The sequence below is a fragment of the Nicotiana tomentosiformis genome, chromosome 3 (assembly GCF_000390325.3).
Source record: "Nicotiana tomentosiformis chromosome 3, ASM39032v3, whole genome shotgun sequence".
Classification (NCBI taxonomy): Eukaryota; Viridiplantae; Streptophyta; class Magnoliopsida; order Solanales; family Solanaceae; genus Nicotiana; species Nicotiana tomentosiformis.
In genome coordinates, this window is record NC_090814.1 from 142,840,899 (window position 1) to 142,912,987 (window position 72,089).

General features: G+C 39.2%; 3 protein-coding genes across 8 annotated transcripts; 2 read left to right on the forward strand and 1 right to left on the reverse strand.

The window, feature by feature from the left end:
• Positions 1–6,908: 6,908 nt before the first annotated feature.
• LOC138908607 (uncharacterized) lies at positions 6,909–7,330 on the reverse strand. Its single transcript, XM_070199285.1, has 2 exons — positions 7,010–7,330; positions 6,909–6,950 (listed from the first exon to the last, which is right to left on the reverse strand). Exons 1-2 carry the CDS (start codon positions 7,328–7,330, stop codon positions 6,909–6,911), a joined length of 363 nt encoding a protein of 120 aa, XP_070055386.1.
• A 21,774-nt stretch (positions 7,331–29,104) lies between these two features.
• LOC104111126 (coatomer subunit beta'-2) lies at positions 29,105–39,780 on the forward strand. 6 transcript variants are annotated; one of them, XR_689618.4, is made up of 26 exons: positions 29,105–29,379; positions 29,605–29,625; positions 29,715–29,776; positions 30,049–30,103; positions 31,218–31,254; positions 31,368–31,693; positions 31,808–31,939; positions 32,026–32,174; positions 32,860–32,928; positions 33,210–33,360; positions 33,454–33,519; positions 34,062–34,250; positions 34,626–34,766; positions 34,860–34,934; positions 35,039–35,215; positions 35,313–35,404; positions 35,493–35,609; positions 36,192–36,306; positions 36,417–36,488; positions 36,853–37,049; positions 37,134–37,227; positions 37,811–37,917; positions 38,149–38,275; positions 38,491–38,723; positions 39,163–39,226; positions 39,604–39,780. XR_689618.4 is itself a non-coding variant. In XM_009620759.4 (26 exons), the coding sequence occupies exons 1-25, from the start codon at positions 29,377–29,379 to the stop codon at positions 39,180–39,182; spliced, it is 2,751 nt and encodes a 916-aa protein (XP_009619054.1). In that variant the 5' UTR covers positions 29,105–29,376; the 3' UTR covers positions 39,183–39,226; positions 39,604–39,780. The 6 variants fall into 6 exon arrangements, 2 of the variants coding, with proteins under 2 accessions (XP_009619054.1, XP_009619047.1); XR_689617.4 differs by having other exon boundaries at positions 39,163–39,207; XR_689620.4 differs by having other exon boundaries at positions 38,491–38,688.
• Positions 39,781–45,747: 5,967 nt separating this feature from the next.
• On the forward strand, positions 45,748–49,445 carry LOC104111146 (nuclear pore complex protein NUP50A-like). Its single transcript, XM_009620767.4, has 2 exons — positions 45,748–45,886; positions 47,827–49,445. Exon 2 carries the CDS (start codon positions 47,881–47,883, stop codon positions 49,225–49,227), a length of 1,347 nt encoding a protein of 448 aa, XP_009619062.1. The 5' UTR covers positions 45,748–45,886; positions 47,827–47,880; the 3' UTR covers positions 49,228–49,445.
• Positions 49,446–72,089: the final 22,644 nt, after the last annotated feature.

Genomic DNA, 72,089 nt, shown 5'->3' on the forward strand with positions numbered 1-72,089 from the left:
TATATCAACATAGAAACTTAGTCGAACCTTCAAATCACTCAAAACAACATCAAATCTTCAAATTACCCTCGGATTCAAGCCTAAGAACTTCTTAATTTCCAAATTCTGCAACCGATGCCGAAACCAACCAAACCACGTCCGAATGACCTCAAATTATGCACACACATTACAAATGACACTACGAACCTACTCCAACTTCCGGAATTCCATTCCTACCCCGATATCAAATTTTCCACTGCCGACCAATATCGCCAAATTTCCAATTTTGCCAATTCAAGCCTAATTCTACCACTGACCTCCAAATCATATTCCGGACGCACTCCTAAGTCCAAAATCACCTAATAGAGCTAACTAAAGCATCAGAATTCAAATTCGAGATCGTTTACACATAGATCAACATCCGGTTGACTTTTCTAACTTAAGGTTCTAAATAAGAGACTAAGTATCTCATTCCACTCCGAAACCACTCCGTGCCCGAACCAACTAACCTGGTATATCATAATATAGCTTAAGAGTATAAAGGAAACAGAAATGGGGGAAATAGGGCTATAACTCCCGAAACGACCGGCCGGGTCGTTACACAAATTTTTCAGAAATTTCGGCATAGTCTCCCTTGTACTTGGGCCTATCCACCTGCCAGAGTAACACCAAAACAACTCCTAACAACACATCCACAACCCAACAAAATACCACAAGGTATATACAAATAATACTAATCTCAGAATTACAAGCACTGTATTATCATAATGATATCATGACATGAAACACATCATATATATGCCTATCACCATATCCCTAGTCTTAATAGTTGTTCATAATTAATTCCAGCATCATCAATAAATCTCGTATTAACTACCACCTCATTTCGAATTTTCACAACACTAACAATAGAATGTGAGGCATGAAGACCTCGTAATTATTTACCCACTTAACGAGTCACATTTAATGCCACTTGGGCGCTCACCTCGTAGGCTAAAACTCAATGTTTATAGCACAAAAATGGCTGAATATGCACAGAAAATATACAAGAACTATCAAATAGGCCTAACAGGCATGACTCCCTATTAATATTATTGTACAAATTAAATTTCACACGGGGAGAATTTTAAACTCATAAATATTTTACCACAAGGACCTCGTCCTTATATAACTTCAACCGCGGCTTGTAGCCCGGTTTAAATATTTCACATCATATAAAAATGTGAGGATCTCGTCCTCAACTCCGAATCACAAGTATTTTGCACATTGTGCCAACTGAAATTTCAATTTCATTTCTTTCTTCTTTTCAATATATTTCATAAACAGTTTTCACAACACATAATGAACCCTCATACCGGTAGGGCATATAATTCATAAAAATTAGAATCTATTATTCCGAAACACATCAAAACCACTGTAATGAATAATAAAAACTACTTTTGGACTTATAGCCCTTAATGGTGTGCAAAAATAAAATGACAGACACGGGCTCACATCTTCAAATCTCCCAACAAGGATAAACATATAAATGGGTCACAAAAATTACGAAGCTCACTCATAAGCGAAGCATAATAGGAGGACTCACCTCAATATTCAGAACCGAATCAAATTAAAGGAAAATATCCTTTTATAACAAATCGGGATCGTACCTGTAACGACACCATCTGGTGTATCGACCTCAGCCAAATCATAGCGATTTTATCAACGGGTCGGGTCTCCACCTCTTAGATGCCCTCTACCCGTCTGTCCTCCACCTCTAACTGACTGTGCACATGAAGTATTAACTGGAATAAAGCTTGTAGTTGGAGTGTTCTGATGAAATCCACCCCTCCAAAATCTGGGACAATTTCTCTTGATATGTCTAGTATCACCACACTCATAACAACCCATCTACAGGTCCGGCTGCTCACACTGAGTCTATGCAGGATAACTGAAATAACCATTATAGGAACCCCGTGCCGGTGGTGCATTAAAAGAACTTACTGGAATACCCCGAGTATTCTGAAATTGTTTCCATAACCCCGTTGATACTGAAATGTAGAATTATTAATGATGCGAGAATACCGCAAGCCCCAGCATCATCCCATACAAATCTCACCTCTTAATCATATACAAGTTTCGTAGAACCTTTCAATACCACATAAATACATCTCAGGTCCCAACTGATATAGCACATGACCCCGCAATCTGATCGTTGATAGTGGACTCCCCTCACTTAGCGTGAAGCCATAGGACACAGTCCGATGATCCACAATACTAACCTTTATCGCTTGTACGACACCAATCATAAGACACATCAAGCCATTTATTGGGCGTATGTCATCCTCGTGACAGACAAAATTGCTTCCCCGAGTGCCTTGGCTACTAGTATGTACCCTTCGCTAAATAGAAATCTCGTACGAACTACATAGTCTCTAATACCACCAACTATCTTCAGATCTACATTCACCTCGTGAACCTACCACGATTGTGACAATTAGGCAATTAAGTAAACATTCTCAAGATCATACCTATCAACAAGATGTCAGAACCTGTTGCACCCCCATGTGCACAACTGAATGATCTCTCAATACTTTCGCATACTCAATCTGGATGACACGTTATAACAATGATTAAGCAACCCTGGCTCCCTTATAACCCCTATGTAGTATCACGAACCGTTGGCGCATAGTTGATACCGAGTGGGCAATTTCATACACGAGTGGATGCAAAAGAACATAAGATATATTGATTCAAGCTAAATAAATGGCGCATGATAAGGAATGAAAGAAGTGAATTTTTCCTACTAGCTCTGTAGCCTCTCGAAGATAAGTACAGACGTCTCTGTACCGATCCACAAGACTCTACTAAACTCGTTTGTGACTCGTAGAACCTATGAACCTAGAGCTCTGATACCAACTTATCACAACCCAAAATCCCACCACAGGCGTCGTGATGGCACTTAGTATCTAAGACTAGGTAAGCCGATTTCAATTACATTTTCAATCCATATTTTTGTTTTTTGAATATAAATTAAAACAAGTGTCGAAACCAAAAGCAGAAACAAATATAACAACCTCCCAAGACTGGTAGTATTGAGTCACGAACTCTAACTGAATACATGGAATGATCTCGAGGATCGAATGTACAATACTGTTCGAATAAGAAATTTACAGTATAATAAAATGAAAAGACTCCAAGGGACTGCGATGACAAAACAGTCCTACCTTGAATCCTTGCGATCATACTCAAATCTCTATCCAAATCCGATATCTTCAGTACCTCGCTCTGCACAAAAATATGCAGAAGTGTAGTATGAGTACACCACGGTCGGTACCCAGTAAGTATCAAGACTAACCTCAGTGGAGTAGAGACGAGGTACAGTCAAGACACTCACTAGTCTAATAACCTGTGCAATATGATATAAAAAATGATAGAAAACAAATAGCGGTGATAGCAACACAAATCAACTAGTGATTTAAACAGCAAGAAAACAGGAACGCCATAAATATTACTCAAATGAATAATAAACATAGGTACAACCAATTAATCAAGTCATTTCCATATACATCTTTTATCTATAAGTTTTTCAATAAAAGTCTCTAGAATATAATCATTTTCAAAAAAATATATTTTGTATATACTTCCTTCAAATAAATACCCTTCCATTAAAATTCTTTTAAGTAAATATCTTTCGAATGTAATTCTTTCAGGTAAATATCTTTCAAATATTTTTCTTTCAAATGAATATCTTTCAAATATACTTCTTCCAGTAAATATCTCTCTAATATAATTCTTACAAATAAATATTCTTCTAATATAATTCTTTCAAATAAATATGCTTCTAATATAATTCTTTCAAATAAATATTTTTCTAATATAATTCTTTCAAATAAATATTTTTTTAATATAATTCTTTCAAATAAATATGCTTCTAATATAATTCTTTCAAATAAATATTCTTCTAATATAATTCTTTCAAATAAATATTCTTCTAATATAATTCTTTCAAATATATATATCACCATGTGACACATCATTTAACTTTCTTGGCGTGAGAAATATCTTCAACATATCAACTCAATTGGCACGGTAATACCTTCGTGCACTTGTCTCATTCTTACCCAATATATATATATATATATACTTAATTGGCACGGCAATAACCTTCATGCATTTACATATTTCTCACCGTGCATACATATAACAGTACCATCTAGGTGGGAGAAATGCCAATAACAATAAAAGAAATAAAGCGGAGGCACAGAGAAAGCAACAACGACTACAAGTCACATAGAAAGTATATGTGCACAATAACATCTCAAGATAAAGGCATGAATGTATACACAACAAAACGATATCACAATATAATGTATGCCCCTCATCCTCGCCTGCACGGAAACACCCTTCGTGCCATGAATATATGATAATATAAAAATAATTGCACAGCTTCACCCTTCGTGCTTTTACTCTCATCCTCACCTGATAAAATAAATGAAATAGCACGGCATCACCCTTATGCTTTACACTCTCAATGGCACGGCATCACCCTTCGTGCTTTACACTTTCAAATGGCACGGCATCACCCTTCGTGCTTTACACTCTCAAATGGCACGGCATCACCCTTCGTGCTTTACACTCTCAAATGGCACGGCATCACCCTTCGTGCTTTACACGCTTCCTTACCAAGCACATGTATATAATTAACAAACAAGGTAGGAAGCATAAATAACATCAAAGAGAGTGTTTAAAAAACAACAAAATACAACAACTCATATCATAATTTTTCACTGACCACAACCAAATTCCAAGTATGTAGCAGAATCAATAAATTTTTCAACAATTAGCCCAAGGCTCCACACAACGTATAATAAACCTCAAAACAATCAACAGAGATGAAAAATACTCAATATAGGGCAATACCTTCCTTAATCCAATTCTTGATAATTATATTAACTTCTCAATTTAAGCTTATTTAATAAATATTGCAGATAAGGATTCCATCATGAATTTAATTCCAAGAAAAAATTAAATCAACAAACACACGGAATTCTTATAAAATTCAAGTGACAATAACACCAAATTATTATATAAAATACAAATTTGACAAATGAGGAATGAGGCGTAATAATTTAAGAATTTTCTAATCCCAACAATTATCTAATTTAATACATAGGAATGCCTAAAACTTTAACCAATAAAATTTACCCATATAAGTGCGAGTACGTACTCGTCACCTCGCGTACACGACTTTTTACATTTCACAAATAGCACATAAGACTCGATGCCTAAGGGGTAATTTCCCCACTCTAGGTTAAGCAAGACACTTACCTCGATGAAACTAAGTCAGTGTTTTAAATGATCTTCGCGAGTGAAGCCATATCCGGACTGCTCAAATCTGAAATTTGCCCCTTCATAATACTATGATGGTCCACCACACTAAACAAATTTTAATCTACAACAATGCAACACAATTGCGCCAATATTAGCAAGATTTCTATGCGTTAAGTCATTTAGACATTTTATCAAACATCTAATGTGCATATTTTCCTACAACCTCCTTCAATGGAATTTCTTCACCTAATAATCACCTTCCACACTTCCCTTAGCACATACATGCCCAACAATTTACTCCCAACCCACAAATCTTATCAATTCATTCATTTTACAATCTCTACAATACCAACACACCTAGATTGGGCACTTATTTCTTTCAATCACTATCCCATAAGTCCTAACACATATTTCGTACATAAATAATCACCATAGATTAGTTAGAGATAGTAGACATACATCTTATAGTGAAACTCTTGAGAATCCCAACTTGTAGTGTTCTTGAGATTTTGAACAAATCCTATGGAATCCAATATAAAACCTTGTTGTAACTAGTGATCTAGAAGTGGAATCATCATAAAAACACACTTAAAAACTCACCTTAGGTGTGTATTGGAAGCCTTGACCGGATGGGTGATGGAGAGAAAGCCCTAGTCTTGAAGAAATGACTTAGCCCCTATCTCTATCCGTCCTTGGGGTTATTTAATGGGTTCCTACATGCGCGGCCACGCATTAGCCGTGCACCTGAGGTAGAAACTCTCAAATATGCGCGGTCGCGCATTGGCCGCGCACCTGAGGCAGAAACTCTCAAATATGCGCGGCCGCGCATCTGGGCGCTCATATGACACAGGTCCAGAAATATGGCCATACCTTTCAGTATACATTTCCAAATGACATATGGTTTGATGAGTTGGAAACTAGATTCAAAGGGCTTTAATTTGATAGGTTTTACACCATATAACTCCTTATATCTTGAGAGTTAGGAACGTTGAAAGTTAGGTCTTGTGCAAACTCACTTGAAACTTTAGTCTATTATGAAATTTCCAACTTCTACATTCGATGCTGAAACCTATCAAATCAAGTCCGATTGACCTCAAATTTTGTACACAAGTCATAAATGACATAACAGACATATTTCAAATTTTCAGAATCGGATTCCGACCTCGTTATCAAAAATTCAACCTTTGATCTAACTTTTCAAAAATCGTCGATTTTCCAACTTCCGCCAAAATACGTCGAATTATCCTACGGACTTCCAAATCCAAATTCGGACATAAGCCTAAGTCCTAAATTACCATACAAAACTATTGACATCATCAAAAATTCCATTCTGGGGTCGTTTGCTCAAAAGTTAACTCTCTGGTCAACTCTTTCTATTTTAAGTTTCTAAATAAGAATTGTTCTTTCAATTTATTTCCGAATCTTCCGAAAATCAAACTCGACCACACCCGCAGGTCATAATATATATTACGAAGCTGCTCGAGATCTTAAGTCACTGAACGGGCGTTAATTCTTAAAACGACAAGTCGGGTCGTTACACTAGTACTTGATGTTCCTTTGGAAGATTGAGAGCTTCCTTTGTCAGCTTATGGGCTACTTTGGTTCCTTCCCTGAAATTATGTTGGATTGACGGCTGCTTCAGCTGGAGCATTAACCACCTGCAAGTGCAAATAATCATATCGTGTGAAACACAATCATTTTATAAAACTTTGATTACCTTTGTTGCGTCAGTTTCAATGATTTGTGGAGTGAATCCCTTCGTTAATGCTATATTGAGGCCTTCCTTAAGTGCTTCTAGCTCTGTTTGTAGTGCTGATATAGCTGGGCAGTGGTGTTGAAAGCCTGCTATCCAGTGGCCAATATGATTCCTGAATACGCCTCCTAAACCCCCTAAGTTTTCTTTCTCTTTGAACGCGTCGTCTATGTTGAGCTTGTAGAAATTTAAAAGAGGTTTGTGCCATGCAACTTTTATTGCATGGGAATGAACAGTAAGTTGTTCTTTTTGAGTAAGCAGCTTACACTCAGTTGCTAGGGCCATCGAGTGCTTAGGGTTGGAATTGTAGGTTGTGTTTGCATGATTATTATTATTATTACGATTGAGCCAAATGCTCCACAGGACAAAAGGGTACAGTTCTTTCCATGTAAGGTAAGGGGATGGGGTAGTAGTATTTAGGTCTCTAATAGTATGGAGCCAGTGGGACAGGTTTTGGTGAGGAGGGGCTTTGTAACCCCTCAAATTCCAGTATTTGAGGACTGCTTTACAGCCAATAAAAATGTGCTCGATAGTTTCTTTATTATTATTGCATACTAGAGAAATTGGATCTATGTTTATACATATATGATGAAGGTAAGATCGACTAGGTAGTTTATTGTGAAGGCATTTCCATAATAAATATTTGATCTTGTGAGGACAGCTAAGCTCCCAAATCCAGCTAAAGTCATTGGTATTTTTATCGTTGGAGCTAACTAGTTTGTAGCAACTTTTTAAAAAAATTATCCCATCTCCCGTTAGGTCCCAAATCAGAGTGTCTCTTGAGCAGTCCCTAGGGTGTATGGATAGGATACTATTTCTCGTTTGTTGAGAGAGATCGAAGGGGATTTTTCCCAGATCCTAGTTATTGTTAACCCAAAGATCTTTAATAGTAAGGCTATTGCAATTTCTGTGATAGGGCCCTCAACGAGTTTTCTAAGGTTTGAGGATTTAGGAATCCAATTTGATTGCCAGATGTTCATATTTGAGTTAGTGTGAGGAATCCATTTTATACCCTTATTACAAATCTCCCAGTTTCACAATGCTTTTCCATATAAAGGAGGAGTTTTTATAGTATTGGGTGGAGCCATATATGGATGAAAGGATTTTTGACCGAGAATTATTTGTGTTGTGAATTAGTCTCCAAGTGAGGTTTGCAAAATTTACCAGATTCTTTTCTTTTGCTGCATGAATGCCAAGTCCCCCGTTACTCTTGTCATTGGTCACAGTTTTCCAATTAACAAGATGAATGTTTTTGGTTGTATTTGTTGAGCCCCATATGAATTTTTTTTGAATTTTGTCAATATGTTTGAGAATTTTTATAGGACGATAGTTGTATTGCATGATATGATTTGGCATGTTATTCAGGGTAGAAGAGGCCAGTTTTGTTCTCCCTACCATGTTGAGAAAATTTGATTTTCAGGAGGCCAATCTTCTAGTCATGTTGTCAAGGATGAATTGGCAGTCAGACGGTTTTGGTTTATTATTTGTGATGGGAAATCCCAGGTATTTTCCAAAGCTATTACTAATATTAATGTTAAATAGTTTGGCTAATGCTTTGGATGTAGTTTTGGGGCAATTTTTGGAGACAATGATTTTGGATTTGGTATAGTTTATTTTTGTCCCGATAAAGCGCAAAAAATCTTGAGACAAGTAAGAATAGTAGTTGGGGATTTTTTGTCAAGACTATACATTAAAGTAAGGTCGTTGATGTTTGGCTATAATTCTGTATTTTTAGTGCATTACTTACCTTATATTTTAGGTGCTTTAATGCTAAACTATATTATATTTGTGTTTAATTGAGTTTATTTTATGTGTAGATACGTCGAAGACGAAATTGGAAGCAAAATAGAGATTTTATGTATATTTTATATACTACAAGAATGGTTCGTGATTATTTGATGACGAAAAATATTATGATGTATAATTGTACAATGTTTGAAGACCAACCAAAAGAAGACAAAAGAACAAATTGAAAAAGAAGGGGATTATTGATGAAGAAAGAAACAATTGCATAGGAATTGGAAAAAAAAAAGAAACAGAAACGAGAAGATGAAAGAAGGAAAAGTTAGGCAGAAAATGAGAATTGAAACATGCAAAGAAGTCAGCGACGCGAGGGTGTATAATCTCCCTATAGAACATGCAACGCGAGGATAAAAGCTCGCGTTAGAGCTGGCTTCACGAGGGATTTTGCGCGCGTTTGAGCATGCGCCGCACAGCGTAACGCGAGGTAAAGCTCGCGTTTTGCCTCGCGACGCGAGACCTGTAGCGAGGGTGTTCCGGGTTTTTAAGGCCTATTTTGTCTCCTATTTGGTTTTGGACTTGGTTATTTCGTTTGGGTCTTTTTTCTACACATATAAATAGTCATTAAACACCATTTTTAGAGAGTTTTTGCGACCGGAGGCAAGAACATCACGTGGAACCACTCTTGGAAGAGAAAACCATAGAGTTCTTCATCCCTTTATCTTTTCTTTGTAATTTGTTTATGCAAAATACTTGAAAAATTGTTGCTATGAACATGAGTGGCTAAGCACTCTACGTTCTAGGGTTGTGGTTGACATGATTATTAACGTTTATTAATTACATCTTCGTTAATTCGGATTATCATATTTTGTTTGTTTCTTTAATTCTAATTTTAATTTATGAATTGTTGTAGCTACCAATTCACCCTACTATCTACGCTATTCTTGGGAAAGTCGTGTTTAGATTAGAGTAGAATTAGAGAGAGCTTGTTTCTGAACCCGTGGCTCGGGGAAAGATTTCGTGGTTATGATAGGAATATACCTAACAGTCTTCTTAATTAAATACCATATTATATTCGTTCATGATAGACTCAATACCATAGGAATATAGGATTGATATACTGTGGGCAAACGAATAGTATTGTGGGAACATGCGATTCATATAAACGATCCGGTTAATTAACAACCATAGATAATCTGGATTAACGAGTGTAATTATTGAACTTAATAGGATTGATAAACCAACCACAACCCTGGAATTTTCATATCCTCTGAAGTAAAAACTCATCATACGCATTTGTATTCTTGATAAATTAGTTGTTACTTGTTTAATTTCCACAATAGTAGAGTAATAGAAAAACGTCACTCTTAAATAGCTTGGACAATTAATTAATTTTAGTTTGCTTAGTTAACGATCAATCTAAGTCTATGTGGGTTCGACATCTGACTTTCGAGTCACTTTATTACTTGACGACCACGTATATTTGCGTGTACTTGGGGAACCAACAGTCGTTCGCGTAGAAAAGGTGAGATAATAGGCATTGATTTTTTTCCATTCTAATAGGAGTCCAGGTTCCTATATCTATGTTACGGGGGATTTGAGTGGATAGCATTTCCATGCAGAGAATAAAAATGTAAGGAGATAAGGGGTCATCTTGCCTAATTCCTCTACTAGGGCAGAAGAAATTACTTCTACTACCATTCACTAGAACAGAGATTCTGCTCGTTGTGATGCAACTCATGATGAGTTTAGATATCTTAGGGGGAAAATTAAAATAACGAAGAGTTCTATAAATAAAGGACCAGTCCAATCGATCAAAAGCCTTTTCAAGGTCTATTTTCAGGACCATATTTGCTTTTGAACCTAATTGTTTATGCATTTTTAACATAAGTTCTTGGATTATTATGGCATTATCACTAGTTCATCTACCTTTAATAAAGCTGGCTTGGTAAGGACTGATGATGTGCACTAGGTGAGGTTTTAGTCTATTAGTGATAATCTTAGTAATGATTTTATAAAGGCCTTTTATAAATGGTGTTACATAAAATAATAGGCCGAATTTTTTTAGATTGTTTGCATTAGGGATTTTTGGTATAAGACAAAGATAGGTATCATTAACACATATTGGTAGATTGCCTGATTCAAAAGATTGGTGACAAAGTTTTGTGACTGGGGAGCTGAGTATATGCTAATATTCCTGAAATAAAAATGGGTGGAGTCCATCCGGATCAGGCGATTTAAAAGGCTTAAAAGAAAATATAGCATTTTTTATTTTTGAAGGGGATATATTAAAATCTAGAGATGATATGTCATGACTTTTGTGGCTAGAGGGTCAGATCTTATTGAAAACCAATTTGAATAGGTATGGATAGTTGTGAAGCCCTGTTGAAAGTAGGAGTAAGTATGATCCATAATTTTTGGAGGATCATCTATCCAATTTCCTTCCGAGTCTTTAAAGAAGGCAATTTTGTTTTTTCTTATTTTGTTGGTGGCACTTATGTGGAAGAATTTTGTGTTTGAGTCACCTTCGTTAAACCAAAAGATTATAGATCTAAGCTTCCAGTAATCCTCTTCCATCTTAAGGTAATTATTATATTCGAATTTAAGGATTATTTCCAGTTGGTGCGGGAAGGAGCTAGATCCATACTCACTAGATTTTTGGATACCATTTAATCTAGCTAAGAGTCTATTCTTCTTTTTGAAGAGGTCATCAAAGGTATCATTTTTCCAATTACTAATGTGATTTTTAAAATTTATCGATGCATCCACAAAGTTGTTGTTGTGCCAACATTCTCTAACTATATTGCTAAAATCTGGGTGGCCACTCCAAAAGGTCTTTAGTCTAAAAGGTTTGAGGAGTTATAGGGTTTAGGTATTAATTCTAATAGCATTGGGTTATGGTCGGAGTATGTTTTAGGTAAATGAATTACAGAAGCTTTAGGAAAAAGGTGCACCCAAGCTTTCATTTACCATTATTTTTTCTAATATTTCCATAATACGATCTCTACTAAAATTATGGTGGTTTGACCATGTATATTTACAACCCTTAAAACCTAAGTCTATTAGTTTACAGTAATTTATTTTTGCCCAAAGTTTAGCAGCTCGTCTCCTATTAATAGGGTTTCCTCCAAATTTTTTGTGATGACTTAAAAGGTCATCTTATGTTTTAGAACTTGAATCTGCGCTCTTAAGCCTTAAAATCTCATTTTTACCCTTCTCGATTTGCGTGCACAGTCCGGACATATTTCCGGAAAGCTTTTATGTTGAAAATTGATGAAAAATGAGAATTTATGCTTTAAAAGTTGATTTTAGTTGACTTCGGTCAACATTTTTGGTAATTGGAACCGGATCCGTATTTTGACGGTACCGGTGGATCTGTATCGAATTATGGGACCTGGGCATATGCCCGGAATTGAATTCGGAGGTCCCTAGCTCAAGTTATGATTTTTTGATGAAAATTAAAAGTCTGAAAATTAATTATTTTTAAGAATTGATTGATGTTTGGCATTGTTAGTGCCGGGTCAGTATTCTGGTTCCGGATCCCGGTACATCTTCATTTTGATATTTAAGACTTGTCTGTGAAATTTGGTGAGAAACGGAGTTGATTTGACGCGATTCGGACGTCCAGTTGAGAAAATATGAATTTTAAAGTGTTCTTGAGAATTTTATTCGATTTGGTGCTTAAATTTGTAGTTCTAGGTGTTATTTTGGCGATTAAATCGCGCGAGCAAGTTCATATGATATTTTTAGACTTGTGTGCATGTTTGGTTTGGAGCCCCAAGGGCTCGAGTGAGTTTTGGATAGGCCACGGGATGTTTTGGACTTGGGAAACATCTGATTTTCTGCAGATTCTGGTGTCTGGCATATCCTTCTTCGCGTTCGCGAAGGTCCTCCTGCGAACACGAAGAGTAAACTTTGAGGCTCAGACTTCTTCTTCACGAACACGAAGGCCTGGTCGCGGACACGAAGTGATGGGGGATTTACCCTTCGCGACCGCGACCGGCTCATCGCGAACGCGAAGAACTTGGGGACCTAGGGGAGGGTTGGTCGTTCCTTCATCGCGAACGCGAGCAATGTCTCGCGAACGCGAACGCGAAGGTCAAGGGGGAGTAACCATCGCGAACGCGATTAGGGTCTCACGAACACGAAGGATTGGCAGCCAGTACCCTTCGCGAACGCGACAGTGGCCTCGCAAACGCGATGCACACTATCGCCCAGTGCATAAAACAGAATCAAACACGGGTTTATGCCATTTCTTCAATATTTTTCAAGAACCAAATGGGTTGAGGCGATTTTCAAGAGTCATTTTCTTCCCCAAAGTATTGGTAAGTGATTCTAAACCATTTTCTTTCAATTACCCATTACACTTTATGAATTATCAACCTAAAATCTAGAGTTTTCATGGTAGAATTAGGGGTTAGGGTAGAAACTAGGAATTTCGGAAATTTGGGGATTTAGACCTCAATTTGAGGTCAGATTTCAAAACCAATTATATGTTCGGGCTCGGGGGTGAATGGGTAAATAGATTTTGGTCCGAACCTCAGATTTTGACCAAGCGGGCCCGGGGTCGATTTTTCAAATATTTGGAGGAAAATTTGGGAAATTTAATTTATGCAATATAATTGATTTCTTTAGCAATATTTGATATTATTGAGTCATTTTGAATAGATACGAGTGGTTTGGAATTGAATTCCAAAGAAAAAGCTGTGATTGAGAATTAAGTGGCCTTCGGAGCGAGGTAAGTATTGTGTCTAACCCTGACTTGAGGGAATTAGGATCCTTAGATTACTTGCTAAGTGAAATCCATGTGCGCGGCGTATATGTGAGGTGACGAGTACTTATGCGCCGCCAATTTACCTGTTTTCTATGTTTCTCTATTTTTCTTATATTGTCTCTTTCCTATGCCTAATTTTTAGGTGTTATACTAGTGTTGTTCAATTTATCGTTCTTATCATGTTTACAGATTTTCTGGTAATAATTGAATTTTTATTTCAAAGTTGAGATTGATATTATGGAACCAAATGTTGAAGTAAGGTTTGTACTTGTTATTATATCTCCCTGTTATTATTTATGCATTGCATTATGGTAAGGGAGAGTGTTAATGCACGAAAGGTGATGCCGTGCCATATTGTGAGTGTTAATGCACGAAGGGTGATGCCGTGCCATATTGTGAGTGTTAATGCACAAAGGGTGATGTTGTGCCATGATATGAGAGTTAATGCACAAAGGGTGATGCCGTGCCGTTTCTATTTATTTTTATGGTGAGATTGAGAGTAAAAGCACGAAGGGTGATGCCGTGCATTTTTCCTTTACTATATTCACTATTCCTATCGATTCATGGTATATTGACTCTTCCGGTGATCATTCTGTTGTAGTTCTTTATCTTGTATTCCCCTCAGTATGTTCCCCTCCTGACATTTCCTGTTTAGTTCTTCATTTCTGTTATTTTTATATACATTGTTAAATTGTACAGGTTGATTTGTAGGTGCCTTACCTTAGCCTCGTCACTACTTCATCGAGGTTAGGCTCGACACTTACCAATATATGGGATCGGTTGTACTGATACTGCATTCTTGACTTTCTGTGCAGATTTTGATACCGGCTCGGGTTGATCGAGATTTTGCTATTGGTCCGCTGTCCGGAGACTCAAGGTAGATCTGTCAGCGTTCACAAACCTTTAAGTCCCCGTCTATCTTTTCTGTTCTACTGTTTCTTTTATTCAGACAGTTGTATTTCTTTCAGACTATTACTTGTATTAAATTCTAGAATACTCGTGAATTGTGACTCCAAATCCTGGTGGTAGTAATCAATACAGTTTTATGATATTCTGAACTTATTATATTTTATCTTAGTTAATTATTGTTAATTACTGAATGAGAATAAGGAATTGGTTTAATGATTCTCTAATGTTGGCTTGCCTAGCAAATGAAATGTTAGGCGCCATCACTGTCCCGTCGGTGAAAAATTTCGGGTCATGACAAGTTGGTATCAGAGCACTAGGTTGCCTAGATCTCACGATTCACGAGCAAGCTTAGTAGAGTCTGGAGGATCGATACAGAGACGTCTGTGCTTATCTTCTAGAGGCTATGAAGTTTAGGAACAAGTTTCACTTCTATTCTTCTCTATCATGCGATTTTGCTTTCTCAAATACTGATTGAACTCTTCTACTCTTATTCTCTCACAGATGGCGAGAACACGTACCGCTTCCTCAGCTGAGCAACAGCCAGAGCCTCCAGTGGCAGCTCCTACGCGGGGCAGAGGTCGAGGCCGAGGCCGTGCCAGAGGCCGAGGTAGGAGCAGGGCTCAGCCCAGATCCCGAGCAACAGCCCCAGCAGTGGAGCCTCAGATAGAGCTTGACGAGGAGGTTCCAGTCCAGACTGTTCCTGTCGGACCAGCTCAGGTCCCAGAGGGGTTCATTGTCACCCCTGTACTTCAGGATGCTTTGGTCCGTTTGGTGGGCCTTATGGAGAGTGTGGCTCAGACTGGCGCATTCCCCATGGCACCAGCAGTCTCTCAGGCTAGAGGAGGAGCCCAGACACCCACTACTCCCGCTCCGGAGTAGATAGCTCCCCATTATCAGGCTCTAGCAGCTCATCCAGTCGGAGTAGTTCAGCCAGTTTTTGTGCCACAGACCGGTAATGGGTCAGCTATGTCTTCTGAGGCTTTATGGAGGCTGGACAAGTTTACCAAGCTCTTCCCAGTTCACTTCAGTGGTGCTCCTTCAGAGGATCCCCAGGAGTATCTTGACAACTGTCATGAGGTTCTACAGAACATGGGTATAGTGGAGACCAATGTGGTAAATTTTGCAGCATTTTTAGATGACTGGTTCCGCCAAGAAATGGTGGAGAGATTACTTTTTGACCAGACCAGCTGGGTCGCCTGCTCTTACTTGGGAATAGTTCTCTCAGCTCTTCATAGAGAAGTTTCTGCCTATCACATTGAGAGAGGAGTGTCGCCGTCAGTTTGAGCTTCTCCAGCAGGGCAGTATGACTGTTACTTAGTATGAGACCCATTTTGTGGATTTGGTCCGTCATACTATTCTTCTGCTTCCCACCGAGAGAGAGAGAGGGTAAGGAGGTTTATTGATGGACTTGCTCAGCCTATCAGATTGCAGATGGCTAAGGAGACTGGGAGTGAGATTTCTTTTCAGGCGGCTGCTAATGTCGCCAGACGAGTCAAAATGGTTCTTACTCAGGGAGGTCAGGGGTTTGACAAGAGACCTCGTCATTCCGGTGAGTTCAGTGGTGCCTCATCTAGAGGCAGGAGTACTTTTGGTAGAGGCCATCCTCCCAGGCCATTTCATTCAGCGCTTCAGGCATCCCACGGTGCCTCAGGTGGTCGTGGCCCTCAGATGCATTATTCTGACCAGCTAGCCTTCAGTGCACCACCAGCTCATGTTAGTGCACCTCCACTCCAGAGTTATCAGGGTGGTTATTCAGGTCGACAGGGTCAGTTTCAGGGTCAGCAGTCACAGCAGCCGAGGTTATGTTATACTTGTGGTGATCCGAGGCACATTGCTAGATTTTACCCTCACACAACGGGCAGCTCATAGCATCAGAGTTCTCGTGCCATGGTTCCAGCACCAGTTGTTGTACCACCTGCTCAGCCAGCCAGAGGTAGAGGCCAGACTGTTAGAGGTGGAGGTCAGACCGTTAGAGGGGGAGACCATCCAGTTAGAGGTCGTCCTAGGGACGTAGTTCAGAGTGGTGGGGCCCAGCCCCGATGTAATGCTTTTCCAGCCAGGCCTGAGGCTGAGTCATCTGACGATGTTATCACAAGTACTATTTCAGTTTGCAGTAGAGATGCTTCAGTTCTATTTGATACGGGGTCTACTTACTCCTATGTGTTGTCCTATTTTGCTTCATATTTGGTTGTGCCCCGTGATTCCTTGAGTGCTCCTGTGTATGTTTCCACACCAGTGGGGGATGCTATTGTTGTAGATCGTGTTTATCATTCGTGTGTGGTCACCATTGGGAGTCTTGAGACTCGTGTAGACCTTCTACTTCTCGATATGGTTGATTTTGATGTCATACTGGGTATGGATTGGCCGTCACCTTATCATGATATATTAGATTGCCACGCCAAGACGGTGACCTTAGCCTTGTAGGGTTTGCCTCGATTAAAGTGAAAAGGGACTCTTGGCCTTCTACCAACAGGATTATCTCTTATGTGAAGGCTCGGCATATGGTCGAGAAGGGGTGTCTAACTTATTTGGCTTATGTCCGCGATTCTAGTGCGGAGGTTCCTTCAATGGATTCAGTGCCGGTTGTTCGCGAGTTTCTAGAGGTGTTTCCTGCAGACCTGTCGGGGATGCCACCTGATAGGGATATTGATTTCTGCATTGATTTGGCTCCGGGCACTCAGCCCATTTTCATTCCGCCATACAGCATGGCCTCATCAGAGTTGAAAGAATTAAAGGAGCAGTTACAAGATTTGCTTGATAAGTGCTTTATTAGACCTAGTGTCTCGCCCTGGGGTGCACCTGTGTTGTTTGTGAAGAAGAAAGATGGATCGATGAGGATGTGTATAGATTATCGGCAGTTGAACAAAGTCACTATCAAAAACAAGTATCCATTACCGAGGATTGATGATTTATTTGATCAGCTTCAGGGTGCCCAGGTGTTTTCAAAGATTGATTTGAGATCTGGCTGCCATCAGCTGAGGATTAGGGCATCCGATGTCCCTAAGACAGCTTTTCGGACTCGGTACGGGCATTATGAGTTTCTAGTGATGTCATTTAGGCTGACAAATGCCCCAACAACATTCATGGATTTGATGAACCGAGTGTTCGAACCCTACTTGGATTCCTTTGTGGTTGTGTTTATTGATGATATCTTGATCTACTCCCACAGTCGAGAGGAGCATGAGTAGCACCTTCGGATCGTTCTTCAGACTCTGAAAGACAGCCAGTCATATGCTAAGTTCTCAAAATACGAGTTTTGGTTGAGTTCAGTTGCTTTCTTGGGTCACATTGTATCAGTAGAGGGTATTCAGGTGGATCCTAAGAAGATTGAGGTAGTTCAGAACTAGCCTAGACCCACATCAGCTATAGAGATCCGTAGTTTCCTAGGTTTGGCGGGCTATTACCGTAGATTTGTGGAGGGGTTTTCATCCATAGCAGCCCCGTTAACCAGATTGTCCCAGAAGGGTGCCCCGTTCAGGTGGTCAGATGAGTATGAAGCGAGCTTTCATAAGCTCAAGACAGCTTTGACTACGGCACCGGTATTAGTGTTACCCACAGGTTCAGGACCTTATACAGTATATTGTGACATATCCCGTATTGGTTTGGGTACGGTATTGATGCAGGGTGGCAAGGTTATTGCATATGCTTTGCGACAGTTGAAGGTTCACGACAATAATTACCTTGTTCATGATCTAGAGCTGGCAGCCATTGTTCACGCGCTGAAGATTTGGAGGCACTATCTTTACGGCATGCCATGTGAGGTATTCATGGATCATCGGAGCTTGAAATATTTATTCAAGCAGAAGGAACTCAATTTGAGGCAGAGAAGGTGGTTGGAGCTATTGAAAGACTATGATATCACCATATTGTATCATCCCGGGAAGGCCAATGTGGTGGCCGATGCTTTGAGTAGAAAGTCAGTCAATATGGGTAGCCTTGCATATATTCCAGTTGGTGAGAGGCCACTTGCATTGTATGTTCAGGCCTTGGCCAACCAGTTCGTGAGGTTGGATGTTTCTGAGCCCAGCCATGTTCTAGCTTGTACAGTTGCTCGGTCTTCTTTGTTTGAGCACATCAGAGATCGGCAGGATGACGATCCTCATTTACTTGTCCTTAGAGACACAGTGCGGCATGGTGGTGCCAAGCAGGTTACTGTTGGACATGACGAAGTTTTGAGGATGCATGGTCGTATTTGTGTGCCTAATGTGGATGGACTTCGTGAGTTTATTCTTGAGGAGGCCCACAGTTCCCGGTATTCTATTCATCTAGGCGCCGCCAAGATGTATCAGGACTTGCAGCAACATTATTGGTGGAGGAGGATGAAGAAAGACATAGTTGCATATGTAGCTCGGTGTCTAAATTGTCAGCAAGTAAAGTACGAGCATCAGAGACCTGGTGGTTTGCTTTAGAAGATGGAGATTCCTGAGTGGAAGTGGGAGCGTATCACTATGGATTTTGTTGTTGGACTTCCCCGGACTCAGTGGAAGTTTGATGCAATTTGGGTCATTGTGGACAGGCTGACTAAGTCAGCGCATTTCATTCCTATGGCAGCTACCTATTCCTCGGAGTGGTTGGCAGAGATTTACATTCATGAGATCGTCCGTCTTCACGGGGTGCCCGTGTCTATCATTTCTGATCGAGGTACGTAGTTCACCTCGCACTTCTAGAGGGCAGTACAACTTGAGTTGGGTACGCGGGTTGAGTTGAGCACATCATTCCATCCTCAGACGGACGGGCAGTCCGAGCGCACTATTCAGATCTTGGAGGATATGCTCCGCGCATGTGTTATAGACTTCGGAGGATCGTGGGATCAGTTTTTGCCCCTTGCAGAGTTCGCCTACAACAACAGCTACCAGTCGAGCATTCAGATGGCTCCCTATGAGGCATTATATGGTAGGCGGTGTCGGTCGCTAGTTGGGTGGTTCGAGTCAGGAGAGGCTCGGTTGTTGGGCACAGAGTTAGTACAGGATGCCTTGGATAAGGTTAAGATTATTCAGGATCGACTTCGCATAGCTCAGTCTAGGCAGAAGAGTTATGCCGATCGTAGAGTTCGTGATGTTGCATTCATGGTCGGAGAGAGAGTGTTACTTCGGGTATCACCCATGAAGGGTGTAATGAGGTTCGGAAAGAAGGGCAAGTTGAGCGCTAGGTATATCGGACCTTTTGAGATTCTGGAGAGAGTGGGAGAGGTGGCTTACAGGCTTGCGTTGCCACCTAGTTTAGCAGTTGTTCATCCGGTATTCCACGTGTCCATACTTCGAAAGTATCACGGCAATCCGTCCCATGTGTTAGATTTCAGCCCTGTCCAAATGGACAAGGATTTGACTTACGAGGAGAAACCGGTGGCTATTTTAGCCCGAAAAGTTTGCCAGTTGAGATCAAAGCGTTACCCTTCAGTTCGAGTGCAGTGGAGAGGTCATCCTTTTGAGACAGCTACTTGGGAGTCTGAGTCCGATATGTGGAGTAGATATCCCCACCTTTTCACCAGCCCAGGTACTTTTCTATGTCCGTTCAAGGACGAACGGTTATTTTAGAGGTGGAGAATGTGATGACCCAAAAGGTCATTTTATGTTTTAGAACTAGAATTTGCGCTCTTAAGCCTTAAAAATCTCATTTTTATCCTCCTCAATTTGCGTGCACAGTCCGGGCATATTTCCGAAAAGCTTTTATGTTGAAAATTGATGAAAATAAGAATTTATGCTTTAAAAGTTGATTTTAGTTGACTTTGGTCAACATTTTTGGTAAACAGACTTGTATCCGTATTTTGACATTACCGGTGGGTCCGTATCGAATTATGGGACGTGGGCGTATGCCCGGAGTCGAATTCGGAGGTCCCTAGCTCAAGTTATGGATTTTTGATGAAAATTAATTATTTTTAAGAATTGATTGATGTTTGGAATTGTTAGTGCCGGGTCAGTATTCTGGTTCTGGAGCCCGGTACATGTTCATTTTGATATTTAAGACTTGTCTGTGAAATTTGGTGAGAAACGGAGTTGATTTGACGCGATTAGGACGTCCAGTTGAGAATATATGAATTTTAAAGTGTTCTTGAGAATTTTATTCGATTTGGTACTAAATTCTTAGTTTTATGTGTTATTTTGGCGATTTGATCGCGCGAGCAAGTTCATATGATGATTTTAGACTTGTGTGCATGTTTGGTTTGGAGCCCCGAGGGCTCAGGTGAGTTTCGGACAGGCCACGGGATGTTTTGGACTTGGGAAAAATCTGGTTTTCTGCAGATTCTAGTGTCTGGCATATCCTTCTTCGCGTTCGCGAAGATCCTCCCGCGAACGTGAAGAGTAAACTGGTGAGGCTGAGACTTCTTCTTCGCGAACGTGAAGTCCTGGTCACGAACGCGAAGTGATGGGGGATTTACCCTTCGCGAACGCGACCGACTCATCGCGAACGCGAAGCACTTGGGGACCTGGGGGAGGGTTGGTCGTTCCTTCATCGTGAACGCGAGCAATGTCTCGCGAACGCGAAGGCCAGGGGGGAGTAACCATCGAAAATGCGATCAGGGTTTCGTGAACGTGAAGGCTTGGCAGCCAGTATCCTTCGCGAATGCGACAGTGGCCTCGCGAACGTGATGCACACTGTCGCCCAGTGAATAAAACAGAATCAAACACGGGTTTAAGCCATTTATTCAACATTTTTCAAGAATCAAACGGGTAAAGGAAATTTTCAAGAGTCATTTTCTTCCCCAAAGTGTTGGTAAGTGATTCGAAATCATTTTCTTTCAATTACCCATTACACTTTATGAATTATCAACCTAAAATCTAGAGTTTTCATGGTAGAATTAGGGGTTAGGGTAGAAACTAGGAATTTCGGAAATTTGGAGATTTAGACCTCAATTTGAGGTCGATTCCAAAACTAATTATATATTCGGGCTCGGGGGTGAATGGGTAAATGGATTTTGGTCCGAACCTCGGGTTTTGACCAAGCGGGTCCGAGGTCGATTTTTTGAAATTTTGGAGGAAAATTTGAAAAATTTAATTTATGCAATATAATTGATTTCTTTAGCAATATTTGATATTATTAAGTCATTTTGAATAGATACGAGTGATTTGGAGGTGAATTCTAAAGGAAAAGCTGTGATTGAGAATTAAGTGGCCTTCGGAGCGAGGTAAGTGTTGTGTCTAACCTTGACTTGAGGGAATTAGGAACCTTAGATTACTTGCTAAGTGAAATCCATGTGAGCGGCATATATGTGAGGTGACGAGTACTTATGCGCCGCCAATTTACCTGTTTTCCATGTTTCTCTGTTTTTCTTATATTGTCCCTTTCCTATGCCTAATTGTTACGTGTTATACTAGTGTTGTTCAATTTATCGTTCTTATCATGTTTACGAATTTTCTGATAATAATTGAGTTTTTATTTCAAAGTTGAGATTGATATTATGGAACCAAATATTGAAGTAAGATTTGTACTTGTTATTTTATCTCCCTGTTATTATTTATGCATTGCATTATGGTAAGGGAGAGTGTTATGGCACGAAGGGTGATGCCGTGCCATATTGTGAGTGTTAATGCACGAAGGGTGATGCCGTGCCATATTGTGAGTGTTAATGCACGAAGGGTGATGTTGTGCCATGATATGAGAGTTAATGCACGAAGGGTGATGCCGTGCCGTTTCTATTGATTTTATGGTGAGATTGAGAGTAAAAGCACGAATGGTGATGTCGTGCATTTTTTCTTTACTGTATTCACTATTCCTGTCGATTCATGGTATATTGACTACTCCGGTGATCATTCTGTTGTAGTTCTTTATTTTGTATTCCCCTCAGTATGTTCCCCTCCCGACATTTCCTATTTAGTTCTTCATTTCTGTTATTTTTATATACACTGTTAAATTGTACAGGTTGATTTGTAGGTGCCTTACCTTAGCCTCGTCACTACTTCATCGAGGTTAGGCTCGACACTTACCAGTATATGGGGTCGGTTGTACTGATACTGCATTCTTGACTTTCTGTGCAGATTTTGATACCGGCTCGGGTTGATCGAGATTTTGCTATTGGTCCGCTGTCCGGAGACTCAAGGTAGATCTGTCGGCGTTCACAAAACTTTAAGTCCCCGTCTATCTTTTTTGTTCTACTGTTTCTTTTATTCAGATAGTTGTATTTCTTTCAGACTATTACTTGTAGTAAATTCTAGAATACTCGTGAATTGTGACTCCAGATCCGGGTGGTAGTAATTAATATAATTTTATGATATTCTGCACTTTTTATATTTTATCTTAGTTAATTATTGTTAATTACTGAATGAGAATAAGGAATTGGTTTAATGATTCTCTAACGTTGGCTTGCCTAACAAGTAAAATGTTAGGCGCCATCACGGTCCCGTCGGTAGAAAATTTCGGGTCGTGACATTTTTTATTTGCTTTCATAACAACATTAAAATCCCCCTAGTAACCAGGCACCTTTGTAGTTATCAAAAATTAGGTAATGTTATCCTATATTTGATTTTTTTGGAAATGTTAGTGCTAGCATAAATTGATGAAAAGAGCCAAGGGTGACGTATAGGGGGTACCTCAATTGGAGCATGCATTTCATTGTTTCTTTTGACAAAGTTTTTGACATTCACCAAGTTTATATCCCAAAGAACTACCATACTACCAGATTGACCTCGGTTGGGACCTCGATCATGTCCGTAAAACCAGATTCATTCATTAAAGTACTATGATTTGTCATTCTAGTTTCAAGTAGAGTCACCACGCATGGATGTTGGGTGGCTATTAACTCACAAAAATTTCTTCTAAATTCATCATTGTTGCCTCATATAATATTTCAAATAATGATGGTTTTAGCACGATTCATGGTTTGAGATAAGGGGTGGAAATGACCATTCACTTGACTCCCATGTAGGGAATACTGGGTTCTTCCTTAGGGAGGGAAACAAGATCATGGCTAGTTTCTCCACTGTGGGGTCCTGTGGTAGTCGTATGTCCATTGTGCATTTGAATAGTGAATTTGGACAAGCTAGAATAAGCCTCTTCTCCCGCATTTCCTCAAATAAAAATACCTTTACTTTGTCTAGGTTTGAGGATTCCACCATTAATTCTCCTTTTAGGTTGATTGGTTCTTCCATCATCTCCTCTACTAGATTTCCTAGATCCTGGCGCATTTGTGGTTGTGGGACTTGGTGATCCATCGCTCCTAGGTTTACAGGAATTTATGGCTACATGTGGTTTAGCGATGGGTCCCAAGTCATCAAGACTGGGTTGAGTGCAATCATCTCTTCGGGAGGAAAAAATTGTAGGTCTAGTCCCATATTTTAAGGCAGATATGGATTTTGATTGTAGTGTGGTGGTAGATTCTATTGTGCACGCATTGCTTGGATCAAGTTGTTGTTCATCCCCGGTGCTAGTGGTTGCATTATGTTGTTTGCCCAAATATGATTCATGTAATTGTTCATTGCTAGATGGAGACCCTCATATACTAGTTGTGCTAGGAATTGTGGATTTTGGATTAATATGATGCTTTCATGCCCATTGATGTTGAGTTGGAGTAATACACCCCTCCCCATTAAACCTAATTCTATCCAAGAGGTTGGATGGTGATTCTGTGGCAGGGGGGTTGTACATATATTAGAGGAAGATTTGCTAGTTGGGGAGAAGGGGAGGTAGGTTGTCCATTGTTTGGGTGCATTGGTTTCATAGGATTTGAATTAATCTAAATCTCCTCCGGTGGTTTAGAGGGATTCTTGGCATTCAGTTGAGATAGAGGATGGTGATTTAAAAGGTTGGGGATGGACGTAGGGGAAATAATTACCTCTATTTGCATGACATTTGAGGGATTTAGCATGTTAGATTTAATAGTTGATTTTGCATGCTTTTGATTTGGCACATATATCGAGGATTGTGACATTTATTTACTATGATGATTTTGCTTGGACGGGTGTAATTCCGTATGCAAGGAAGTAGTGCTAGTTGATTGGTGATTATAGCTAAGGGTGGGTTTAGGGATATTATTGAAATTATTTGCTAGAAGATGAGTGTCATTTGATTGGGTGTGAAGGTTATTAAGGGTTGGCTTTTGGGTATGAGTTATTTTGTCTTTTAGTGGTTTTTGAGTGTTTTGGGCAGAATTTGTCTTTTGTGGCCGGTTCATGCACAAAAGTGTTTGTGGCATTTTGGTTATTACCACAAGTGGTATTATCCAAAATCATTTGCTGAGTGTCTAGGTTAATGGCTGAGAAACGGGTTTTTGTGTCTATGTGACTTTCATCACTTTGATTACTAAATATTTTTGGGGTATGGTCTGGTATGGGAATGCTATTAAACTGATTAGTAATAATCTTAGGAATGTATTTTAATTTTTGGGTCACGATGTACTTACCTGTTGTTGCATTGAATAACTTGACATTGATACCTGGATCATGGTTCTTGCCTGCTGCCTCATTTGTTTTTGTTGGTGGCGATTTCCTGTTCCGGGTGAATGGTACTGTATGCCACCCTTCTTCTTGTGCTAACTTTGTTTTTGAGTTATTGATGGATGAGTGATCCACTGGCGTGGGAATTGGTTTATTTGTCGATGATATTATATAGGATACATGAGTTGGTTTTATGGCCTAGCCTACCATATGTTTTGCAAAGGAAGTGGTCTGCTTCATATTGAAATTGTTGTTTATGTGTACCAACATAGATAAATTTTTCCACTGGTTCTTCAATTGGTAATTCAATGCATAATCTGGCGTATCTGCCTCGCAAGGATGAAGACGTGCAAGCATCTACCTTTAATAACCTTCCTATGGCTCCCCCTATTTTTTGAAGCATTTGACCGTCGTAAAACTCAGTTGGTAATTGAGGGAGTCTAACCCATACTGCTAAATAAGTTTGTCTCGCTTCCGTTGCAACAAAATTTGGTTGCCACCGTTGTATTGAGAGAAAATTTTCAAAGATGAACCATGGACCTTTTTGTAGAATCAAGTTCATGTTTTCTTCTTTTTGTAATTTGACAATAAAGTAGTCATTACCTAAGTCGATGAGAGGAAAGTTTTCACTGATTTTCCATAACTCTTGGATTTTTCGTTTCAATATTTGGTGAAGGATTCTTTTGCCTTGGAATTTTATTATTAGAGAATATTTTCATGGGTGATAAATTCTTTGTTTATCTTTCAAGGTTATAGGGATGGTAATAGAAAGTTCCCCATTTTCCTTAATTGGATAAATTTCTGATTCATATTCTTGAATATCCATTGGGAGTGTAAAGGAAGATGATGGGTCTGCATTGATAGAAACAGTTTCGTCTTTCCCCAAGAGCTTTTCTTTGAAAGTTTGGGGGGGGGGGGGGGAGGGGATATTTATTGTGATGCTTGGGTTAGTTGAATTTTTTTCTTCAATTATTTAAGTGTGTCTTGTGTTATCCGGAGGTTTAGGTGGGATTTGTAAAAGGATCTAGGGCAGTGGTGTTGGAATTCATAAGGATTGAAGGTTTTTTGGATGTTGCAAGAGGAGAATCTAGAGAGAAGGATGGGGTTCTCTCTCTAGCCAAAAACCTTGTGAATCTTTTCATAAAGTAGTACTTCACATGGGAAAGATTATGCTATTAATTAGCTTGATAAAATTAACTTTATTTGCTTTCACAATCAATAATTAAAAAGATATGAATACAAAACTATCTTTGACAAATATTATTTTCCTCGCGCTTCTGCTAGCCCCAGAAGCATTGCCAAAATTTTTGACTCACTATCTTTTAACAATTAGGAGTGTTCAATTTTAGGAATTAGGATGATATAAATTGTAATTATTCTCGGGTGAAAATTATTTTTTCTTCCGAAGTTTGCCTTAAAAATCAACCCCCCTAACTTTCAATATTAGGCATCTTCCCCCCTCTCCCCCCTCCCACATCAAATCCGACCATTGACCGGTAGCTTTAAAATATTTGACGAGTCACTATAGGGGCAAATTATAATTTTACTTTTTTATTTTATTTAGTGGGGTGCCCTAATTAATTATATACCTTGTTATCTTTAGTATTCTTTTAACTCTTGTTAATTGACTCCTGAAGAACTAATCGTTTTCATCACAAGAGCTTCCAAGCACGGTAAGAGTTCTGCTTCTTTTACTCACCATTAATTGTTTCCCATATTTCTTTGCCTTGTTTCCTCAAATTATCATGATCTTATGTTTTAAAAATCAAGAAAAGCTTTAATTTTTTCAAATAAGATTAAGTCCATGAACCCTAAAGTAATGACAGTGTTCGATATTTGTGGATGCTTTGGATTATTATGTTATATTGTCGTATTAGTAACGTATAACTAAGTTGTCCTTTTTATACTAGACATTGTTGTTCAATTTTCTTAAAATATCAAACTCAATTAATCAATTGCTATTATTTCAGGGATATTTTTTACCTTCACAATACATTGTCTTGGTAATTACTATCAAGTCTTTAATATAGATGACAATCATTATGGATTACTAGATTTATTAGAAGATGCTAACAATGATGTACCAGGAGGTCCGTCTACTTGGTTGGGGAAAACTACTTCCTTAGAAGCTATTCATCCGATTAGTGGTGTTACAATAAAAGTGATTGATGATAACGATTTAACGATATTCTTTAATATGTACAAGGATTTGGGTATGAGAGAGGTTAATGTAAATTTAAACATAATAGATGAAAAACTTGATGAAGTTGAGGGTGAAAATTTCCCATGGACTGATGACGACGACGAGGAAAATGTTATTGAGAATACAAAAGTTCACTCAGATCATGACTCGTATTAGAGATGATCCTACCAGATTTGTTCATCCTCTACTCACTACAAGTTTTTATGTGAAGACTTATTCTAAAAAGATAAATCCAGTCTCAGATGAGAGCAAATTGCCAGTTGTAGATCACCCTATTGTGCACCCTCCCGAAGAAAAAGAGAAGAAGAGAGGTACAAAACCAAAGAAAAAGAGAAGAGAATTAGATGAACAACCAGCAAAAAAGAGATCGGTTCATTGCACCTGCAAGATATGTCATCAAATTGGGCATAATAGTAGATGGTGTGAAAAAAAATATCAAGTACAAATGAGGGAGAACTTCATTAGTAAGTTAATTACTTTTTCAATTTTCAAATTCAGAAATCCTAAATTAGAAAATAGTTTCTTTTTTATGTTTTTAAGTTTGGTTTGCAAAATTCTTTCTGTTTTTTCTACTTAATATGATAAGGAAGTGACGGAAATTTTTCATTCAAATAAGTACTAAATATTTTTATGTTTCTAAATTTGCAGGTTTCATTATGTTCTTGGATATACATATAATATAAAGCGAAACATCTATTTGCTGGGATAATGCATGACTAGCTTATTGATTAAACAGAAGACTTGATCACCTTTTTGGAATTTTTTCTCCGGCCATTTGAACTTAATTTTTAAGTATATTATTCCCTTAAGTGAGTATGAAAAAAATCATTTGGAACTTAAATCTTGTTGTTTAATTAACTGATTGTATAAATCAGGTGTCTTCTCTAGTTTGCAAGCTCAATATTAAGTATCTTGTTACAATCTAGATGTACAATAATATTCAGCTTAAAAGTTGTGTTGTCTTTGTTAAAAGTTCCGCCATGTTGCGTGATACGCTTTGCTATATCAGTTATTTTATAACTTATTTCTTTGGATGTTGTATAAACATAGGCGGATTCATGAATTAGATTATATGGGTTCAACTTTTAAGATTTTTAGCATTGAACCCATTGTATTTTTAAGTTATGGGTTTAGACCTACTATTTATTGCAATTTCAATAAATTATTACCCCTACCTTATGGAGATAGATATTTTGTTTTCGCCCGGTAGACCCTCGGCTCAAGAAACAGTGAAACTAAAGCACAAACAATTACGATAACAAGATAGTACGGTAATGGATAAAATACAGACTAGTTCGATAAACTGAAGAAATAACAGAGTGATGAAAGATTACATGTTTAACTGTAAAACAACAACAGTTAACTCGCAAACTGTGATACAATATGATTGGACAGTAAACATATGTTACAATCTTAGCTTTCAAGATATAGTAATTTATAAAAAAAATTAAAATAACTATAATCCATTCAAGAGAATAATCCAAAAAGAGATGAACTTAGAAATAAGGAACCTAGTTTTTTTTAAAAATTATAATTCACACATGCCTGAGATCTCGGTCATAGAGATTCTTCCCACGCTCTAGATGGAGTACAAAAAATGAAAAGAAAAAAGAAGACCAATAAACATGAAGTATCACAAACAATCTAGAGATTAGAGAGAACACTAAAAATAACAAGGTATATAATTAATTAGAGTATCCCTTAAATAAATAAAAAGTAAAATTATAATTTACCCTATAGTGATTGGTCAAATATTTTAAAGCTATCGGTCAATGACTGAATATTGAGGTAATGGGGAAAGATGCCTAATGTTGAAAGTTAGGAGAGTTTGATTTTTTAAGGCAAACTTACAAAGAAAAAATGATTTTCGCCCAATTATTCTCGGTTGAAGAAATATGACAAGTAGATGTTTTTAGAGTGAAAGCAAGCACTATAACATTAGCCACGCTAAAATAGTAAAATAGGCCGTTAGATCATGCCACATTGGCAAATCTACGGTCAATATATAAGCAACAACAAGAAGTCGACGAAAACAAATTTGGCAATTATAATGTATTAACTCAACTAAAAAGGATCATCGTCGTCAGATAATTCCCTCTTTTTGCCATCGCTTTACAGGGGTTGCGCTGTGTCACACGAGCAAAACCTCTACTCTTAATTTTCTCTCTCTTGATCTCCTTTCGTTGCTCTTTCACTCACTTCAATTCGAATTGGAAGATCTCTGCAGCTGAGTGTGCAAGTACTGAGTTCGCCACTCTGATCTCACTCGAATCTCTTAGGGTTGTTCAATACCAATCACTGATTCGGCTCCTCTATCGGAGAGTTCTCATTTTTGAAAATGGTGAGTTTGTTAGTTTCAGTATTTCTCATTGCTTCAACATTACGTTACAACTTAGATCTGATTCAAATCCGATTCGATTTGGTTGCGCGGTAACTGATCACCGTCGTAAGGAAGTTGTTTTCTCTAATTAGAATATTAATTTGAGATCTGGCACTTTGTTATTTACTGACATAATTTCGCTTCCTGCTTGCGTTTGGTTATAATCTCGAATTGGAAATGGCTAAGCCTCTGAGGTTGGAGATTAAGGTACTATGCTTTTTGGCTTATTTGAAAATGTTTATAATCTTCATGTACCCATCAATGCATTTCGTGCTGACTGTAACTAATTGATTCAGAGGAAACTTGCTCAAAGATCAGAAAGGGTAAAGTGCGTGGATCTACATCCTACAGAGCCATGGTAATTGGACTTTCCTTAATAGACGTCTTTTCAGTTTTAGTGGATATGTTTCTTTTCCATTTAAAATTGTCTTATGTTGGAGTGACATATTGTTAGTATCAGTATAACAGCAAGTTTTATTTATTACTCCTACTTAATTTGACTGGGTGGATGGGGAGTTTATACAATGCCGAGTTTGGGTACATAGTTTTCTTTAAATGTTGAGGGTGCTTAGTTAATTTTCATTATAATTCGAGTTATTTGCAGCTCATTCCTTGTATTACTTGTTGCAGGATATTGGCAAGTTTGTATTCGGGGACTGTTTGCATCTGGAACTACCAGACCCAGGTATAGGGAATTATATCCACACTTTTTTCGGGGGGAAATTTTGGACTCCAAAATCTTGAAAGATGTATGCAGTATTCTCATTTATAAGAGTGTCCTAAATGTGAGACATCCTGAGACAGTAAAGTGCATTTGTGAAATGGATGACGGTGATTACATTTTATGATCTCGAGCCAATTTTCATAGAGCATTCCGAACAAAATTGAGAGCTAGTAGATAGCTGGTTTGAGTGTAGTTCCTCCCTGACTTAAGATGAATAAGCTTGAGTTGACTTTTGATTATTGTGCTGGTCTCAATTCGTCAACAAATACCTGAAATTGTTTATTTGTAAACTTAGTTGGGGAGTATTAGATTTTCTATGAGTGCAATCCTATGAGAGAACACATGCGTTCTTTCAACAATGTACTACTGTTGACATTTGTTGTTTATTTAAAATTTCAAGATACAACTACAACAATAACAACGCCTCAATCCTGAGCAAGTCAGGGTCGGCTAATGCATCCTCACTGACCATGTACTCCATTTAAGCTCATCTCAGACCAATATTATGCAAAATAAAAATAAAAAGTTATGAAATCTAAAGGCAACATAATAATTTTTTTGGATAAATAAAAATTCAAGATTATTGAGATGAAAGGCAATTGAACTTAAGTCATTTTCCATATACGAGGGTCTTATGTTCTTCATATTGTTACTTTCTCCTACTTTATCATCCCTATCTTCATTGCAATTACACCCCTTTTAGCCATGAGGCAGGACTCTGCAAGTTTCTTTAGTAGAATTACTGCATTCCACTATCCCTAATAAATTCTTACTGTAATGTCCTATATTAGGACATTGAACTGTTCATGATTGGTGAATCGCTTTAGGAATTACTGCTTCGCTGTCTCTAATGAATCTTTCTTACTGTAACATGATAACATCCTATATTAGGAGCACATCGAAGTATTCTCCATTGATGAACCACGTTAGGCTTAAATCTTCTTCACTTATGTGCAAATCTGACTTCTTAGCTTACTCGGTATGAGAAGCTATTGAGCTAATATTTTACTTACGGACCAAAAGTTCATGGTAATAGTATTATCAACAGAGTGCTAATTCATTCTGATTGTTGCAGACAATGGCTAAATCTTTCGAAGTTACTGAATTACCAGGTATGCTGATGGAGTCTGAGTAGTATATTTGTTTGTTCAGGATATGAACTTGCACTCTTTTGCTTTAACTAAGGTTTTGCAGTTCTGTTAAACACATAGTTCATTCTTTGCAGTTAGGTCAGCAAAGTTCATAGCACGCAAGCAGTGGGTTGTTGCCGGTGCTGATGATATGTTTATTCGTGTATACAATTACAATACCATGGACAAGGTCAAAGTATTTGAGGCGCACACTGATTATATTAGGTGTGTGGCTGTTCATCCTACTCTACCATATGTGCTGTCATCTTCTGATGACATGCTTATAAAGCTTTGGGACTGGGATAAGGGATGGGTATGCACTCAAATTTTTGAGGGTCATTCCCATTATGTGATGCAAGTCACTTTTAATCCGAAAGACACCAATACATTTGCCAGTGCATCTCTTGATCGAACTATAAAGGTAAGGATTTCTTCCTTATCTTCTTCACTTCCTCCTGGATAAACTTGTTCACAACGTTATTTTTTTCCATTTACTAATCTGAAATATTTGAATTAATCATGCTTGGTTTTTCAGATTTGGAACCTCGGCTCCCCTGACCCAAACTTCACGTTGGATGCGCATCTAAAAGGGGTTAATTGTGTAGACTATTTTACTGGTGGTGATAAACCTTATCTGATAACGGGTTCTGATGACCACACTGCTAAGGTTTGCTGATCATTTCATTTCCCATGTTCTGTTGTTAGTTTAGACACAGAGAATCTGAATAACGTGTTATGTAATCCACGAGACAGGTGTGGGACTATCAGACAAGAAGTTGTGTCCAGACTCTTGAAGGCCATACACACAACGTGTCCGCCGTATGTTTTCATCCTGAGCTTCCTATTATAATTACGGGATCTGAAGATGGTACAGTTCGTATATGGCATGCAACCACTTATAGGTAGATTTAGACTCATAACTACTTTATTACTTTGGATCAATTCAAATTCTATTGATTTCATATGAGATTGGATCTTTTCATTTTTTGACAGAAATTTCTACATCTCAAAAATTGTCCAATATTCATTGTTTTGATTTCTGTAAAGTTTGATAATAGATAGTCATTGAACCAAAGACATTTTAGCCAATATGTTCAAAGATATTTAAGTTGGTTGGGTCATCTAAATCAGTGCAACCAGGTGTCCGGAAAGCTATGAGAAATTTTCAATAGATTTGCAGTAACAACATATAAAGTGACTCCGAGTCCGTCATTTTTCTTGGTAAAGTAATAGGATTTTATTGACATGTTTGGCAAAGCCAACACCCATATACAAGGAGTATACAAAAAAAAATAGAAACTGAAACATCATTAATCATTAATGTACTCTATATCCAGTGTGGCTTTTATCAGTTTCATACTTTTTTGATGCGTAAGAACTAGTGAAGTTCTGTGATTTGCTGTTTAAAAAGATAAAACTTCTGTAACTTACCCCCCCCCCCCCCCCAAAAAAAAAAAAAAAAGGTTGCTTCCATTGGAAAGCTTTGTTCAATGGTTACTTTTGGGCATGTCATATTTTGGTTACTTTTTCTGGTATAATATGGTTATTTGATCCTAATTTTTTGTTTTTGTTGCATTTTGCATGCAGACTTGAGAACACTTTGAATTACGGTCTTGAAAGAGTTTGGGCAATTGGTTACATGAGAAGTTCAAGAAGGTTGGTTCTATGATAAGTCGTAGCTGTGGCTTATTCTCTTTGGCGGTCTTGCAATTCTTTTCAATTATACTTTGCATTTTTAATTATTTTTGTTTTCATTTCCAAGCAAGAAAAGTTTTTGTGGCGGAAGAAAGAAGGAAGTCTCTTATTTGTAGACTTGCGGGCATAACAAATAGGAAAAAGGCCTGAAACTAAAGAGCAACTAACTGGATTTCATTTCATCACATGCTTTGTATTGCATTTATTCATCTAGAAGTTATGCTGATTTGATGCATGTGCAGGGTTGTAATCGGTTATGATGAGGGAACTATCATGGTAAAAATTGGTCGAGAAGAACCAGTTGCCAGCATGGATAACAGTGGAAAAATTATATGGGCTAAGCACAATGAAGTTCAAACAGTCAACATCAAGAGTGTGGGGGCGGATTATGAGGTATGAGATGATCCTGGCTTTTAATGTTGCTCACTTGACTCTTTTCACTGCTCAATATTCTTTAATTAAGTGCATATTTGCTTCATCTCTCAGGTTACTGATGGAGAAAGGTTGCCTTTGGCTGTCAAGGAATTGGGAACTTGTGACCTCTATCCACAAGTGAGTCAGCTTTATGTTGAAACCAGAATCAGGGTCATAGCCTGTTCGGCAATAATTATGTGGTTGCCATAATGCAGCTGTTAGTTATGTAGGCTTATTCTTCTTGGAGTGCTTATACTGTAATTGTTTTACTAACGAAAGGCTAATGTTATATTACTCTTATCTCTTCTTTCTTTTTGTGTGTGAGTGTGTTGAAAGGCAGTCCTATACTCGAAACCTCACCCACTATTAATCTCTTTTCTGATTTTATTCTACGTTGGTATTTCTATTGTCAGACTTTATTTAGGGTGTCATTGTCTGTATTGATGCTGTAAAGATCTGGTGGGTTATTTCCTATTGTTCTGGTCTTTTCTTATTTTTAGATGTTTTTGCTTTGCTTTTCTTGCTGTGTCATCCTATTGTTATTGGAGGTGTTATAATTTTTTTATGCAGTCATTGTGCAGTTTAAAGAGTAGATAGATTATTGTAGTTTGCATTTTCTTTTTGGCTTGAAGAATATGTAGAGGTCACTGATTTGACTGCATACTTTTTCTCCTATACAGAGCTTGAAGCATAACCCAAATGGAAGGTTCGTTGTTGTTTGTGGTGATGGAGAGTATATCATATATACTGCTCTAGCATGGAGAAATAGGTCATTTGGTTCAGCTCTGGAATTTGTTTGGTCCTCTGATGGAGAATATGCTGTGAGGGAAAGTACGTCAAGGATTAAGATCTTCAGCAAAAATTTCCAGGTTCACATTCGTCCTCCCAACTAGTTGCCTCCAAAGGTTCATTGCATCATGTACCTATCAGAAGGAAGAAAGAAAAAAGAAAAAGAAGTTGATTGCATCACGTGTTATTTGAGAGTGATGATGCACTATTTTATATATTTGACTTGAATCAACTGTTTCTTTCCGACCTGCCCCTTCTATTTAAAGCCTTTGTTTAGTGGTAAGCTTTTGCTTTGTAGAGCGTTCGATAAGTGAGATTTAGTTCACATCCTTGCGATGTGTTATAGTGTAATAAATGCATTGCTTCTCTTTTCTCAAAGCTGAAGCATGCCATGTGTCATGGTTTCTTCTTGTTCATGTGCTGGCCTAAAAGGTGACTTTTGTTGATATCTCCAGGAAAAGAAGAGCATCCGTCCTACTTTCTCAGCTGAGCGCATCTATGGAGGTACTCTATTGGCGATGTGCTCAAATGATTTTATTTGTTTCTATGATTGGGCTGACTGTAGGCTGATACGGCGAATTGATGTTAATGTGAAGGTGAGAAAAATAAGCTTCACTTCTATACATTGTAAGGTTGTTTTACTCAGAAGTCGTAACTTCATTTATGTTGTTTTTTAAAATATTTTTCAGAACCTCTACTGGGCTGACAGTGGTGATATGGTGGCAATTGCAAGTGATACATCCTTCTACATACTTAAGTATAATGTGAGATCTTCTTTCCGGAATCAAAATTACATATGCTAAAGTTTTGTTCTTTTCTTTGCATAATTCTATTAATGATCATCTGTATGCTTGTATCATACCTGCAGCGTGATGTGGTTTCTGCCCATTTAGATAGTGGAAGATCAGTAGATGAGCAAGGCGTTGAAGAAGCTTTTGAACTTCTTTATGAGATAAATGAACGGGTCAGGACTGGAATTTGGGTTGGCGATTGCTTCATTTACAATAATTCTTCATGGAGACTTAACTACTGTGTTGGGGGTGAGGTATGATTGGTAGTGCATGCTGCTGTTCTTGCGCATATATCTGGAGACATCTTATCTCATGTATGTGAATCAGCAAATTATTTTTTGTACGTTTTAGGTGACCACAATGTTTCATTTAGACCGGCCTATGTACCTGCTTGGATATCTAGCTAACCAGAGTAGGGTTTTCCTGATTGACAAAGAGTTCAAGTGAGTAGTCTTCTGAGAGATTTTGATATAGGATACTTTGGCTTGAGATTATGTTCTTGAATAAATGATTTCATTTCCTTCTGTGCAGTGTCATTGGATATACTTTGCTGCTCAGCTTGATCGAGTACAAGACACTTGTGATGCGTGATGACTGGGACAGAGCAAATGAGGTGCTGCCATCGATTCCTAAGGAGCACCATAATAGGTGTGCATGGTCTTGCAACTTTCCTAAATTTTCAACATGGTTGTAGTATGTCAATGAGCTGGATTTTCCGGATTATATCAATGGTATCAATTGTGCTGTAAAATGGTTCTGTTTCGGGGTTACTTCAGATTAACATGCTGCTCTTATACTCTGAGGGATTGGTGTCTGTATTCCATTTGTTTGAAAAAAGGGCAGCCCGGTGCACAAGGCATCTCGCGTTCACGCAGGGTACGGGGAAGGGCCGCACCCCAAGGTGTGTGATGTAGACAGCCTACCCTAATGCAAGCATTAGTGACTGCTTCCATGGCTCGAACCCGTGACATATAGGTCATACAGAGACAAGAGACAACTTTACCGTTGCTCCAAGGCTCCCCCTCAAACATTTTGTGCTAACTTTTTGTGTATTTATACGTTCAGATCTGATTGATTAATCAAATCTCTTTCCTCTGAAAATTTAATTTGTGATGCTTCGTGTTGCTATCGCGTAGTTTCTGCAATGTCTAAACCTTCAGAAGGGGGTGATGGTTTGCTTTGTTTTTATTGCAAGTTTTCTAAGTTATCATCAAATGTTTTCCCTGCTAGTGTTGCTCGTTTCTTGGAGTCGCGGGGTATGATAGAGGAAGCATTAGAAGTTGCAACAGAGCCTGACTACAGATTTGAACTAGCCATACAGCTGGGAAAATTAGATATTGCAAAGGTGGGGCTTCTAACTCAATGCATGTGGTTTGGACTTCCACATTTTCTTTTAAACTTGTTGCTTCAAAAGAACCATATGTTGTTTAGAAGTGTGGCCTTGTGGTTTGGCAGGATATTGCAGTGGTAGCTCAGAGTGAGTCCAAGTGGAAGCAGTTGGGTGAACTAGCCATGTCTGCTGGAATGGTAACTGTTACTGCCATTAATGGCAATCTTATCTTTGCAAAACCTTTTCATGCCTACTTTTACTTTTTAACTGGAAAAATGTATGGTTGTGATTTTAGGAATGACGTCGTGGCTTGTGTAATGCTGTTGGTACCCAAACAATACTTGCTTAAACTCTTTCTTTCAGCTTAACTGAGACTACTTTGAAATATATCATTCAGAATAAAGTAAAGTTTTCCAGCTCTTTCTTTTGTATTCAAGCTGTAGAGGGTGCTTTGTAGTTTGATCTCTTCAGATGCCAGTAGTGCTTCTTTTCTGAAATGCACTCATCTCTTTTACTTTCTTGAGTTCTTCAGAATTATTGCTCATTTGCTATGTTTTGTAGCTGGAGATGGCAGAGGAATGTCTGAAGTATGCGAATGACTTGAGTGGTCTGTTGCTACTCTATTCTTCACTTGGAGATGCTGAAGGAATAACTGAACTAGCAACTTCTGCCAAAGAGCAGGGGAAAAACAATGTCACATTCCTCTGCATGTTCCTTTTGGGTAAAGTGGAGGAATGCATTCAGCTATTGGTTGATAGGTATTTCTTGTCACTAAAGAACTTATTGTTTAGGGGTGTTTTCAGCAGTTTGGATTGATATATAGAGTTACAATTTGTTTGCAGCAACCGGATACCTGAGGCTGCTTTTATGGCTAGATCTTATCTGCCAAGTAAGGTTTCTGAAATAGTTGCAATTTGGAGGAAGGACCTCAGTAAGGTCGGTGGTTTTCTGATTTTGAGCTTTCTTATCTATATACATCTTCTGGATATCAAAAAATCTATATACATCTTCTGATGAATTTCTGGAACTTTGGCCCCAATATCTGGTGGGATGGCCCACCTGACAGATCTGCCATCTAGATTAGATTTCATTTCAGTTTTTGAACTTGGTGGGAATTAACTTCTTGACCTAAGTCGCTGGTGCAAAGAAACTTTGGAGGTCTTTACCTCTTGGACTTATTATTTACACCTGTGATCGGCATCAACAATAATATTTTTGGACAATTTTCCCTATTCCACTTGCATTTGTGTATTATCTTCATGGAATGGCCACAGCAAATATGGTTGATGAGTTTTCTGAGTGGCCAGGAAGCAGACCTTGCGGGCATGGATAGGGTCATGCCTTAATCTAAAGATTTGACATTGAATAGAAGTTTGAACACAAAAGTGAAGGTTGTAATAATTTATTAATACGGAGTATATGGCTTCGTGCAGGATTACACATTCCTCTATTATCTGTAGTCCTATAGCAGGAAATTTGTTGTTCTCTAATCTGGTTTCTTCATGAATCTGTCATACAGGTTAACCAGAAAGCAGCAGAAGCTTTGGCTGATCCTGAAGAATATCCTAATCTGTTTGAGAACTGGCAAGTTGCATGTGCTGTTGAAGCTAGAGTTGCAGAGGAAAGGTGTTGATAATGGATTTCTCCACTTCCCATGCATTTCTTCTATATTCTCTCAGCGTATGCTTTTTGAATATATTAGTACTTTTGTTAGACCTGCTTTATATTATGGGAGTTCCTCATTTTCCTGTGAAATTCTCAAATCTTTTGGTCAATTGTATCTCCTTTTCTATTCTTGCTGGGAGAAATTTTCACCAATTTGGATAACTTCTAATTTCTGTTCCAATTCCTATGTAGGGGTGGCTACCCACCAGCAACTGATTACGTAAATCATGTTGATAGATCAACTAACAACCTTGTAGAGGCTTTCAACAACATGAGAATGGATGAAGAACCACTTGAAAATGGAGATATGGACCACGAGGTATTAAATGATGTGTTTCTATTTGCCTTCTAGTCAGGGTTGATTTGGCATTCTGTGTATATTTTTCATAAAACTAAAGAAATAAAGAACCATATCTTTATACGTGATTAAGGAGAAGTCTTTTCTCGGTGTTATTTAATATCCGTATTGAAGCAGCTTAGACTATCAATTGGTGTTTGTAAATGAAAACAATTAAATGTCTGTTAACTGTTCAGGTTGCAGAACAGAGTGGTGATGAGGTGCAAGAATTGGAGGCAGATGATGCACAAAATGAGGAACAAGAAGAGGGCCAAGAAGAGGCTGTGGTCGTGGATGGTGTGTCTACTGACGGTGCAGTACTCATTAATAGAAATGAGGCAGACGAAGAGTGGGGTACGAATAGTGAAGGAAAACCGTCAGCCTAAAAGCAATTGGTTAGGCCGGTGTGAAAATCATAGTTTTGTTGCTGGTGATTAATTGAATTTCTTTTATTTGTGTTTTGACACCCATACCTTAGATTCTTCTGTTATCCTGTTTTTATCATCTTTTATTTTGTTTATCGTTAAATTTTTTCGAATAAACTATGACTTAGTGGAACATTTAATGAACACCCTAACCCCCTTCAAGAAATCTGAATTTTGTAGTCTGTTTCTTCTTCCCTGTGAAGTTTTTAAGAATATGAATTTTTCAAGCTTAGCTGACCGAAAAATGTGAGGAATAGAAAAGATTTCCGTCCATTATGGGGATGCTGATTTGGCATTCATATGCTTTTGGCACAAATTAGTGCAGTTGCTACCATGTTCTTCTTGAACTGATTTTGCCTTTTATCTGATTATCATTTATCACTATTACAGTTTATTTGATTTTGCCCCTCATCTCTCTTATACTTAATATTGATGCTTTTGCAGTGCTTACACCACATCACTAAAGGTTCATTCAAGATGGTTCAAGCTGTATGTATTCGTTCTTATGGTACAAATTAAATTTTCTCCAATAAACTGTTGAAAGTGCATGTCTTTTAAAGGCTCATCCGTATTTCTACACTTGATTAGGTGTCTCAAGTCTTATAACCTCATTGTTTGCTGTATTTGCTTAAATGGAAAAAACCCTGAAGAAATTCGTGCTTTGTTCTTGAAGTTGGGCACTCTGTTCAACTCAAAAACTAATGTCATATGGGAGTGTGTGCTCATGCTCTCTGAGGAATATAGGATTATTGTGTTCTGTAGTTTTCCACCTGCATTGTTTGTCAATTATTTGAATATATCGATGCTACATTCAATTGGTGGTGGTCAATTATCCTACTTGGGCAAGTTTCAATTTTTTGATATTGATTTTTCTTTCTATTGCAGGTTCTATAGGTGTTTCCTTAAAAGAGGGCGATCTAGGGACCGATGATGTATGTTCCGCAAGTGGTGTGATTTTGTAGCAATGAGTTTTGTAGGCATACTGGACGTATGTTCCCAGCTTCGGTTGTTAGCTTTAGTCACTTATAGTTGTTTTATAATATAATATTCTTTCGAGGCTTACATTTTTTACCCTTCAAAATCCTTACATGCCATTGTCACTATAGAAAACACTTAAAACCATATACGGAAGTGGAGATAGTGCAGAAATTGTTAAGCTCCATGTCCTGTGCCATATCCCGCTATAATTATGTTCGCTAATCCACTCCCATTAGTTACAACACTTGATATAGGGGAACGAGATTTTGATGTTTTGAACTCGTGGAAGACAATTCACGCTTCAACTATAATGACGAAAGGTGCATTAGTAGGGAAAAATTGCAATTTGAAGAAGAAAAAGAAACTGAACGTCCGTCAATTTATTTCACTTTTCTCTTCAAATGCATAGTTGCAGAAGTCATTGGCTTTCCATTAGCCACCAAAACAAACTCAAAACCATTACATTCCACCATGATAACATTGGTTTAGAACTCGAACCAAGAAGTTTCAAAAAAGAAAGAAAGAGAAAGAAATAGAGTTTTTTCTTCTTCTTCTAGAGTGCGTGGTTAAACCTTGGATCCTTTGTAACATATTAAACCTTGCCCATTCCAAACCCTTGGATTGTTGTAGGACAGAGACAAAGTACTAAAGGAGGAGCTTTTATAGCTTTGAATTCAAGGTAAAGTCATTCCCTCAAACACCCCAACTAGATTCAATCAACCAACCAATTCGCAAAAAGGGTCTTAAAATGTGGGTTGATGAGAAAACTTCAGTCTTCCAGTCTGCAAGTACCATAGGATCTGACAATTAATATACTTCCAACACTTTTGCCAATTTGGAGCTGATATCAACTAGAAAGTTCAACCATTTTATACCAAGCAATCCAGGAAACAGCAAAATAAATATAGAAAAATAGTGACCCTTATCAGTTTGTCTGGAAAGCAGAACTTTGTTTAACGTTAACTGTACAAAGAAAAATAATGTCAAATACTATCATCAGAAATGTTAAATCATCTCATAAGCTAAATCAAAATCTCCAACCCTTTTGTACCCTCTAATCATTATTCTATAAGTTACGACATCAGGAGAGATCTTCTCTTTTCTCATTCTATCAAACAACTTCTCAGCCTCATCCATCCGATCTAACTTGCAAAATGTATCAATGAGGCAAGTATAACAACAGTAGGCAAGAGTTTTCCTTTTTTGCATGTCGCGGAATAAAGCACAAGCCTTATTCATTTAAGATAGAAGTTTGTTGTGGTTGGACAAAAAAAAATCAGAAATAGCCATATTTACAACTGGTAATTGAAAAATAGCCACAGTTTCAAAAGTAATCAAAATTTAGTCGCTTTTTGTGTAAAGATAACATCTCAACAAAAATACTCTTAAAAATCCGAAAATATTCCAGCATAATATGCTAGTATGCTGGAGTTCGAATTTTTTAGATATGAGCTTCCATCATAATATGCTGGAATTTTATAATGTGCTGGAGTTCTATCATAATATGCTGGAAGTTTATATGCAGAAGCTCCATAATCCCGCATATTATGCTGGAACTTTCCATGTGCTGGAGTTCCAACATAATATGTTGAAAGTTTATATGCAGGAGCTCCATAATCCAGCATATTATGCTGGAACTTTCTGTGTTTCAGCAAAACAATGGTATTTTTCAATGACTTCGCAAATGCTGGCTATTTTTCAATTACCAGTCCGAAAACTGGCTAGCCCGTACTATTTTTACTATATTTTTTGCTTAGGTTATTAGCTTTAGTCACTCGTAGTTGTTTCTACCCTTCACACTCCTTACGTGCCATTGTCACTATAGAAATAATTCAAAACGTATATAGATGTGGAAATAGTGCGAAAATGTCTCTTACTTCATGTCCCTTGGAAAAAGGTCCTACGCCAATTTGAATCCCGAAAGAAATTGGAAGATATCTTCTTGTGGAGCTATTGAGAACCTTTTTCATCTCTTGTAAAGGCCCTTGTCATATTTTCAAACAGATATTATTTTAGTTATATATTGTTTTCTCAAAAATTATTTTAGGCACGTGACATCAGTAAAAAGTAACATAAGATATGAATAAAGAAAAGACAAATAGAATCACTTTCTATATTCACATATAAGTTAATTACGGGAAAGATCACTTTTAGCCTACAGTCAAAATTATTATTTTCAGGTTATTATTTTAAGAGCGATCATATAATATCATTTTCTGTTAATTAACAGAACATTCCCATAGGGACTTTAAGGTTCATACATTTTCACTTTTTAGAGGTCTCGTTGTGGTCCATTTCTTGGGCCTCTTCTATATTATTTTTGAAAAAGTGACACTGTATAGCTGTTTTTAAAATAATACAACAACAACAAACCCAGTAGTCTTCCATGAGTGGGGTATGGGGAGGGTAAGACGTACGCAACCTTACCCCTACCCCTGGAAGGGCAGAGGGGATATTTCCAATAGACCCTCAGCTAGAGAACGACTGAAAAAGAAAAGGTAATTGCAACAAGTAGGAATAACAACAAGATGAAATAAGATCGAATCCAAGAATGCAGTCAAACTCTAGGTAGTAAAAGTCATCTATGAATAAAAGATAATATACTAACACTAATGCTAGCTAACTGAGTAAGACAAAGAGAAACGCTCGACTACCTACTAACCTTCTACCCTAATCTTTGACCTCCACACCCTCATGTCTAGGGCCATGTCCTCAGTCAGCTCTAGCTGCGCCATATCCCTCCTAATAACATCTCCCCAAGACTTTTTAGGCTTACCTCTACCCCTCCTGCTGTCCACCGAGGCTAACCGCTCACACCTTCTAACTGAGGCTTCTATACTTCTCCTCTAAATATGTCGCCTCCCGCATCTTATCCTCCACAAGGGTCACTCCCACCTTTTTCCAAATAACTTCATTCCTAATCTTATCCAATCGGGTATGCCCACACATCTACCTCAACATCCTCATCTCAGCTACTTTTAACTTCTGGGTATGAGAGTTCTTGACCGGTCAACACTCTGCTCCATACAACATAGTCGGTCTAACTACAACCTTGTAGAACTTACCTTTAAGTCTCAGCAGCACATTCTTATCACACAAGATACCGGAAGCGAGCCTCCACTTCATCCATCCTGCTCCGATACTATACGTGACATCTTCATCAATCTCCTCATTACCTTGTATTATAGATCAAAGATACTTGAAACTACCTCTCTTGGGGATGACTTGCGTATCAAGCCTCACCTCCATATCCCCTTCCTGGGTAATGTTGCTGAACTTGCACTCCATGTATTCTGTCTTGGTCCTGCTTAACTTAAAACCCTTAGACTCTAGGGTCTGCCACCAAACCTCCAGCCTCTCATTAACACCACCCGCGTCTCGTTAATTAAAACTATGTCATCAATAAATAACATACACCATGGTACCTTTCCTTGAATATGTCTCGTCAATGCATCCATCGTCAAGGAAAATAAGAATGGACTAAGAGCTGATCCCCGGTGCAATCCCATCTTAACCGGAAAGGGTTTCGAGTCTCCTTGCGCTACCCTAACCCGAGTCTTAGCTTCATCATACATGTCCTTAATCACCCTAATGTAGGCTACTGAGACCCCTTTAGCCTCCAAGCATCGCCAGAGTATCTCTCTCGGGACTTTGTCATATGCTTTCTCTAGGCCAATGAACACCATGTGAAAGTCCTTCTTCATCTCCCTATACCGCTCCACCAATCTCTTCACAATGTGAATAGCTTTCATAGTCGAACGCCCCGGCATGAAACCGAACTGTTTCTGAGAAATGGACACAATGGTCCTCACCCTCACTTCAACCACTCTCTCCCAAACTTTTATAGTATGGCTTAGCATCTTAATCCCCCTATAATTATTGTAACTTTGGATATCGCCCTTGTTTTTATACAGAGGAATCATCGTATTCCACCTCTAATCATCGGGTATCTTCTTCGTCCTAAAAATGACGTTGAACAGCCTAGTGAGCCACTCCAAACCTGCCCTACCCGCATTCTTCCAAAATTTCACAGGTATTTCATCTGGCCTGGTAGCTCTACCCCCGTGCATCTTCCGCATAGCCCTCTCGACCTCCTCTACTCTTATGCGCCTACAATACCCGAAATCCCGGCGTATCTCGGAGTACTCCAAGTCGCCAAACACAATATCCCTACCCTCTTCGTTCAAGAGTTTATGGAAATATGTCTGTCATCTTCGTCTAATCTGAGCCTCTTCCATCAAAACTCTACATTTCTCATCTTTGATATACTTAACTTGATCTAGATCACGAGCCTTCCTTTCTCTCACCTTGGCTAACATGTATAGCTTCTTGTCCTTCCCCGCCTTTGGCCCCAAGCTCTTTATAAAAACGCCCAAACGCCACAGTCTTAGTCGCAGTAACCGCTAACTTCGCCTCCTTCTTAGCTCTCCTATACCCCTCCCTGTTCTTCCTTCTCGCCTCATCGTCCATGCTCTCTATAAGCGTTAAGTACGCCGCTTGCTTGGCTTCCACTTCCTCTTGTACCTCCTCTCTTCACCATCAGTCACCTTTGTGGCCGCCAGAGAAACCCTTCGAGACACCTAACACTTCTCTCGCAGCTACTCTAATACACTCCGCTATCGTGGTCCACATACAGCTCGTGTCTCCACTGCTCATCAAGGCTCCTATAGCCAATAACTTCCCCCAACTCCTGCGCTTTGTCACTAGTCAAAGCACCCCACCTGATCCTGGGTTAATCATACATGGCCCTATTCCTCCTCTTCCTCACGATCTCTAAGTCCATCACTAATAATCTATGTTGAGTCGTGAGATTCTCGCTTGGTATAACCTTACAATCCATGCACAGACTCCGATCGCACTTTCGGAGGAGTAGATAATCAATTTGAGTCTTGGCTAACGAACTCCGAAAAGTAACCAAGTGCTCCTCCCTCTTCGGAAAACACGAGTTGACAATCACCAAATCAAAGGCTTTAGCACAGTCCAACAACGAAGTACCTCCACCGTTCCTAACTCCAAAGCCAAAGCCGCCATGCACACCGTCATACCCCCAGATGTCGCCCCTATGTGACCATTGAAGTCACCTCCTATGAATAACTTCTCGGTGAGCGGAATGCCACGTACTAACCCGTCAAATTCTTCTGAGAAGCGCCTCTTATAAATCTCCTCGTCCAAATCCACTTGAGGCGCGTAAGCACTAATCAGATTTAAAGTAGACCCTCCCACAACCAGCTTAATAGCTACCAGCCTGTCATTCACCCTCATAACTTCGACCACTAGCTCCCTAAGATACCTGTCAACCAAGATACCTACCACATTCTTATCCCTCTCGCATCCTGAGACACACAATTTAAACCCATCAGCATCTCGAGCCTTCGACCCCACCCATCTAGTCTCCCGGACACAAGCTATGTTGATCTTCCTCTTCTGGAGGATCTTCGCTAACTCTATAGACTTTTCCGTCAAAGTTCCTATATTCCAGGACCCCATTCTCAACCTAGAGACTCCCTTGCCAGCTTTGCCCCCACCCCCCAACCCCACCCGAGGACATGACCTTATTCTACCATCACTCACCCCAACCACTATAATCTACAAAATATTATGCTAGAACTGTCGCTAAAATAAACAAAGAATTAAACTAAAGGAGGCAGGTCTAACACTTACAACTCTAACCACTATAAATGTGTACAGTTAAGCCAAACATACAAGGAAGATTAAACTAGTGATAACAATAGAGATAAGAAGGCCAACAAAATAGCTACAAAGAAACTAAATTAGAGTCTAGAAATCACTAACAAGTTACTAGCAAGAAAACTATCCAGGCAGATGCACTAAAATAATTATAGGCAATCAAGAATTAGGTTCAAACTAACGCAAAATATATTCTGTAAATTATAAATTTTTTTATAAATTTTATACATTTTTTCGACCACCGACTGCTCAATGTAAATAGTTTTTAGCGTCAGCTAAAATAAAAATTAAAAAACCCTTTGTTTCCCGGCCCAATTTGTGTTTCCTTTTTGTTTTCATCCAAAAGCCTAGTTTAATGATTAAGGTGACACACGTCCCTATCCTCATTTTCATAATCAAGATTAGCTCTGACTAGGGTTTTATATATTCCCCAGCTGGGTCTAGAGCACAGAACTCTTCACATTACAAGCGAATCAAGCGGACGGAATTTGAATTTTGTCAGGTAATATCGACTCATTCTAATTTTATTATTTTAATTCCTTTCCGGATTCATTTTTCCGCTTACATGTTCCTGCAATTTCGTCGAATTTTAATTAATCTGCTAGTCTCTTAAACTAATAGTTTCAATTTTGAGTTTTTACTCCATTTCAATTTTAAATAAGTGCTGTGGAAGTATGAATCTAGAACGTTCTAGACACTAAGTTCAGATCTTCTTCTTTTGCCTAATGTAAGCTAATTTTTTAGACCGAAAATTATGTGTTGATTTTGCAGCTAATTCAGATACTTCGTCTCTATCAAAAGTCTTGTCGGTGACTCATAGTTAACATTTTCTTTTAACTTTGATGAACGGAGTAGTGGTACAGTGAATATATTAATTATTATGTTACAAGAACTAGTATAAAAATCTTGAAATAGCTCTCACCTCCTGAAAGTTTGATTTAATTGAATGTTTGATTTTATCTTGCTTTTTTTTTTGTTTGGAAAAAGAAATGAACCATGTATTGATTTCTTAAACTTGGTTTCCTCTATTTGTTTTCGAGATTTATGTGACATTAATGGATGTAGTGGAGTGCCAGAGACATTTGATTGCCTCTTGTATAAATCTCTTTTGCTTGATTGAATAGAATGTTTCAAGTAGGTGTATTGCTTAAGCTCTTTCTTTCATTGTTGGTTTTGTCTTTCTTGATAACTTGGAAAGAAGGAACTTGTTAAGAAACTTGGGAGCAATTAGAAGTGCTCTTTGACATTTAAACTCTGCCTCTTTATTTGTCTGTTTGAGTGCAATTGATTTTTTTTAATACTAAAAGGTAAAGATATTTGTATTCCTCTTCAACTTTGTGGTTAATGGGAAGAGCAATAGTTTTGAAGTAGTTCTAACATATTTTTTATTTTATTTAAAGAAATAGGTAAATTTAAAGAATCTAGTGTATTCTTTTCCTGTAGCTGCATTTCTGTTTCTATCAGAAACATGCAATGCTGATAGCTAGGTCAAGCAGATATAGCAACTTCTCTGTTTGAAATTTGTTTCATTTTCTCGTACTTTCTTTGATAATTATGGATAAACCTTATTTGGAATGAAATAGCTGTCAGTTATCTCGAATTACTATCAATCTCTAAGCCATTTCCGCCATTTCTATACCTCCGCATTTCTTTTACCAAACGAAACTGTAGGTGTTTTGATGGGATCTCAACTTCAAATCATGCTCTTAAAGCTAAATGCTTAGTGGATTTATTTAGCTGGCTTAACCAAACTCCTGTATCTAGCTGTGAACAACTTTTGGAAGGTGTATGCTCTCTATTTATAGATTAATCTTTGTATCTGAGCAGTCACCTTTTTCCCTCTTGTAAATTTTTGTCTGCATCTTCTTGATGCCTTTAATGATATCTTATTACTTCATCCAAATATATATATTCTTGCAGATTCTTGGTAGGATTTGGATGCACTGCCACCTATTACTTTGCTCTTCCATAGGATTAAATCTATATTAAGGTCTTAGTAGAAGCTGGCTAAGCACTTAAGAATCTAAAACTTATCATCTGCTGAGATAATAGTATAATACATAATATTGGGGATAGACGATTACATGTAGCTTTAGACATGTCTTGCGCAGAGCAGTCGTCTTGCACCTTTTTGTTTTCCTCCATTGTTATATGCTTATCTTCTACCTCTGGCAGCTACGTGGGGTTTTGACTTTCTATCCAAAACTTACGCTGTTAGTGTTTAGGAGTTTATTTAGTAGGGTAGTCTGTATATCGGTGGACAAGCTTGCATTTATTTGAAGAAGTACCAACCTTTTACTCACCTCAGTTGCTTCGTTTACATTTCGTTGGTTATGTAAAATCCTGTGACTTCTCCCCATTCCTTGGTTTTTTTGTCTTCGGTAGATATGTTTTCAAATATGCTTGTCTTGTTATTGATCTCTTCTATGCAATTTCCTGCAGAAATAGAATCTCTATTCTTTTGAGAACTCGTCAGGTGTCTTTCTTCATTTCCGGATGGGAGACACAGAGAATTCTCTTCAACCATCAAAGAAAAGGGCGGCTCTAAAGGAAATATCACGGGACAATCCTGGTCTTGATGATGATGAAGATACAGCTGATCAAGAAACTGGAACTTTCAAGAGAGCAAGTGAAGAGGTGATGGCAAGTAGAAGAATTGTCAAAGTTCGTCGCAATCAAACTACATCAACCGCAACTGCACCTTCATCTAATCCTTTTGCAGCGATTCGCTTGCCTACTGAATCTGGTGTCACTTCTGCTGTGACCACAAGCAATGTTGAGAGTGGGAAACCAGAAGAAACAGGTGATGCTGGTGAGGCAACTGGAAAGGAAGAAGGTGATGTGAATAAGGAAGGTAAAAAGGAACCTGATCAAACTTCTAAGACATCAGAAGGTAATGTTGATGAACCTAACGCTAACGAGGAGAAAGATGAAATTCCTAATGAGCCTGAAAAACCTGAATCTGCTGAAAAGAAGGTGGCTGAAGATGAGAAAATCCAGGATGAAACCAAGGAAGGCACAGTAGTTGAGAAGAGTGAAAGTGAAAGTAAGAAGGATGTGGAAGTCGAGAAAACAGAGAATGAAGAACAAATTGATGCGGGTGGTGAAAAAAGTGAGAAGGGTACAGAAACTGCATCATTTAGCTCATTCCAACAGCTTTCAAGTAGCCAAAATGCTTTCACAGGACTTGCAGGGACTGGGTTCACCAGCACTACGTTCTCCTTTGGAGCTATTTCAAAAGAGGGATCTCCTCTAGGCTTTGGCTCTGAATCAGGTGCTGGTTTTGGTTCTCTCTTTGGAGCAAAAAGTGACCAGCCATCTTTTGGGCTTACTCTTCCCACTAATGGAAATAACACTCTGTTTGGAAACTCAGGGTCATCCATTGTGAACAAGGGTGAGGGTACTGGATTTCCTTCCAAAGAAGAGGTCTCTGTTGAAACAGGGGAGGAGAATGAAAAGCCCGTATTCACAGCTGATTCCGTGCTGTTTGAATTTCTTGATGGAGGGTGGAAAGAGCGGGGCAAGGGAGAACTAAAGGTAAATGTTTCTACAGCAGGAGAGGGAAAAGCTAGACTTGTTATGAGGACCAAAGGAAATTACAGGTTGATCTTGAATGCAAGCCTTTATCCAGAAATGAAGCTCACAAATATGGATAAAAGAGGGCTTACTTTTGCTTGCCTGAATAGTGCTGGTGACGGGAAAGAAGGGCTTTCTACAATTGCTCTGAAGTTCAAGGATGCATCCATTGTTGAGGAGTTTCGAGCTGCTGTTGCGAAACATAAAGGTACTACAACTGGTTCCTTGAAGACACCTGAAAACTCTCCTAAAGCTTCAGATGATTGACTTTGCAGTATAGATGCATAGAGACTATTTTCATCACGGAATGTGCCCTACTATTTTCTTTTAGTTGCAGAGAAAAGATAAGAACGAGGGAATATTTTGTCTGAGAGATAAGATACTTGTAATCCTACATAGCAGAGTTTATTATAGCCATTGTGCCGTGCATCTGTTGTAGACCTTGACTGAACAACTTCAAAACCATTTCCTCTCTTTTTTTGGGATGTACTGAGGCATTATTGCCATTGTGTGTTGCCTTCTCTCCGCGATGATGTTCAGTAACTTTAGTTGATTTCATCCAACTAGTTTTATCGTAAATAAGCGGTTAAAGAATGTTACGTCCAATTATTCCCATGTTCCGCAGAACGAAGCAACGCTGTCGGTTGAGGCCTCACCGGGCTTTCATAGATGTTCAGTAACTTTAGTTGATGAGCTCCTAAGGCTGTGGTTCAATGGTAAGGACGAAACATGTGATGTGTGGTTAGAGGCATATCACATGTTAGAACCCTGCCGCGGATAAAGCCTGATACTTGAGTTGGGAGAAGTGTAAAGGGTCGAGTCCATACTCACCGAAGTTTCTTTTGATATCTGAGAAATCCCCTGTGACCAACTGGAGTCGGGCATAGTCCACAGGGATTTCTCCGATATCAAAAGAAAAAAAGATACTACTTGAGTTGCTGCGAGTTTAGGCCTCTATTGTCTATTTTTATTTTTGTGCTTTTATGGGGGCGAAGCTACTGTTATTAGTGTGGATTGCAGAGAGACTATCAGTTCAGTTTAGTTGCTTGGAACATTATGGTCATGTCTCAGTTTATACCCGGTTAACTAAGTGGATGACAACAGGTTAATTTTTCACACAGGAAACACCGTGACCAGTTGATAGAATTTGAATTATAAGTTTTATTTTTATTTTTTGAAGTTGAAGTTAAAGAAGAGTTTGTAGAAGTTGAATTCAGTTGTCTTTAGATTGTGATAGGTTTTAAAAAAGAAAGAAAACAGTATGGTATTCTACACCTTTTTTTTTTGGGGTTCCCATTTGGTGTCCTCTGTATTGTGGCTCAGGTTTATTCGGATTTAAGGCCAAAGATTAAATTCTTCTTATATACTAATAGCTCGAACTGAGACCTTGTGATTAAGAGTAAAAGGATCTTATCTATCTCAAATGTAAAATACTCTCACGTACTTAATAGTGAGAATTCTATCTATCTCAAACGTAAAATGCTCTCGTGTAAAGTCACCTTTCTCGCTCTTCTTTTTGTCAATAAAAATAATCAGGCCTGTCTACTTGATCCGTAAAAGAACATATTTCTCCTTCAGTAGTATATAGAGTTCGAAATCTTCCTTTCTTCACGTGCAATCATTAGCTCTTTATTGCTTTTGCATTCCGTGGTTCACGGGTTTGGATAGGCAATTTTCTTCATTTGATATGTGCATCTATAAATCCGGCAATATTTTGGGTTGAGAAAGATAGTGGAAAAGAGATGAACTACTTATTATGAACCCCATTCACGAGCACGCGAAGACAACAAATACAATAAAGAATACTAATAATTGGTTACATGTGATAAATTGTCGTCACAAACCAACAAAAGCAAACTGACATTCACTCAACTTAAGAAATGCAGACAAATCATCAGTGGAGAATATTGTAATTCTTCGATACACAACCCTTGTTTTTCAGGGAAGCAGTTAATCACAAGATCAGTAAGAAGATGACCAACTTAGACTACAAAATCAAGAAGAAACACCTTTTGTAGATTGATTTTGCATACTTAACTGTGAAAAAGAGAGTGAGGAAAAACAAGAAAAATCAAAAAGATAAAAAGAGGATAATGAAATCCCACAAAATGAAAAACATTCCACAAATGCCATCAGTAATGCCACTTCTATGGTGACGAGTAGCTCTTAGTGCAGTTTCTTGAACAGGATCCCACACAATCATCCATCTTTTTACCATCTACATAGACAAGAAAAAATTAAGGCAGAGGAAAAAAATAAAAAAAAACAACAACAGAAAGATAAGCCAGAGAAATGTTTTTGTTAACATTAAAAAAAAAAGAAAAAAAAGAAAAAAAAGTCCGGAGCACGAAGCATCCCGCGTTTATGAAGGGTTCGGGGAAGGGCTACAACCCAAGAGGATGTTATACCGTGACTGATTTCACGGCTCGACCCGTGACCGGTCACACCTCCCATTCATTTTTGTTAACATTTATAACCCCAAAAGAGGAAATACTTACTAGGTTGATGTTTTTTGCTGAGACTGGAGCAGGTAGAAAAGGCACAACCCAATTTGCAGAAGTTAAGGTTGCTACTGTCTGCTTTATGTTGAATACTATTGGTAGAAACAGAATTACCAGAATCTGAATTGAAGATGCATTGTTTCAAGCATTTGGTAGTGCATTTGCATACAGTTTGAGAAGGGTCAATCATACAGAAGATGAAGCATCTAGTATAGCAATCACTGAATGATGCACTTGACTGCCCTACAAACATTCCCAAAAACACTATGGACATAACAAATGCCCTTAACTTCATTGATTCCATACTCTCTCTTACTCCCTTTTTTCAACTATATTTTGGCCTGAAGTGGCCACGCATATATATAGTGTTTAGAAGGGTAAGCAATGAGCCAAAAGAACACAGACACTTGGGCTGTGATTAATTATTGTAGTAGTAATGGTGGTGGTATTAGCTAGATTCATGGATATATGAATTTAACTTTTGTAAGTAACATTGCAAAATAATATTTACGCAATCGTTATTTATAAGTCAATTACAAGTAAAAGAGCAGTCCGGAGCACAAGGTATCCCGCGTAGAGTCTGGTGAGCGGTCGCACTGCAAGAGGTGTGATGTAACAGCCTACCCAAATACAAGCATTAGTGGCTGCTTCATGGCGATTACAAGTAAATCTCTATAATAAGTTATTGATAACTTGATAAAATAATAACTAACCTGCTATTATTAAATTATATTGAAAGTGTAAAAAAATTTATATATTGTCTATGTACACACAATTTAAGGTCAATTGAGAATTTAGTGCGAAGTTGGGTTAACATGTGATTGTTTTTTTTTCTTTTTTTGTGGCAAATAAGATCCGTTGAGAATTTGGTGAGGTTGAATTAAGTTGGATTTACATGTGATTGTTTTTTTTGTCTTTGCCTATGGTACATTAATTTAGGAATGACTGTCAACAAGGACAAAAAAAGAGAGAAAGTACTTGCTTAGAGTTAATATTTTTTTTCTTCTTAATACCAAATAAGGAAAAAGAATTAAAAACTGCGGACAAAAATTAGGCAATTAGGGGGTTGTCATGATATGGCGTGGAATTTCATATGGCTAAACTATATTGTGAACTTCTACTGCTACTATAAGACTCACATGACCATTCTTTTCTCAAGCCATTTTAGTCCGATATGACTTAATTATTAGAGGGTAAAATAGATATTTGGCAACCAAAAGTTTAAGAAATCTAGTTGAGTGACCTTCTGAGTGTTATAAACATAATTAAGTGTCTTTGTTGTTATAAACAAAATAAAGATGACTTTAATAGATAATTTCGGATAATTGAGTGACTATTTGAATAATTTACTCAACATTAAAACCATTAATTAACATATCTTGACCTTCTTTTTATCTTTTGAGGACTATGTTTATGCATTTTGAAGCTATCTCTCTTCACATGCCATCATCTGTTAATCCAATTGACTTTTCCCTTTACCTTGTTTATTTCTTAAAACCATCATTTACTCAACCATAATTGTGTACAGCGAGGATGTAAGAGAGATAGCTGTGACTTAATTGTAAAAAGAAAAAAAGTGTAACACTAATATTCTAAGCTCCAATATGGCACCGCCCCATCATTATTTTCCTTTTCTGTTAATTACTCTTTGCTTGAAATTAAATTTGGATTCAAAAATGAAATGGTGTTATCACTTATATATCACTACAACAAATGATAATGAGAACATAAGTTTTTACATATTGGGATCATTACCTGCCCAAAAAACACTAATGATGTATTTATATCAAAGTTTAAACTTTTATATGCTGACAAACTAACAAATATTATTTTCATTGAGTCAATGGCAATTATAAAATAGCTCAAATTGACCTATGTTTTCTGATAAATTTGAGCGTGTTATACTCTTATAAATTAAATTTGACACGCCAAGAGATGATGATGAGATGAAAGAAAGATATTGTAAGTGTGCCTGCCCAATTAAAGAATGAGAGGTTTAGTATAGGGATAGAGCAGTGGAGAGTTATGAATTGTGAGTGGCGTTAGTGCTATGTTTGGTGAGTTTTTGTGCATAGCCATGATCTCTATTTAGTGCTCAGATACGTGTCCTCCAATTCTGTATTATCCGCCTCCATTTTCTCCTCTAAAATGGAGTAAATTACTCCAACTATTACTCCAAAAATAAATATTTCATTTTATATTCTTCTCCCTCTTCAATATTATATTATTATCTTTTATTTAAATTTTATTTTTTTATTTCTATTAAAGAAATTCTCTCTTTTTTTCCTTTTTACATATTCATCACATATAAATATAAAATTATTTTATATCATAATTTTTTAAATAATATAATTTATAAACAAATATTATAGATTATATATATTAACGGATAATTCAAATAAAAGTGAAACCATTGAGATACAAGATAATTAAATACATATTACATTATGAAAAAATTATGATTAAATATTACATAAATATTCAACTTTCACCTCTAGTATGCTCCCATAAATGATCTATTAATGCATTACGAAGTGCAAAATGAGCATCTTTGTCCTTAATTCTTTAGTGTCGAGCTAAAAATTATTCAAATAAGTGATTTTCATCTACTACCATTTCTACCGTTGGAGGTGGACATTCCCAATCATCTTGAATTAGTGCATTAAGATCACGCTCATCCTCGACCATTAATGTATTTTCATTTAATATTTTTTCAATTTTCACTTTTCAATTTTAGCAACATCTAATATTTTATATTCACACCTTTCAATTTTAGCAACATCTCATATTTTATATTTGCACCATTCATCTTTTGAGATGATTATATATTTTTTGTACAATTATAACTTATAATTTTACATAAAAATAATAAATACATGAAAATTAATTTATCAAAATTATACGCCAAAGTTAAGATGCAAAATTAATATTATAAAGATATTACATAAATATAATTAGGTATATATAAAGATATAAATTAAAAGAGTTAAATAATAAAAATAATAATAAAGTAAGGATGAATAGTAATGGAGGAGATGAACAGTGTCACTCCAAATTTGGAGTAACACTATTCATCCCCCATTTTGCAGCCAAAAATAAGGGAGCATTGGAGCCATATTTTGACAAAAAATGACTGCATTTTGGAAAAATGAGGAAGTGTTGGAGATGCTCTCAGTAGGTGAAAATTTTCCTCTTCCTCCATTTTGCCCCCTTTCAGTGCTTCTTATTAAGGTTATATAGGTTACATTAGGTTCTTTATACAAGAAGCGGGTCATATTTATTATTTATTTTTTCTAATCATATACATAGATTATACATTGATTACACACGATTATACATATATTAAATATAAATTATATATATGTTATACCTTCGCTAACTATTTTTAGTTTAAGCAATTAAGTGGGCGGCTAATCGGGTTAATCTATATCTATCTATATTTATACTATATTAAAAGCACGAATACCCTTAACGAAATGTCGTTCGCCTTTTTTATCCTTTAAAAATAAATTTTATAATAGACAAAATAGTCATTTTAATTGTTTCCTTATATTTAGGAACAATCATTAATTATTTCCATAATATTTAGGAATTCGAAATCGACTAAATTTAATTATGAAAAGATATGGAAAGTCTAAAATAATGGTAAGAGTTTTAGAATGAAGGAATAAAAAAGGGAAAGATTTAAATACGTAAACATATATTTTGAAAAGATTTGAATTTAAAAATAAGGAATGATTTTAGATAAAGAATAGCTAAAAATAAGAAAATAATCCATAGTTAAAGGAACAAATATGGTTAAAATAGTCGGGAGTACTACAATAGAACTCTTCTATTTTCTTGCGGACGATGAGATCGATTGTAAATTTAGCAAATTATGTCCTTTCCTACAATTTCTAGGAATTATGTTGCCTATTACAAGTTTAATACAAAGATTGATATTTATTAGATGTGTGTTGTTCTATCTGTAGTCTTATATAAGAATAAATTGTTGAAAAGATTTACAGATTTATCTACTGAATAATGTCTCACTATGATCTATTAAAACTTTTCTCATTTGAGCTAAGTAATAAATCCTAATATTTACAATTTTAAAAATTATATATATGTAATCTTTTTTACCAAAAAATACATATTGAGATGGAAACACGCGCAACGCGCGTACGCTAAAACTAGTCTAGCTATCTATATTATTATAAAAGCACGAATACTTTAGGCTAAATGTGTCACGACCCAATTCTCCTATAGGCCGTGATGGCACTCAACGTTACTGCTAGGCAAGACAACAGTGAATTAAACTATGTAATTTCTCTTTTAATAAGTTTTTAAGTAATTAAATTCTATTAATTAAAAGGTTAAGAAGCAGCAAATTTAAATAAATAGATGAAAGTTGTAACGACCCGACCGATTATTTTGCTTTCTAGACCCCCGTTCTCCTAAATAAGACTCCTCGTATGTGCTTTTGTTGTTTTGTGACTTGCGAGGATGGTTAGTTCGGGATTTGGAAAGGTACGGGTTGAAATCGGAATACTTGGTTCTTTGGTTTGGCCTTAAAAGGCTAAGTTTGACTTTGGTCAACATTTTGAGTAAACGACCTCAGAATTGGGATTTGACGGTTCCAATAGGTTCATTTAATAATTTCGGACTTGGGCGTATGTTCGGATCGGGTTTTGGATGACCCGGGAGCGTTTCAGCACTTAATAGTGAAAGTTGGCACATTGGAGGTCTTAGAGTTCGTTAAATTTGGTTTGAAGTAGGATTTAGTGTTATCGAGGTCCGTTTGGGATTCGAGCCGGGAAATAGTTCCGTATGGTAATTTAAGACTTGCACGCAAAATTTGGTGTAATTCCAAGTAGTTTAAATAGGGTTTGGCACGTTCGGAGTAAGTTGGAAGAACTTAAAGTTTATGAGTTAATTTAATTTGGTTTGGGGGTGTGGTTCTTAGTTTTGGTATTTTTTTCCCGTATTCCGAGGGTTCGAGCAAGTCCGTCTCATGTTTACGAACTTGTTGGTATATTTGGACGAGGCCTCGGGGGCCTCGGGTGCAATCTAGGCGATGCACGAATTGAATTTGGACTTAAAAGGGGCTGCTGGTGCACCAGTTCTAGTGTGCTCGCACTTGCGAGCTTTGGGCCGCAGATGCGATCCCGCAGGTGCATAATTATGGCCGCAGAAGCGGTTTTGGGGCAGCTGGCTAGTGGTCCGCAGAAGCGGAGAGGTACGCGCATAAGCGAGCTCTCTTCTGCGAAGGATCGCCCGTAGGTGCGAAGAAGCCGCAAATGCGCTTCGACTTCCGGAGAAGCGGGATCCCGTCCGCAAAAGCGGCCAGCGCTGGGTCTGAGGAGCTCTGCAGAAGCGCACCATTTTCCGCAGAAGCAGTATCGCAGGTGCGACCTAGGGACCGCAGGTGCGAAAGTCCTGCTGGGCAGAACCTTCATTTAAGTCGGGACTCAACTATTTTTAGTCAATTTATTGCACTTTTGGGCGATTTTAGAACTTTTTGATAGGGGTATTCACCTAGCAACTTGAAGGTAAGTAAATTCTATCTAAAGTAAGTTAAATAGATAGATTAGGGGTAGATTTTAATATATAAATTTTTAAAAATTATGCGTTTAGATGAAAAACCTAGGTTTTGATAAAAATGGGATTTAACCACGAAAATTATTATGGAATTGAGTGAAAATTATATATTTGAGTTAGTGAGGTTATGAGTAACATTTATCTTCGAAAATTTTCGGAATCCGGGTACGTGGGCCCCGAGGGTAAATTTTAGGAATCTTTCGATTGGGGTTGGGTAATCACTCTAATAGTTAGAATATGAACTTTTGAACACATATTGATTGATTTGTACAATATTTGACTAGTTTCGGATTCTTCGGCACTAAGTTGAGGCTCTAGAGTAAATTTGAGGCCGGAAAGTGAGCTTTGAGACGAGGTAAGTCTCTTGTCTAACCTTGTAAGAGGGAATTTACCCCATAGGTAATTTAAATTAATAATTACGGTAATTGTGGGAGCTACGTATGCACGAGGTGATGAGAATCCGTGCGTAGCTACTATTCATGCTTATGTCCGGGTAGCTTAGAACCCAAATCATGGATTACTTGTAATGTTTGCACCCTATTCGTTAATTTAAGTGCCCAAATTATATTAGAACTTGTTAGAGAAATTGTAAACGACCGAATTTCACTTGAATTTTAGCGGATTATTTGACCGTTAAATAGAAATTTTATTACATTGTATATTAGCCATATTATAACATTTAAGTCAAATGCTTATAAAGTATCATCTCTTCTTGTGGAGCGGGCAGAATACCTCGGCAATAAATAGATGCATCTATGGATCATGCCGCACGTTTCTCGGCAGTGTACATGTTATTCTGGATCGAGCCGTATGACCACGACATAAATCGTGCTAATAATACTCGGAGTCTAATCATACTTAACATTATTTTGTGGCTTACGAGGTTACTCTTATAAATGACGGAAATTTATTTGGAAATTATTACTTTGGGAAAGAATTATTTGCTCATGCTTGTCAAGGAATTATTACTATCATTTACATAACTCATGTTTATTTAGAATTTCTGTATTCATATTTTTAGCCCATAGTAAGTGTCGAAATCGACCCTTCGTTACTACTTCTTCGAGGTTAGACTAGATACTTACTGGGTACATGTTATTTATATACTCACGCTACACTTCTGTACTAATCGTGCAGGATCTGAGGCAGGTACATCTAGCGGTCCTATCGGCGCAAATCCCAGATATCCCGAGGCCTAGTGGTGAACTGCTGTTACGACCTAAACTAACCCTATCGTGATGGCGCCTATCGTGGAACTAGGCAAGCCGACTCATTTCCAAAACAAACCGATATTTTTATTTCAAGAATAAATTTCAAGGCCATTTAACATAAAAACCTTCGTAAAGGAGTTCAAATCAAAACAAAAGTGCCGAAAAGAAAAGCTCGACATCGGGGTGTCACTAGTCATGAGCATCTACTGCAATCAGTCTAACAATATCAAGGCTAACTCAGCCTAGAAAAAATAGCTAAATACAACTCGAGGAAGATAAGAGAAAGAAGAGCAGGGGCTACGATCGCCAAGCAACTACCTTGCTATCTCCGAGAAAATCTGCAACCAGAATAATCAACAACCGCTACCGTGTCCAGCTACACCTGGATCTGCACACAAGGTGCAGGAAGTAGCGTGAGTACGCCAACTCAGTAAGTAATAACAATAAATAAAGACTGAACAGTAGTGACGAGCAATAAAGCATATAACGTTCATATCATGAAATCACACTAAAATACCTCATGCTTTAAAAATCGGGATTTGAATCAAAATATCTCGTTTAAACCCAGTTCCAGTAAAAATCATTTAAGGATATTTTCAACAGTTTTCAAACAGAAGAAAAATGCAAAGGTGAGCAAAAATGATGAAATCATAAACAGCCCCTCGGGCAAACCATCACTCATATCCAGCCCCTCGGGCAAACCTCACAGTCACTCGTGCCACTCGGACATACCTCACAATCACTCTTGCCACTTGGGTATACCTCACAATTACTCATACCTCCCAGTCACTCAGCACTCACACTCAGTAGGTACCTGCGCTCACTGGGGGTGTGTACAGACTCCGGAGGGGCTCCTTCAGCCCAAGCACTATATCAAGCCAAATCATGGCATAAATCACTCAGGCCCTCGTCCTATATCAAACATGCTGCGGCGTGCAGCCCGATCCCATAAATATCCTCATAAATCAGGCCCTCGGCCTCACTCAGTCATAAACTTCTCAAGCCACTCGAGCATTTCAGTAAAAACAGGGTGCTCAGCCCAAAACAACATTTATATGCATCAAAATAGAGTAATAAAACTGAGTTATGCAGTAAACAAATATAACCATGACTGAGTATATATTTTCAATCGATAACAATGAGAGCATAATAAGAAAAGCCCCTTAAGGGTCCCAACAGCATTGGCACAAGTCCCAAACATAGCATTCAGCCCAAATTTACAAAAACTCTTTCTAAAACATATAAGTATCATATAGTTTCAACAAAATATGCAACGTTACAATTGCTACGGGACGAACCAAGTCACAATCCCTAACAGTGCACGCCCACACGCCCGTCACCTAGCATGTGCATCACCTCAAAATAGTAAAATGATACGAAATTCGGGGTTTCATACCCTCAGGACTAGATTTACAATCGTTACTTACATCAAACCGGTCAAATCTCTACCCCGCAATGCTCTTGCCTCTGGACTCGGCCTCCAAATGCTCCAAATATATTCACAATCAGTACAATACCATCAATATACGCTAATGGAATGAATTCCACAAGAAAAACTACCAATTTAGACCAAAAACTCGAAATTGGCTCAAACTCAGACCCCTGGCCCACGTCTCGAAGTCCGACAAAATTTACAAAACTAGAAAGCTCATTCACTCACGAGTCCAACCATACCAAATTCATCAAAATCCGACATCGATTGGTCCTTCAAATCCTTAAATTACTCTCCAAAATTCCAAGCCCTAACCCCTCATTTTCACTAATTACATGATTAAACAACGGAAAATCACCATATATATGAGTATTAGTGCTCAAGCAATTTACCTCACTGATAGCCCTTGAATCACCCTTCAAATATCACTCCAAAAACCGACTTGAAAATGGTGGAAATGAACCAAATTCGCGAAGGGTTCTATTTATGGTTTCTGCCAAGGTTTTTCGCACCTGCGGAAAATTTCACGCTTCTACGCCACCGCACCTGCGAAAAAATCCATCGTAGGTGTGGAACTCACTTAGGAGCCCAGGTTCCGCATCTGCGGCCTAAAATTCCGCGCCTGCGAAGGCGCACCTGCGCGTTTCCTCCGCTTCTGCGAAGCCTGCCCAACGTCCTCCTTTCCGCATCTGCGCCCCAGGTTTCGCACCTGCGGGCTCACAGATGCGACCTCCAACTCGCACCTACGCATCCTGCCTAGCCCAGCACTTCCCGCACCGTGAACCTCCCTGCGCACCAGCGGGCCCGCACCTGCGACTCTTCCTTCCGCAGGTGCAAAAATAGCCAAAGCAGCAGCTTTAGCTGCATTCCAACTTTGACACATCCGTTAACCACCCGAAATCACCCCGAGGCCCTCGGGACCTCAACCAAAAATACCAACAAGTCATATATCAACATCAAACTTAGTCGAACCTTCGAATCACTCAAAACAACATCCAAACACCAAATTACCCTCGGATTCAAGCCTAAGAACTTTTCAATTTCCAAATTCGGCAACCGATGCCGAAACCAACCAAACCTTGTCCGAATGAACTCAAATTTTACACACTCGTCACAAATGACACTACGAACCTACTCCAACTTCCGGAATTCCATTCCAACCCCGATATCAAATTTTTCACTGCCGACCAAAAATTGCCAAATTTCTAATTTCGCCAATTCAAGCCTAATTCTACTACGGACCTCCAAATCACATTCCGAACGCGCTCCTAAGTCCAAAATCACCTAACGGAGCTAACGTAACCATCAAAATTAAATTTCGAGATCGTTTACGCATAGGTCAACATCCGGTTGACCTTTCCAACTTAAGGTTCTAAATAAGAGACTAAGTGTCTCATTCCACTTCGAAAACACTCCGGACCCGAACAAACCAACCCGATACATCACAATGCAGCTAAATAACACATAAAGAAGTAAAAATGGGGGAAACGGGGCTATAACTCTCGAAACGACCGGCCGGGTCATTACATCCTCCCCCTCTTAAACATCCGTTCGTCCTCGAACGGGTCTAGAAACATACCTGGAGTCTCGAATAGGCGTGGATATCTGCTCCGCATCTCCCGCTCGGTCTCCCAGGTGGCCTCCTCCACAGGTTGATCTCTCTACTGCACCTTCGCTGAAGCTATATCCTTTGACCTCAACCTTCGAACCTGCCGATCTAAAATAGCCACCGGCTCCACATCATAAGTCATAAGACCCTCCAACTGAACCGTGCTAAAGTCCAAAACATGGGACGGATCTCCAATATACTTCCGGAGCATGGAAACATGAAACACTGGGTGCACACTCGACAAGCTGGGTGGCAAGAGAAGCTTATAAGCCACCTCCCCAATCCTCTGAAGCACCTCAAAAGGCCCAATAAACCGGGGGCTCAACTTGCCCCTCTTCCCAAATCTCATAACACCCTTCATGGGTGATACCTTCAGCAAAACCTTCTCCCCAACCATGAAAGATACATCACGAACCTTCCTATCCGCATAGCTCTTCTGCCTAGACTGCGCCGTGCGAAGCCGCTCCTGAATCAATTTTACCTTATCTAATGCATCCTGGACCAAGTCTGTACCCAAGAGCCTAGCCTCACCCGGTTCAAACCATCCAACCGGAGATCTACACCTCCTCCCATATAAAGCCTCATACGGAGCCATCTGAATACTCGATTGATAACTGTTGTTATATGCAAACTCCATGAGTGGCAGAAACTGGTCCCATGAACCCCCAAAGTCAATGACACCAGCACACAACATGTCCTCTAATATCTAAATAGTGTGCTTGGACTGCCAGTCCGTCTGAGGGTGAAAAGCTGTGCTCAACTCGACCTGAGTACCCAACTCTCGCTGTACGACCCTCCAAAACTGCGAAGTGAACTGAGTAACCCTATCTGAAATGATGGAAACTGGGACACCATGCAGGCGAACAATCTCTCGGATGTAAATCTCAGCCAACCGCTCTGAAGTGTAAGTAGTACTAACTGGAATGAAGTGCGCGGACTTGGTCAGCCGATCCACAATAACCCAAATAGCATCGAACTTCCTCAAAGTTCGTGGGAGCCCAAATACAAAGTCCATGGTGATTCGCTCCCACTTCCACTCTGGGATCTCTAATCTCTGAAGCAAGCCACCCGGTCTCTGATGCTCATATTTAACCTGCTGGCAGTTGAGACATCGAGCCACAAACCCAACTATATCCTTCTTCATCCGCTTCCATCAATAGTGCTGCCTTAAATCCTGGTACATCTTCACGGCACCCGGATGGATGGAATACTGCGAGCTGTGGGCCTCCTCAAGAATCAACTCCCGAAGCCCATCTGCATTATGCACACAAATTCGGCCCTGCATCCTTAACATGCCATCATCACCAATAGTTACATCCCTAGCATCACCTCTCCGAACCCTTTCCTGAAGAACGAGTAAGTGGGGGTCATCATACTGACGCTCCCTAATACGGTCTTAAAGAGAAGACCTAGAAACCACACATGCCAATACACGACTAGGCTCCGAAATATCCAATCTCACAAGTTGGCCTACTAAGGCCTGAACATCCAATGCCAAAGGTCTCTATGATGCTGGAAGATATGCTAAACTCCCCAAACTCTCCGCCCGGCGATTCAAAGCATCGGCCACCACATTGGCCTTCCCTGGATGGTACAGAATAGTGATATCATAGTCCTTAAGAAGCTCCAACCATCTCCGTTGATGCAAGTTAAGATCCTTCTGTTTAAACAGATGCTGCAGACTCTGGTGATCAGTATAGATCTCACAATGAACCCCATATAAATAGTGACGCCAAATCTTCAAAGCGTGAACAATGGCTGCTAACTCAAGATCATAGACATGATAGTTCTTCTCATGGGTCTTCAATTGGCGTGAGACGTAGGCAATCACCCTACCCTCCTGCATCAAAACACATCCAATGCCTATCCTCGAGTTATCACAATACACGGTGTAAGAACCTGAAGCTAATGGCAGAACTAACACTGGAGCTGTGGTCAAGGCAGTCTTGAGCTTCTGAAAGCTCTCCTCGTACTCATCCAACCACCTGAATGGAGAACCCTTTTGGGTCAATCTGGTCAAGGGCGAAGCAATAGACGAGAAAACCTGAATGAACTGACGGTAATAACCAGCCAAACCGAGAAAGCTCTGAATCTCTATAGCTGAGGACGGTCTGGGCCAACTCTGAACCGCCTCTATCTTCTGAGGATCAACCTGAATACGCTCACTTGACACCACGTGTCCCAAGAATGCTACTGAACTGAGCCAAAACTCACACTTGGAGAACTTTGCATAAAGCTTCTCCTCCCTCAATCTCTATAATACAATCCTCAAATGCTGAGCATGCTCCTCCTAGCTACGAGAGTACACCAGGATGTCATCAATGAATACAACAACGAATGAGTCTAAATAGGGCTGGAATACACTGTTCATCAAATGCATGAACGCTGCTGGGGCATTGGTCAGCCCAAAAGACATCACTAAGAACTCATAATGGCCATATCATGTCCTGAAATCTGTCTTAAGAATATCTGAATCCCGAATCTTCAGCTGGTGATAACCAGACCTCAAATCAATCTTGGAGAACACCCTCGCTCCTTGAAATTGGTCGAATAAATCATCAATATGAGGCAAAGGATACTTGTTCTTGAATGTGACCTTGTTCAACTGCCTGTAATCAATACACATTCTCATGGAACCATCCTTCTTCTTCTTCACAAATAGAACCGGTGCACCCCAAGGTGACACACTAGGCCTAATAAACCCCTTATCAAGGAGTTCCTGAAGCTGTTCTTTCAATTCCTTCAACTCCGCCGGTGCCATACGATACAGTGGAATAGAAATGGGCTGAGTGCCCGGCACAAAATCAATAGCGAAGTCAATATCCCTGTCAGGCGGTATGCCCGACAGGTCTGCAGGAAACACATCAGGAAAATCACGTACCACCGGAACAGAATCAATGATAGGAGTCTCTGCGCTAACATCCCTCACAAAAGCCAAATAAGATAGGCAACCCTTCTCAACCATGCGCTGAGCCTTCAAATATGAAATCACCCTACTTGGTACATAATCTATAGAACCGCTCCACTCAACCCTCGAAATTCCCGGCATAGCCAACGTCACTGTCTTAGCGTGACAATCTAGAACAACATGACATAGAGATAACCAATACATACCCAATATCACATCAAAGTCGACCATACTGAGCAGCAAAAGGTCCACTTGGGTCTCCAGACCCCCAATAGTCACCACACATGACCGATATACGCAGTCCACAACAATAGTATCGCCCACAAGAGTAGATACATGAACAGATGAAACTAAAGACTCATGAGGTAAATCCAGAAGATGGGCGAAATACGAGGAAACATATGAATACGTGGAACTAGGGTCAAATAATACTGAGGCATCTCTGTGACAAACTGAGACAATACCTGTAATCACAGCATCTGAAGCAATAGCATCTGGTCTGGAAGGGAGGGCATAGAAACGGGCCTGGCCACCCCCTGATCTACCTCCCCCTCTAGGGCGATCCCTAGTTGACTGACCTCCACCCCGAGCTGACTGTACGGGTGGTGAGGTAACTGGTGCTGAAGTTGGAGGCTGACTCCTCTGCTGAGATAGACCTCCATGACGACGAGGACAATGCCTCCACATATGCCCAAACTCCCCACACTCAAAACAACTCCCTGGTGCTGGTGGCGGGAACTGAAGGGAAACCCTAGCATCGGGATGACTGGTAGAAGAACCTGGCATGGAAGAGCCCTGAACAGGTAGAGCACAGGACGAACTCTGAGCTGGAAGGGCACTAAGTGAAGAGTGGCCCTGATGAGAACTATGAGAACCATGGCCAGATGATTCACCATGATGAAATGGCCGAGCTGACTGAGTCTGTCTGAAATGACGAACTCTACCGTGCTGGAACTGACCCCCAAAAGGAGAACCGTTGAATCCACCCTGACCACGAGGCCTCTTGGCCTCCCTCTCAACCCTCTCCTAACTGCGAACCATCTCAATCTGCCGAGAAAAGTCGACAACCTCAATAAAAGTAGCACTTGAAACCCTCTCTCTGGTCATGAGCAAATGGAGCTGATAAGTGAGACCATCAATAAACCTCATGATCCTCTCCATGTCCGTGGTAACCAACCAGATAGCATGACAGGCCAACTCAGAGAATTGCATCTCATACTGTGTCACAGACATATCACCCTGGCGAAGCCGCTTAAATTGTCTGCGCAGCTCCTCTCTGCGGGATCGAGGCACGAACTTCTCCAAAAAGACCACGGAGAACTGCTGCCAAGTAAGGGATGCTGCGCCAACAGGCCTATGCCTCTCGTAAGTCTCCCACCATCTGAGTGTAGCCCCGGAGAACTGAAAAGTAGTGAAGGAGACCCCACAAGTCTCCAGAATACCAATAGTACAGAGTATCCTCTAACACCTGTCCAGAAAGTCCTGAGCATTCTCTCTCTCTGTGCCACTGAAAGGTGGTGGCTGGAGTCTCCCAAACCTCTCCAACCTACGCCGATCATCCTCAGGCATAGCAGGAACTACATAATCCTGTGCAGCTGTAACCGACTGGGCTGGTGGTGCCTCCAGTGTCTGAAGTCCCTGAACAACCTGCTCGGGTGTGCGAGCGACGGGAGTCTGAGTGCCTCCCCCGACCTAAGAAGTGGTTGCGGCCGTCGAGATAGAGACTACCTGAGCTAGGCCTGTACACGCTGTCAGAATCTGAGCTAGGGCCTCCTGAAGGCCTGGAATCACAATAGGCACAGGTGGTGCCTGAGCTGGTGCATCAACAACTGGAACCTGGTCCTGATCTGGGAAAACCGGTGGATCTGCAGGTACTGCCCAAGCTGTTGTACGGGTTGCACCTCTGCCCCTACCACGACCTCTACCGCGGCCTCAGCCTCTCGCGGCCCTGACTGGTAGTACTAGTGGCTAGCCCTCCTGACCGGTAGCACGAGTCCTCACTATCTGTGAGAGAATGAAATAACATATGTTTAGTTATTAGAATCAATAGATTTGCACGACAAGAATTCAAGAATGTGGAGTTTCCTAAAGGTTCTGCAGCCTCTCGAAGATAAGTACAGACGTCTTCGTACCGATCCGCAAGACTCTACTAAACCCGCTCATGACTTGTGAGACCTATGTAGCCTAGGCTCTGATACCAATCTGTCACGACCTAAACTAATCCTGTCGTGATGGCGCCTATCATGGAACTAGGCAAGCCGACTCATTTCCAAAACAAACCGATATTTTTATTTCAAGGATAAATTTCAAGACCATTTAACATAAAAACCTTCGTAAAGTAGTTCGTAAAGGGGTGTCACTAGTCATGAGCATCTACTACAATCTGCCTAACAATATCAAGGCTAACACAGCTTGGAAAAAAGGGCTAAATACAATTAGAGGAAGATAAGAGGAAGAAAAGCAGGGGCTGCGATCACCAAGCAGCTACCTTGCTATCTCCGAGAAAATTTGCAATCAGAATAATCAACAACTGCTACTGTGGCCAGCTACACTTGGATCTGCACACAAGGTGCAGTGAGTAACGTGAGTACGCCAACTCAGTAAGTAATAGCAATAAATAAAGACAAAGCAGTAGTGACGAGCAGTAAAGCATATAATATTCATATCATGAAATCACAGTAAAATACCTCATGCTTTAAAAATCGGGATTTGAATCAAAATATCTCGTTTAAACCCAGTTCCAGTAAAAATCATTTAAGGATATTTTCAATAGTTTTCAAACAGAGGAAAAATGCAAAGGTGAGCAAAAATGATGAAATCATAAACAGCCACTCGGGCAAAGCATCACTCATATCTAGCCCCTCGGGCAAACCTCAAAGTCACTCGTGCCACTCGGACCTACCTCACAATCACTCTTGCCACTCGGGCATACCTCACAATCACTCATACCTCCCTATCACTCAGCACTCGGCACTCGCACTCAGTAGGTACATGCGCTCACCGGGGGTGTGTACAGACTCTGGAGGGGCTCCTCATCCCAAGAGCTATATCAAGCCAAATCATGGCATAAATCACTCAGGCCCTCGGCCTATATCAAACATGTTGCGGCGTGCTGCCCGATCCCATAAATATCCTCACAAATCAGGCCCTCGGCCTCACTCAGTCATAAACCTCTCAAGCCACTCAGGTATTTCATTAAAAACAGGGTGCTCAGCCCAGGACAACATTTATATGCATCAAAATAGAGTAATAAAACTGAGTTATACAGTAAATAAATATAACCATGACTGAGTATATATTTTCAATCGATAACAATGTGAGGATAAAAAGAAAAGGCCCCTAAGGGTCCCAACAGCACTGGCACAAGGTCCAAACATGGCATTCAGCCCAAATTTACAGAAACTCTTTCTAAAACATATAAGTATCATATAGTTTCAACAAAATATGCAACTCTACAGTTGCTACGGGACGGACCAAGTCACAATCCCCAACAATGCACGCCTACACGCCCGTCACCTAGCATGTGCGTCACCTTAAAATAGTAGAATGATACGAAATTCGGGGTTTCATACCCTCAGGACTAGATTTACAATCATTACTTACCTCAAATCGGTCAAATCTCTACCCCGCAATGCTCTTGCCTCTGGACTCAGCCTCCAAATGCTCCAAATCTATTCACAATCAGTACAATACCATCAATATATGCTAATAGAATGAATTCCACAAGAAAAACTACCAATTTAGACCAAAAACCCGAAATTGGCTTAAACCTGGCCAATGGGCCCACTTCTCGAAATCCGACAAAATTTACAAAACTAGAAAGCCCATTCACTCACGAGTCCAACCATACCAAATTCATCAAAATCTGACATCGTTTGGTCCTTCAAATCCTTAAATTACTCTCCAAACTTCCAAGCCCTAACCCCTCATTTTCACTAATTACATGATTAAACAATGGAAAATCACCATGTATACGAGTATTAGGACTCAAGTAACTTACCTCACTAATAGCCCTTGAATCACCCTTCAAATATCACTCCAAAAACCGACTTGAAAATGGTGGAAATGAACCAAATTCGCGAAGGGTTTTATTTATGGTTTCTGCCCTGGTTTTTCGCACATGCAGAAAATTTCATGCTTCTGCGCCACAGCACCTGCGGAAAAATCCATCGCAGGTGAGGAACTCACTTAGGAGCCCAGGTTCCGCATCTTTGGCCCAAAACCCCATGCCTGCGCGTTTCCTCCGCTTCTGCGAAGCCTGCCCAACGTCCCCCTTTCCGCATCTGCGTCCCAGGTTTTGCACCTGTGGGCTCGCAGATGCGACCTCTAACTCGCACCTGCGCATCCTGCCTAGCCCTACACTTCCCGCACCTATGAACCTCCCTGCGCACCAGCGGCCCCACACCAGCGACCCCGCACCTGCGGCTCTTCCTTCTGCAGGTGCGGAAATAGCAGAAGCAGCAGCTTCAGCTGCATTCCAACTTCGACACATCTGTTAACCACCCGGAATCACCTCGAGGCCCTCAGGACCTCAACCAAAAATACCAACAAGTCATATATCAACATACAAACTTAGTCGAACCTTCGAATCACTCAAAACAACATCCAAATACCAAATTACCCTCGGACTCAAGCCTAAGAACTTCTAAATTTCTAAATTCGGCAACCGATGCCGAAACCAACCAAACCACGTCCGAATGACCTCAAATTTTGCACACTCGTCAAAAATGACACTACGAACCTAATCCAACTTTCGGAATTCCATTCTGACCTTGATATCAAATTTTCCACTGCCGACCAAAAATTGCCAAATTTCCAATTTCGCCAATTCAAGCCTAATTCTACTACGGACCTCCAAATCACATTCTGGATGTGCTTCTAAGTCCAAAATCACCTAACGGAGCTAACGAAATCATCAAAATTAAATTTTGAGATCGTTTACACATAGGTCAATATCCAGTTGACTTTTCCAACCTAAGGTTCTAAATAAGAGACTAAGTGTCTCATTCCACTCCGAAAACACTCCGAACTAGAACCAACCAATCCGATATATCACAATGCAGCTAAATAACACATAAAGAAGCAGAAATGGGGGAAACAAGGGTATAACTCTCAAAACGACCGGCTGGGTCATTACAACTGCTTCCTAACTCGTTCCGCAACACCTAGAGTCTCTCATTTACATTTATTTCTGTCTATTTTCATTTCAGACAGTGGCTGGAGTTTTGTATAATTTACTAGTGCTCATACACTTGTAACACCAGGTCTTGGCACACACACTAGTAGACATATGTTTTTTTTGTGTGGATTATTCTATGGTTATGATTGCACTCACCTGCTTTCGTTTATTTATTTACAAATTTGCGGTTTCTTAACCTTTTAATTAAATGGAATTTAATTACTTGGAAACTTATTAAAAGAGAAATAACATGGTTTAATTCACTGTTGGCTTGCCTAGCGGTAACATTGGGCACCATCACGGCCTATAGGAGAATTGGGTCGTGACAAAAGCAGCTGAGTGCAATCATAACGATGGAATGATCCAAAACCATATAACTGCTAGTGTGTGTATCAAGACCTGGTGTCACAAGTATATGAGCACTAATAGATTATACAAAACTCTAGCTACTGTCTGAAAAGAAAATAGACATAAATAAATGCAAATGAGAGACTCTAGGTGCTGCGGAACGGCTCAGGAAGCAGCTCACCACTAGGCCTTGGGATATCTGGGATGCATGCCGATAGGACCTCCAGATGCACCTGCCTCAGATCCTGCACGATTAGTGCAGAAGTGTAGCGTGAATATATAAACAACATGTACCCAGTAAGTATCTAGTCTAACCTCGAAAAGTAGTGACGAGGGGTCGACTTTGACATTTACTATGGGCTAACAATATGAATACAGAAATTCTAAATAAACATAAGTTATGTAAATGATAGTAATAATTCCTTGACAAGCAGGAGCAAATAATTCTTTCACAAAGTAATAATTTCCAAATAAATTTCCGTCATTTATAAGGCAACCCCGTAAGCCACAAAATAATGTTAAGTATGATTAGACTCCGAGTATTATTAGCATGATTTATGCTGTGGTAGTACGATCCGATCCAGAATAATGTGTACACTGCCGAGGGACATGCGGCACGATCCATAGATGCATCTATCTACTACCGATGCATTCGGCCCACTCCACAAGAAGAGAGGATACTTTATAAGCATTTGACTTAAACGTTATAACATGGCTAATACACAATATAATAAAATTTCTATTAACGGTCAAGTAATCCGCTAAAAAATTAAGTAAGTGAAATTCGGTCTTTTACAATTCCTCTAACAAGTTCTAATATAATTTAGGCTCTTAAATTAACAAGTAGGGTGCAAACATTAAAAGTAATTCATGATTTTGGTCCTAAACTACCCGAACATATGCACAAATAGTAGCTACGCACGCTCTCTCGTCATCTCGTACGTACGTAGCCCCCACAATTAGAGGCAAATATTCATTTTAATTCACCTATGGGGCAATTCCCTCTTACAAGGTTAGACAAGAGATTTACCTCATCTCAAAGCTCACTTTCCGGTCACAATTTCGTCCTAAAGCCTCAACTCGGTGCCGAACAATCCAAAACTAGTCAAATATTATATAAAATTAATCAATACAAGCTCAAAAGTTTATATTCCAACTATTAGAGTGATTACCCAACCCCAATTGGAAGATTCCTAAAATTCATCCTCGGGCCCACGTGCCCGTATTCTGGAAATTTTCGAAGAAATTTATTACCCATACCCTCACGAACTCAATATAAAATTTTCACTCAATTCCATAACCATTTTCGCGGTTGAATCCTATTTTTATCAAAACCCAAGTTTTTCATCTAAACCCATGGTTTCACAATTTTTACATGTTACAATCTACCCATAATCTATGTATTTAACTCACATTGTATAGAAGTCACTTACCTCAAAGTGCTAGGCGAAATTCCCTCTCCAAAAGCTCCAAAATCGCCCAATGAATGAAAGAAAATGAGTCAAAATGGTTTAACTCCCGACTTAAATGAACCTCACTGCCTCTAGGACTTTCGCACCTGCAGTTACTGGGCCGCATCTGCGGCATCGCTTCTTCGAAGGTAGGTTTGCTTCTGCGGAATTCCCCAGGCCCAGTGGCCGCTTCTACGGGCGGAATACCGCTTCTGCAGATGGCCAAGCGCATCTACGGCCCCATCGCTCCTGCGGGCTATTCCTCGCAGAAGCGAGGCCGCTTCTGCGCGTGGTTCTCCGCTTCTGCGGCCATTGGCCAAATGCCCCAAAGCCCCTTCTGCAGCCACAAGCTCGCATCTGCGGGCTCGCACCTGCAGCCAAAAGCTTGCAGGTGCGGGCACACTAGAACTGGTGCACCAGCAGCCCTTTTGTGCTCTAAATCGATACGAGCATTGTTCGGATGGCACCCGAGGCCCCTGGGGCCTCGTCTAAATATACCAACAAGTTTGTAAACATAAAATAGGCTCGCTCGCACACTTGGAATGCAAAAAAAAATATTAGAACTAAGAATCGCAACCCAAAACCAATAGGATTAACTTATGAACTTCAAGTTCTTCCAACTTGCTCCAAATGCGCTGAATCATACCTAAACTACTCGGAAAAACACCAAATTTTGCGTGCAATTCTTAAATCACCATACAGAACTATTCCTAGGCTCGAAATATCAAACTAATCTCGATAACATCAAAACCTACTCCAAGCCAAATTTAAAGAACTTTAAAACCTTTAAGGTGCCAACTATCAATATTAAGTGCTAAAATGCTCCCGGGTCATCCAAAACCCACTCCGAACATATGTCCAAGTTCAAAATTATTATACTAATTTATTGGGACCGTCAAATCCCGGTTCC

Coding starts and splice junctions, on each gene's coding strand:
- LOC138908607 (XM_070199285.1), bottom strand. CDS start 7,330: ATGGCCCTAGCAACTGAGTGTAAGCTGCTTACTCAAAAAGAACAACTT. Junction 6,951..7,009: donor TTGAAACTGACGCAACAAAG/GTAATCAAAGTT, acceptor TTGCACTTGCAG/GTGGTTAATGCTCCAGCTGA.
- LOC104111126 (XM_009620759.4), top strand. Junction 32,929..33,209: donor TACATGAGAAGTTCAAGAAG/GTTGGTTCTATG, acceptor ATGCATGTGCAG/GGTTGTAATCGGTTATGATG. Junction 34,251..34,625: donor TCTTCAGCAAAAATTTCCAG/GTTCACATTCGT, acceptor TGATATCTCCAG/GAAAAGAAGAGCATCCGTCC.
- LOC104111146 (XM_009620767.4), top strand. CDS start 47,881: ATGGGAGACACAGAGAATTCTCTTCAACCATCAAAGAAAAGGGCGGCT.